We start from the raw sequence: 72,089 nt of genomic DNA on the forward strand, positions 1-72,089 counted from the left end.
GGAGCTCACGCTCCATTGAGGACGGCTGGAAGGTGGAGAGGTTAGTGACATTGGACTGGGGGGCCGGAGGGGACGACGTTGCGCTTAGCGACCCAACTGTTAACCCAGCTGTGGTAACCAGTCCCGCAGCATCGACCTCGCCGTCTCCGGAGCCCAGTGGAGGTTGTCGTGGGTTGTCTGAAACTTAAGTAGCGATAATTGATTAAGATGGCCGCAACGGGAGTCCAAACCCTCCATGCTATCCCTCACAAATTGTTGAAAGCCTTTACGCAAAGGAGTTGGCGAGTGGATAGCCTGATGGATGCAGTGAGGAGGGGAATGGCGATGCAGGCCTAACAAGTCATCGGGTGTCTTTAATGATGGTGAGCGCTGTTTGCTCCCTGAGGCAGTTATTTATGCCGATCAAAAAGACAATTCACTTAATGTCAGGCCTAGGGGACGTGAACCTGAGTAAAATGGCGGTGAGGTCTCTCCCGGAAAACTTTCTGCTTGTATGTCATCATGTTTGATATGCGGGCAGGGACGCGGGAAGGGGGGGTTGATGGTGCCGCAGCAAAGAACTTTTCATGCCATTTTTTTCTATTTCTTTAAATATTCTAAATTGACTGACCCAGTGCTTAATTTGTAAAATGGGAGGTCCCGGAACGCAGAGGGGGGGTGGATCCGGTGACTTAGTACGGGGGTTAGAGGTAATGGAACAAAAACATATACACTGCCTACTAGGGTTGTGCCGATGGACGACGTCATCTTCCGTCGTGATGGCTGACTGACATCAGGATGGAGGGCCACCATCGTGATGGCACGCCCTCTGTCAGACACAAACTAAACCTAGTCTCTTATATAGTTAACCTAAATACTTTGTAGGGAGTGCTCTGTAAATTTAATGGAGAATATTACTGATGCATATGCATGCTATTTTATATACGGCAGCCTGACGTAGTCTTCCGTGATCTGAACGCATTTCTCGAGGCGGATTACACAGTGCCATGTCGCCAAACTATGACTGATCGGCTAGTGAAAATGTACAGCGAAGCAGCAGCCTCCCTCTGTGAGATCCTGTCCTTAGCGGAGAAAGTCTCCATCACCACGGATGCTTGGAAAGCGTTGATTACGGAGTCGTGCGTGACCGTGACTTTTTTACCAACTTGGTTGTGCAGAGTGTGACCCTGCTTCCTGCCGACCCGCTTAATAAAGAGACGCACACTGTGGAAAACATGAATTTTCGTTTCTAAATAAAAACAAAAATATCTGTTTTAGTGTGTGTATGTTCAATTAAACGGTTTTATATCTTAAACAAATTCCGTTGCAAAGAGGAGGCGTGCAGGATTAATATCATAATTAAAAAGAGTTAGTCAGCCAATGCTGACACATTTAGCCTATTGTAAATTGACATGAGCTATTGTAAACGTTCACAATCCTGCTCTGGGAAATATCATTTATCATAATTTCTGCATTGTGCATGGTAACCGTTTTTTGCTCATCAGGTGCGGCGAATTTCAAAATTGTCGGCGTGGTTTGTTGGCCCACAGCTTTTCAGTGCGTCAACAGATCTCTGACACTTTCAAATGACGTTAAATCTTAATAAACAACATGAAATTCTTGGGATTTGTTCTGTAAATGTTTTTTTTTCTTTTTGTATGAGAGGTACCGGATCTGCCCAAATAAGTACCGGAACACAGGGAGGGCAAACTTAAGAGGTACCGGATCTTGTACTGGCAGGATCCGGCTCAAATTAACCACTAGACTGACCATAGTATTTATCTCAACAGAGGTGGTCTTGGCAGCCTGCCGAGAAACTCACATAAATAGAATTTATGTGGCTGACAATTTCCCATGCAGCAGTGTCTTTGTCATTGTGACAAAGGCTTCACTACAGGAACATTAATATTAACATTAACATTACTATGGGTTTTTGCAAGTTATATTTTGTTCCTAGGGATATTGTAAGACATATTTATTATGTAAAAAGTCAATTGTTAGGCCTAATTTCTCTGATATAAAGGAAATTACAAAAGTAACTCAACACCAAGAATTTAACGACGTACTCAGGACTTGAACTCAAAAAACCCGCTCTACAGGGCAAATGCTAGACCACTCACTCTACTGCTGGTTGATAAAATCGATAGAATACATAGATTTGTATAAAAATGTCTTGAGAAAATATCCACGATAACAATAGCTAGCAATTAATTTAATTATTTTATTTGCATCATTTAATCTTAGACAGTGAAAATATACGCTGTTTGTACTTCATATATGTACATTTATGACAAAATCGTGAGGACTAGGCTTGGCGGAACCTTCTGATGATACACTTGTTTCCGACAGATGGACTTCTCTGAAACACCGCTCAAGAAAGTCTGACAGTTGGCCTGGTACCGAGCAGGTTAGTTTGGTCGGATAAATTGCCCTGGTTACTTAGCGGAGATTCCCTTAAGTCAGGTTCATGGAACGCAACACTAGCTGGAAGTAGCAAGGCTAAGCGAAATAAGACCGGCTTTGCCTTTAGCTTGGTTGATGGAAAACCCCTCTGGATCGGTCCAGGGCATGTGGCGCACTTCCAGCCTAAACAACCCTGAGTGTGAACATCCGAACGATCTTTATCGTGTTCTGGGGACATCTGGTGGTCACTGGGGGTCACTGCAGTGGAAACTAATTACAGTAATACTTAACGTTTAACTGGATCGGATTTGAATTAAAGTCGCAATGTGGCATTTCAACTTGCTTGTGGCTCGAAATATCTGGGATATATCTATATTCAATCACAATCTATAACTGACACACCAGAAATGCAGAATATACTAGTTCACTGACCCTGCTGCTGTTTGTGTTCTCCCTATCCCCCTCCTTCTCTACTTCTGCTGTTCTCTCTCTCTCTCTCTCTCTCTCTCTCTTGCGCTCTCTCTCGGTTCCTCAAGTACTTCCCCTTCCAACAGTTCGGTGTGTGTGTGTGTGTGTGTGTGTGTGTGTGTGTGTGTGTGTGTGTGTGTGTGCGCGCGCATGCACACTGCACAAACACACACACACACACACACACACACACACACATTCGTTTTCCCAGAAAACATGTGATATGCGCTGAGAGGTCGGTTCAGCTAAGTTACTTCCTCATCTGAACGGTTCGTCGCAGCGAGGAGCTGTTCTTTCTCCGCTTTGAAAACCTTTCACCTGACTAACGTGTTTTATAAACACTTTAACCTACCTTTCTTCCCTTACATTTATACTTTCATAACTTTTTACCGTATGGGACGGAACGTATTTTCCCCAGTCTACTATGAATGAGGAGAGAGAGGAGGGGGGTCCTACCTCTAAGACCACTCTGTCTGGGGAACATGGCCGCCGGAGCAAAGCTAAGAGGTACGGAGAGGATCTCTCTGTCTGTGACTGTTGTCCATCTCAGAGCTCAGCAGTGATACATCATGACTTCATCATTAGTCTGAGTAAAAGCTGTGTGTGTGTGTGTGTGTGTGTGTGTGTGTGTGTGTGTGTGTGTGTGTGTGTGTGTGTGCGTGTGTGTGTGTGTTGAAGCCCAGAGAAGCAGCAGAGAGCAGACTCCCCTGGACCCAGCTGTGTGTCCATGAAGAGTGACCACTCTATGGATATACCATGGGATTTTAAAGATGGACGCCCCTCCAGAGAGGAGAGGTAGGGGGTTCAAACAGACGATGAAAACAGACCAGTCTGTTGTTATCAGACTCTACTGATACTGATATCTACAAGTCTGGGGAAATAGAATTGTGTGTGTGTGTGTGTGTGTGTGTGTGTGTGTGTGTGTGTGTGTGTGTGATCCCCCACAGACACCAGAAGAGGTCAAAGGTTACCAGTGCTCAGTCTCTACAGCAGCATCAAACAGAGCTGATCAAGGTGTGTAAATGTCCACCAAAACGTTTAACTTCAGCTCTCCTTGGACATTAGAAAGCATCTCTTGTCCAGCGGGACGTGGATCCAGGACAGATGCTTCTGATGTCTCAGTTAGTTCAGAGTAAAGTTCTCCTTGATGTTTGTTCTGTTCCAGAGGGCTGAGGAGAACGCACACGCTTTTCTAGACAATGAGCTGAAGAAGCTCTGGAGGGATCTCTTCTCAGATTACCCACAATGCTCAGAGGGTCAGAGAGTGGAGGAGGAGGAGGTGGATGGTAAGAAGGAGGAGCAGAGGAGGCGCGCCATAGAGGGAGTGGTGGACATCACAAAGCTCTGCCTGATGGAGATGAACCAGGAGGAACTGGCCGACACACTGGGGGGCGGTAAGAGACTCTTATCTTGAAAACAGAGAAATACACATTTTGATGAGCAGTAGGAGATTATTATTTGTTCTCTTCAGACTAAATTACATAGTGTGAGACTTATACATTTCATACTTCTATGTGGAGACAATCTTTCCTCTTTGAGTTTTTCCTCTTTCAATTTTTCCTTCTTTATTAAATGGTTTGATCCAGTATGTGGGGTTGTTGTGGGGTATCAGGTTAAATAGTTTGATCCAGATATGTAGTGTAATGGTGGGGGTCTCAGGTTAAAGAATGTTAAACATCATCATTACCAGCACCAAATCCCCCGACCACATCACCCCCATTCTCGTCCAACTACACTGGCTCAGTGTCCAACACCGGATTGACCTTAAAACCCTTCTGCTCACCGACAAAGCCCTCCACAACGTGGCCCCCACTTATCTCCCCGACCTCCTCCAGGAGAACAGGCCCTGCCGCTCCCTTCGTCATCCTCAGCTGGTCTTCACCGTCCGGACCTCCCGCCTCAGCACCGTGGGTGCAAGGGCTCTCAGCACCGTGGGTGCTAGGGCTCTCAGCGCCGTGGGTGCTAGGGCTCTGAGCACCGTGGGTGCTAGGGCTCTCAGCTGAACTGAAAGAGACGCCCTGACAACATTGAAATCCCTCCTCAAAACACATGTGTTCCCACTGGCCTGCTCGCTGTAATGACCCCCTACCGTGGGTTCCCCTCATATCCCCGTTGTGCTGCTGTTCTTACCCCCTCCTACCTGGGTCTCCTCACTGTTCTTACCCCCTCCTACCTGGGTCTCCTCACTGTTCTTACTCCCTCCTACCTGGGTCTCCTCACTGTTCTTACCCCCTCCTACCTGGGTCTCCTCACTGCTGTTCTTACCCCCTCCTACCTGGGTCTCCTCACTGTTCTTACCCCCTCCTACCTGGGTCTCCTCACTGTTCTTACCCCCTCCTACCTGGGTCTCCTCACTGTTCTTACACCCTCCTACCTGGGTCTCCTCACTGTTCTTACCCCCTCCTACCTGGGTCTCCTCACTGTTCTTACTCCCTCCTACCTGGGTCTCCTCACTGTTCTTGCCCCCTCCTACCTGGGTCTACTCACTGTTCTTACCCCCTCATACCTGGGTCTCCTCACTGTTCTTACCCCCTCCTACCTGGGTCTCCTCACTGTTCTTACCCCCTCCTACCTGGGTCTCCTCACTGCTGTTCTTACCCCCTCCTACCTGGGTCTCCTCACTGTTCTTACCCCCTCCTACCTGGGTCTCCTCACTGTTCTTACCCCCTCCTACCTGGGTCTCCTCACTGTTCTTACTCCCTCCTACCTGGGTCTCCTCACTGTTCTTGCCCCCTCCTACCTGGGTCTCCTCACTGCTGTTCTTACCCCCTCCTACCTGGCTCTCCTCACAGTTCTTACCCCCTCCTACTTGGGTGTTATGTCTTGTTTTGATCATGCTGTTGGCGATGCAGCTCCTGCTGTTCTTGACCCTAGATTGTTTTATGAATTGTAAGGGGACCTTGGGTATCATAAAAGGTGCCTTGAAATAAAATGTTATTAAATGTAATTATTATTATTATTATTATTATTATTATTATTATTATTATTATTATTATTAATAATATTAAACGTAAGCTGCAGATCAACAGCAGAATAACTCTGTGGAAGAGATGCAACACTATCTTGTTATATCAGCATGTCATTTTACACCAATTCACTATCATTATTATTATCATTAGATCAATCATATTGCTGTGGAAAAAACAAAGTCCTGAACATTTTGAATATGTAACATGCAGTCTTTGTCACGACCAGCTTCTCCGACCACAAGTTATGAAGCCACATTAACGTTAAACATTATACTGGTGACCAACAGCAGAACAACTCAGTGGAAGTGATGAAGCCCTGTCTTGTTGTATCAGCATAGCAAATCACTTTACACTGATTCACTATCATTATTACTATCATTGGAACAATCATATTGCTGCGGAAATAATAGTCCTTACCATTTTGAATCTGTTACATGCAGTCCTTCACAACCAGCTTTTCCGACCACCAAGTAATGAAGCCACTAAATATCATGAAGTTGGTAATTTAACAGGAAATATTGACCTGGTTCCACTGATCACCATCCACTAACTGATGTCATCTGTTGTTTTCTCATTTAGGATCTGATGCTGTCGATTGCAAGCATAAAATCAAGTCTCATTTAAAGAAGAAGTTCAGGTGTGTGTTTGAGGGAATCGCTAAAGCAGGAAAGCGAACAGATCTGAACGACTTCTACACAGAGATCTTCATCACAGAGAGAGGCAGTGGAGAGGTCAACAAGGAACATGAGGTCAGACTTATTGAAACAGCTTCCAGGAAACCAGCCAAGGAAGAAACACCAATCAGATGTGAAGACATCTTTAAACCCTTACCTGGAAACGATCAACCAATCAGGACAATAATGACAACTGGAGTGGCCGGCATTGGTAAAACCGTCTTAACACACAAGATCATTCTGGACTGGGCTGAAGGGAAAACCAACCAGGACATACACTTCACATTTCTCCTCACTTTCAGAGAGCTGAATTTACTGAAAGGGAAAGAGTTTAGCTTGGTGGAACTTCTTCATCACCTATTTAGTGAGACCAAAGAAGCAGGAATCTGCAGATTCGACCGGTTCCAAGTTGTCTTCATCTTGGATGGTCTGGATGAGTGTCGACTTCCTCTGGACTTCCAGAACAACCCGATATGGAATGATGTCACAAAGTCCACCTCGGTGGACGTGCTGCTGACAAACCTCATCAGGGGCGAACTGCTTCCCTCCGCTCGCATTTGGATAACCACACGCCCTGCGGCAGCCAATCAGATCCCAGCTGAGTGTGTTGACATGGTGACAGAGGTGAGGGGGTTCTCCGACCAACAGAAGGAGGAGTACTTCAGGAAGAGATTCCGAGAGGAGACGCTGGCCACCACAATCATCTCCCACGTCAAGAAATCAAGAAGCCTCCACATCATGTGTCACATCCCAGTCTTCTGTTGGATCACTGCTTCAGTTCTGGAAGACATCTTAAAAAAATCCCAGATCGAAGAGATGCCCAAGACCGTGACTCAGATGTACAGCCACTTCCTGAGGGTTCAGTCCATACAGGGGGACAGGAAGTACCATGGGAGGGCTGAAACAGATCCGGACTGGAGTTTAGAGAGCAGGGAGATCATTGTTTCTCTTGGAAAACTTGCTTTTAACCAGCTGGAGAAAGGGAACCTGATCTTCTACGAGGCAGATATGGCAGAGTGTGACATCAATATCAGAGCAGCCTCAGTGTACTCAGGAGTGTTCACCCAGATCTTTAAAGAGGAGTGTGGGCTGTACCAGGACAAGGTGTTCTGCTTTGTCCATCTGAGCATCCAGGAGTTTCTGGCTGCCCTTTATGTCTTTCTGTCCTTCATCGATACTGGTGTCAATCTGCTCTCAGAAGAACCACCAACCTCCAGGAAAGATAAACTCCTCTTCTACCAGAGTGCTGTGGACAAGGCCTTACAGAGTGAGAACGGACACCTGGACTTGTTCCTCCGCTTCCTCCTGGGCCTCTCTCTGGAGACCAATCAGATTGTCCTACGCGGTCTGCTGGGACAGAAAAAAAGATCACTGACCACTCAGATTAAAACAGGTCTGTTGCGACTGACAGGAAGCAGCTCAAAGACCAATAATGGAACAGTGTCTTACATCAAGGAGAAGATAAAAGGAGAACTATCTCCAGAGAGAAGCATCAATCTGTTCCACTGTCTGAATGAGCTGAACGACTGTTCTCTAGTGAAGGAGATCCAACAGAACCTGACATCAGGAAGTCTCTTCGGAGAATCTCTCTCCCCTGCTCAGTGGTCAGCTCTGGTCTTCATCTTACTGACATCAGAAGAGGAGCTGGACGTGTTTGACCTGAAAAAATACTCTGCTTCAGAAGATGGTCTTCTCAGGCTGCTGCCAGTGGTCAAAGCCTCCAAAATATCTCTGTAGGTTCACTAATAACATGTATTACAATACACACTACACAATATAAATACAACTGGAATATAAGGTTAAAATAATATGAAAAAGATTTCTGTAGGTTCATTACAACATGTATTACTATTCTGCTCATAACAGAATAAACATACTAGTTATAATAATATACAAAACACCTCTGTAGGTGTCCTATTAACGTGTAATGTATTATAGTATACATAAGAGAATATTCAGAAAAATAGAATATAGGAGTATTCATTTATACATCTAATTATTTAGGTTTTTTTTTGTTAAACTAATAACATTCCTTCATTATTGAATAACTTAAAGATGTATGTTATTTTAATCACAGTTCCTGACATGTTCTCTTTATTTTGGGTAAAGGCTGAAGGGCTGTGATCTGTCAGAGAGATGCTGTGAAGCTCTGGCCTCAGTTCTCAGCTCCAACTCCTCTAGTCTGAGAGAGCTGGACCTGAGTACCAATGATCTGCAGGATTCAGGAGTGAAGCTGCTCTCTGCTGGACTGGGGAGTCCACACTGTACACTGGAAACTCTCAGGTCCGTTTTACCCAATGGTCAAACAGTTACACCACAAGGTGCAATATCAGAAGACATTTAACAGATTTACCTCCATAAAAGTGCACACATAAAGTGAAGCAGCAAGCAACTGACATCCCTAAGCGCACAAATGCTTTCTTAGTTCTTGTGCTCGCAAAGTGTTTTCCTGATTGCTATGATATTTATTCTCCTCTAAACACAATATGCATAATATTGGAATAAAACTTCTAATTACACGCAAAACAATGCTTTAGATGAACTAATAACATGTATTACAATACATTACATAATACTGCAACAAAAACTAATATTAATAGAAAAAACGATTTCCAAACACAGCAAAACAATTTTAAATGGACTGCATTAATATAGCTCTTTTCTAACCTTTGGCCACCCAAAGCGCTTTACAATATTGCCTCACATTCACGCACACATTCACACACCGACGGCGGAGTCAGCCATGCAAGGCGACAGCCAGCTCGTCGGTAGCAGTTAGGGTCAGGTGCCTTGCTCAAGCACACCTCAACACTCAGCTAGGAGGAGCGGGGATTGAACCAGCAACCTCCAGGTTACCAGCCAACCCGCTATTCCCTCCTGAGCTACTGCCGCCTCTTCACAACAAATTTCATATAGTTATACATTTTACACCCAATATTGAATAACCACAATTTCTTCAATATGTAATAGGTTTACGATGTAAGTTATTTTAATCACAGTTCCTAACCTGTTCTCTTTGTTTTGTGTGAAGGCTGAAGGGCTGTGATCTGTCAGAGAGATGCTGTGAAGCTCTGGCCTCAGTTCTCCAACTCCTCTAGTCTGAGAGAGCTGGACCTGAGTACCAATGATCTGCAGGATTCAGGAGTGAAGCTGCTCTCTGCTGGACTGGGGAGTCCACACTGTACACTGGAAACTCTCAGGTCAGTTTTACCCAATGGTTAAACAGATACACCACAAGGTGCAATATCAGAAGACATTTAACAGATTTACATCCATAAAAGTGCGCACGTAAAGTGAAGCAGCACGAAACTGACATCCCCAAGCGCGCAAATGCTGTCTAAAGGTACGGCCACACTGAACGCTTCATGCTCGTTAAAGGCGTAGAAAATCCGCATTTTTGCATTGGGAATGTTGGGAAAAACGGTCTGGCTAGTTACTGGACCAGATGAAATGAGACGGAGAGGTAATAAAGTCTATCGGCACGAGGACCTTGGATTTATTAAGTAAAGTGGCAACGGTTATACAGAGTCATAAGCGTGAGAAATCGAATATGTCTAAGTCCCTAATCAGCGCTGATGGTTCGTCCGGAGCTTCGCCTCCGTGGAAGGTCTGCTTCGGAAGAAGGTGAAGAGTCTCAGAGTGATACAGTTTTATGCTGTATCTCCTCGTGATGAGGTGTGTGCGTTTGAGATGTGTGTGGTTCTGTGTGTTTTTACTTGACCTTGGTTCCCAGGCACTAGTGTATGCATGTATATCTTCTTGTGTTCCTCCTTACGGGGGAGAGCTTCAGAGCATTCATCCGTTGTGGTCCTCCCGTCCTTGAGGATGACTGGTGCATTGTCTGAGTGTCTACTATCTGCCGGGAGGAGATATGGGGCCCTGGCTCCGGCCCTGACCTGACTATATTCTCATGTATGTGTTATGTGTTAAAAGTTGACTATATTATAAGGTGACTGCCATGTGATGTGCTCATTAAGCTAGGGTAGGAGTTAGCTATATTTATAATGTACATGTGATGTGCTCAGCAGGTTATTTTGCCCCAACATATCCCCCTCAAGTCGTCGCAAGACGACTTTTACTCATTAGGGGTACGAGGGATAGGACTCCAGCGCGGGACTACCATCATAACATTATTTAACAATAACAATATAAATGCAACAATCACACAAATACACTAACGATCACAGGAAAGAAATGTAACCACGAAACGTGTCCCTAAATAATAGCGAAGATATGAGGCAGATAGCGAATGGCAATCCCCCTCAACCCATCCCCAGAGGACCACACACTAAGGATGTGAGGAGGAGTTGACTGGTCGTGTTACAACAAGCAATCACACGCATGGGGCATCCAGGGTAGGCCCGGGGCACGGGAACAACTGAAACCATGGAATAGTCCTGAGCGTCATCATGGGCAGGTGGTCGCAAGGCGCCACCTGAGCATTAGACCCTTTTATTCAACTGCGCTCAGGACCTCGTCTGATAAACGGGCAATCAAGGCCCCTGGAATCTCGCCCGTGTGAATCCCCGAGCTCCATCTAGTGGGACAGCGATATAAACAACAACATTTACGTTCCCGACGTCGGTTGCGTAGACGCGGGCATAGATATGGGAGCGGCTAAAAACAGTGAAGCGTACAGAAGCGAATACAGCCAGGGGTGCCCTCAAGCCTTAAGGGAGCGGGCCGCAGCCCCTGGTACCGAAACGCAGATCCCTGGTCCGGGCGTCGTGGGTGCTTCAGGTGGGAGGGGGGTGATGCCGTTGGCGGGGACGGGAATGGGGCAGCCCACCTGGAGAGGTTACTAGCACGTCACAGGCGGGGGGGGGGGAAGAGGGAAGGGGTGTTGCGGTGGGGTGTCAGCCGACGGTGATGGAAACAGGACGCCGGGGCCGTGCATCTGGAGAGGCCACTCGCACTCACGGGTAGATGTCCGGCTCGGCGGGGGCTGGGAGTGTCTCTTCGGAGGCGTAGGTTGGGAGTGTGTAGGGGAGCTCGTCCTCAAAGTCAGAGGCTGCAGGGCGAGGGAGGGTCCCTTGGAGGTCTGGTCGTGCTCGGAGTTCCGACAGGATGCGAGGCGCGCAGTTGTGGGGGGTGCCGTCTGTGTCTGCGGGATACTCTCCGGTCATATTTACTCCTTTTGTTGAGTAGCTCACCGAGGGATCTGTCAGGGCCTCGGTCAACCGGATCTGGGTAATGGCGGCCGACAGGGTGAAGAGTGAGCTCTCCACTGCAGCCTTGACTCCGTGGGTGGTGTGCACTACCGTGGGGTTGTTCATGGTGAGGAACTGTGTCTTCCGTAGGGCGATGGCGATGGCCATGAGATGTCTGGCACAGTGAGGGAGTCCTAGGCCCGGAGTGGGTAGGGCCGAGCTGTGATAGTGGAGGATCCTTCGGGTGCCAGGCTTTGCCTGCCAGAGGGTGGCCGCTACATTTCCGTTCCTCTGTGTGACGTCCAGATGGAAGGGGGCCGTATAGTCGGGGGCTTGGAGGGCGGCGGCTGAGTGGAGGGCCTGTTTCAGCTGATGGAAGGCGGTGTCTTTTCCTGAGTCCCACTCCAGTGGGGCCCGTAGGTTTCGGGCCCCGGCTGTGGTGACCATCTGGCGGAGTTCGGACGTTCGCTCTGCGAATTCCGGGAGGTACTGGCGGCTGTAGTTGCACAGGCCCAGGAAGGCCAACATTTGCCGAACCGTGGCGGGTTTTGGGTAATTCAGGATGGTTTCTCGGGTATCCTGGGTCATGTCTCTGGTATCTTCTCCGATCAGCCTCCCCAGGAATTTCACCCTGGGCCGGACAGCCTGTAGTTTGGGCCGCTTGACCTTGTACCCTGCTTTCCCTAGGGTTTCGAGCAGGGTCTTGGTAGCATCCACACAGGTTTGTCTGGTAGGCGCGGCGAGCAGGATGTCGTCTACATATTGAACCATAACCACTCCGTCGGGAAGTACAGTGTCCTTGAGGTCCTTCCGCACACAGTCGTTGAATATGGTGGGGGTCGATCGGTACCCCTGTGGCATTCGGGTGTAGGTGAGTTTTTCTCCCCTCCAGGTAAAAGAGAAGATGTCTTGTGAGTCTTTGTTCAGGGGGATGCAGAAGAAGGCGTTGGCCAGGTCTATTGCAGAGAACCAGAGGTGGTCGGGGTTAACCACGTGGAGCGCCACCTGCGGGTTTGGCACCCTCTCGGGGGGTCCTTCCGTGGCGTCGTTTATTAGGCGGAGATCATGGGCCATCCTCCACGTGAGTCCGTCCGCCTTCTTCACTGGGAGAATCGGGGTGTTCCAAAGGGACTGAGAGGGCCGGAGCACTCCTACCTCTTTGAGTCCCTGTATGGTGGCAGTGATCCCTGCTTCTGCCTCGGGTCTGACCTTGTATTGGGGCTGATGAATCGGGGTTTGATCGGGTTTGAGAGGTATTTGGATGTTGTGTTGGGGGGTAAACCCCATGTCGTAGGCGCCGGTGGCCCAGAGATTCTGAGGGAGGCCGTCTAGCATGATCTTTACGTCGGGGTCTTCGGCTTCCAGGGGGCTGGGGGTGTCGACCTCCTCAGGGGCGAGCGGTCGGTCGCACTCCACTCGTTCTGCCACCCCCCAGGAGGCCGTTTGGGGGAAGGAGACCCGGATCAAGCCTTTGTCAGGGGCTAGGTGAATGTGTGGGTTGTCGGTGGGGGCCCACTCTCGTACTTGAGTCGCTCGGCAGACCATGGGCCCCAGCTTCATAGCCGTGTGGTGCTTGGCTACTGCCAGGGTCACGTGTGGTCGGGACTCGGGTTTGAGGCGGTACCAATATTCTTGATCCGGGGTGAGAAGGGTGAGGGCGGCCACCCCCTCAGGTCCGATGAACATTGTTTCGTAGAGGCACTTCTGGCCGGTTCCCTCCATGGTGCGTCTCCATTGTTCGTCGTAGCTTTCGTCTGGGTCTCGAAGGACATTGAGGGTCGTGTGGAGGGGGTCGTGCGGTGGGTAGAAGTCCCCCTGTTGATGGATCCAGGGGGCCCACTCTCGGTATGTTTCTTCTAGGGGCTTGAGTCCGTCCGGGGTAGTCATGTTCCGGATCCAATATACGTCTGACGGGGGGCTTCGGGGCGGGGGTTCATGCACCAGCATCATCTGGAGCGGTTGGTCGGCTTCTGTCGTCATTGTAGTCCCTTCAGGGGAACAGCTGATGAGGCAGTTGATTTTGCTCAGGATGTCTCTACCCATGAGGTTGGTGGGACACTTGGGGGCATATAGGAGGGAGTGGTAGAAGGTTTGTCCCAGGATGGTGAGCGGCAAGGGGGTGGTGAAGGGGTTGGTCTTTTCTATTCCCGAGAACCCCATGGTAGTCAGGGTTCGAGTGGAGAGGGGCGGGATTTCATGGTTCAGGTCCCCGATGGTGGATACTGTGGCTCCGGTGTCGACCATGAAACGAATTGGTGTTTGGTTTACGAGTCCGTCCACCATTGGGGCTCCCGTTCCCAGGTTCACCACCTGGGTCCCTCTCGAGGCTCTCGGGTCCCGTCAATATTGGCCGTTGTATCCCGGGTCCTCCCAGAGAGGGTACATCGGGGTCCCGGGGTTTGAGGCATGTGTCGGTCCATTTCCAGGGTTACCGCGGGTCGGGCCGGGGTGCTGCTGATGATTCTGTTGGTGGTGTTGCATCGCTGGCTGTCCCGTTTGGGGGCACTCTTTCGCCCAGTGTCCCATGAGCCCACAAATGAAGCAGGGGTAGGACCGGGGGTTTGTGTTTGGGGTCCGGCCTCTTCCTCTCCATTTGAATCCGCCTCTTTGTTTGGACTGTTGGTTCTGGTACATCCCGGGTCCCGTCTGTGTTGCTGGGTTCGAGGGTGAGTGTGTGGGGTATGGATACGATGGGTACGGGTACGGGTACGGGTACGGCGGGGGCTGGGGCCCCCATGCTTGAGCGGGAGGGGCTTGCATCTGGGTCGGAGGGGGTCCGCTGGGCTGTACCAAGGGGTTGGGGGCAGGCAGCGGGGCCGGAGGCGTGGCCACTTCGAGGGGCATGATCTCGGAGGCGTGGTCTTTGTTGGACTCCTTCTTGTCCCGGTTGTGTTCCTGGGTTGCTTTCTTGACGTCCATGCGCAAGAGTCGTTTCCTCAGGTCGCGGTCTTCTTTGACGTCCTCGTCCTCCCGTTCTTGCTCCAGGTTCACGTGGTGTGTAATGGCCTCCTCCCAGTCCATGGCGTTCATTCTTCCGAGTCCAATCACTGTTTTGAGGCCTTCGCGGGTCTTGGTGCAGAGACCCGTCTCAACCGCGATCCGGAACATGGCCTCGGTGGCGGCGGAGGCTCCTGGTCGGGTTCCGAATCCGTCTTTCCATCGTTCAGTGGCTCTCGTGAGGTATTCGCCCGCTGATTCACTGGGTTTTCTTTTCAGGCCGGTCATGCATGCTGCTGAGTTCTGAGGGGGGTATAGGCCTCCCACCATATGGGGCGGAAGGGGTCGAAAGGGGAGTCGTCCGGCTCTCTGGTGGTTCTGGCTGCGGTTTCCACGTCGTTCACTGCCCGGGGTCCTTCTCCTCTCATGAGGACCGCTCGGATGTCCCCGATGGTGAGCCGGTCAGCTGTGGTCAGTCGCTCGAGGTTTCTGATCCACTTGCCCGCACCCTGTTTGATCGGGGGAAGGTCTTCCACTACTCCCTTGAGGTCGCGGTGGGTCCAGGGAACGTACATCGCTCGTCCTGCAGGGGTGTCCATTAGCGGGAACATCAGTCCTGGACCCTCATCCAGGTCGCGGTTCGTCCGGCGGTCGAGGGCTTGGCTCCGTTGTGTCGGGGGGCCAGCTTGTGGAGTGCTGGTGATGGCCAGGGTCGCGATCGGGGTTGCGGTACTTCGGGCTTGTGATCTGCCCGGGCCAATTGTCCTGTGGATTGCGTCTCTTCCCCACCTCTGATCTCTGCCTTCGCTCCTTTCCCGCAGCTGTCGAGACAGGAGATGGACTTCTGTCTCGATGCCGAGGGACATTCTTTCCAGCGCTTCTTCTTTCCATCTCGTTCCCACTGGGTCCCACTCCACGGTGTCTGCGTCTTCTTCACCTCTTTCGTCTCTTTCCTCGTGTCTTCCGTGTCTCCCCTGGGGAATCCCGGAGTGTCTTCTCATTTCTGTTGTTGCTACTGTCACTTCCGTTTCTTCTTCTTTAGACGATAGGTTGATCAGGAAGGAGGCCAAGTCCAATGTGTTGGCGCCAGGTACGCCGATCCGCGTACGCATCCTTTCTGCTTCCGGTTGGGCTTCCCCTGGTGTTGGTGGCCTGGTTTCGGGGGCCTGGGCTTGGCTGTAGCTGGAGGAGGGGGGTGTCCAGTTCTCGGTGCTGGATGGTTCTTGCCCCAATGGCCCGGTCCTTCCTGGTATCATCGGGCATGGGGAGGGAGCTGTTGTCAGCTTCGGGCTTTCCTTGCTTTGTGGGTGGTTTGTCCTTGTGAAGTGGACCCCTTCTTTGGCTCGTTCCGGTTCCGGGGGGGGGGGTCTTTGCCAGGTCACCGTGACCGGGGACTGAGATGTGGCGTGGGTTATTTCGATAACTGGGCACATGAGATGGGGGGACCCGGGAACCTGGAAGTCGGTCGGGGCATAGGGGAGGGAGTGGTTGTACGGAGGTGGGCGGGCCTGCTCATCGGCCTTCGGTAGGGAGGGATAAGGTGAAGCTGTCAGGCTCGGTTGGGTAGGGGTTACTTGGTCCGTTAGGAAGGGATTCCTGGAGGAGGGGGCTGGTTTTAGGGTGTGGGGCGGGAGGCAAGAGGCCAATGCTTTTAATACTAAGATTCTCTTTTGTCTTTTCCGGTCTTGGGTTTCGAGTGCATCCGTTCGTCCCGTCTTGGCTCCGGCGTTGTCGCGACGGACCTTTGCCCGCTCATACTGGCTGCCAATGTACGCGTGTATGGCGGCCCGGCCGGTGTGGTCGAGGGGTCCCATTCGGATCACGCCCTCTTTCTGCCAGGTTTTAATGTAGACATCACATCGGTTCTCCCATTTCTTACGGTCTTGGCCTTTCAATATTTTTCCCGGTTCAGCGTTGAGGCACAACCAGCCCACCGCTCTGGTCCGTTGCTCGTCCGACATGGTGGGTGTGTTCGCCGTTCCTTAGCAGCCTGGTGTGGGGGTGGTCGGGGTCGTGGACGCCTTTGCACTGGAGGCCGGGTGCGGGGAGGTTTGTCTTTTTATCTTTATTATTCACCGGGATAATTCCTCTAGCAGGGGGTGATCGAGAGTCGGGGTTGGATTGGTATTGATGTTGTCCAGTGGGGGGCGCTGTAGTTGGGGAAGGGTAGAGTTGGAGTTGTCCAGTGGGGGGCGCTGTGGCTTGGGAAGGGTAAGGTTGGAGTGGTCCAGTAGGGGGCGTGGTAGTTGGGGAAGGGTAGAGTTGGAGTTGTCCAGTGGGGGGGGGGCGCTGTGGCTTGGGAAGGGTAAGGTTGGAGTGTTCCAGTAGGGGGCAGTCTAGTTGGGGAAGGGTAAGGTTTGAGTGGTCCAGCAGGGGGCGGTCTAGTTGGGGAAGGGTAAGGTTGGAGTTGTCCAGTGGGGGGCGCTGTGGCTTGGGAAGGGTAAGGTTGGCGTTGTCCAGTGGGGGCGCTGTGGTTGGGGAAGGGTAAGAGTTGGAGTGGTCCAGCAGGGGGCAGTCTAGTTGGGGAAGGGCAAGGTTGGAGTTGTCCAGTGGGGGGCAGTCTAGTTGGGGAAGGGTAAGGTTGGAGTGGTCCAATAGGGGGCGCTGTGGTTGGGGAAGGGCAAGAGTTGGAGTGGTCCAGCAGGGGGCAGTCTAGTTGGGGAAGGGCAAGGTTGGAGTGGTCCAATAGGGGGCGCTGTGGTTGGGGAAGGGCAAGAGTTGGAGTGGTCCAGCAGGGGGCAGTCTAGTTGGGGAAGGGCAAGGTTGGAGTGGTCCGGTGGGGGGCGCTGTGGCTTGGGAAGGGTAAGGTTGGAGTGGTCCAGTAGGGGGCAGTCTAGTTGGGGAAGGGCAAGGTTGGAGTTGTCCAGTGGGGGGCGCTATGGCTGGGGAAGGGTAAGGTTGGAGTGGTCCAGCAGGGGGCAGTCTAGTTGGGGAAGGGCAAGGTTGGAGTTGTCCAGTGGGGGGCGCTATGGCTGGGGAAGGGTAAGGTTGGAGTGGTCCAGTGGGGGGCGCTGTAGTTGGGGAAGGGTAAGGTTGGAGTTGTCCAGTGGGGGGCGCTATGGCTGGGGAAGGGTAAGGTTGGAGTGGTCCAATAGGGGGCAGTCTAGTTGGGGAAGGGCAAGGTTGGAGTTGTCCAGTGGGGGGCGCTATGGCTGGGGAAGGGTAAGGTTGGAGTGGCTAAACTTTTGGCGGAGGGGGAGGTGTGGCTTCGGACTGAGCGAGAGAACTCAAAAAATGGCGGCCCTGATGCTATAACTCTGTGTGGCCTGTCTAACACACAAGAGCGGATGAGAGACTAGGGGGTAACTTTTGTCACTCTTGGAGGAGGAGAACGAGAAAAAGGAGGAAAAAACAGGGGGGGAGGGAAGCAAAAAACAACAACAGGGCCTATAGACGTTATTCAATACATCCAGATATTCTTTATAGCCAATAATCGTTATCTATCTTTATTGATTAATCTGCGTCAATCAGACTAAACCGTCAACCAACGCGGCAAAGAGATGTTGTTTAGTATTGTGGTTTATCTATGCGACAGGTCCGGCAGTAATTCAAAGAAACACAGTAAAAGAGATATCATTTATCCTTGTCAACTTGTCTAGGTCTAGTTTTAACGGTTCAAACAGTAAATTGAAGCGACACAGTAAAAAAAGGTTATTTATCATTGTCAATTTATCTATTTCCGCTGGTTACGCCATAGAGCAACGCAATACGTCAGAGAGACATTTATTCATTATTATCAATCTATCTATTCCTACATTTACCCGTTTTAACGGACAAAGATAGAGCGGATCACGCATACACACCCACTGATTCACTCACAGATTATCACGCATACACACCCACTGATTCACTCACAGATTCCCTCTTTCTCGCAGACGCACCCAGAAACATATCGACAGACTTCTCATTCTGTGTCCCGCACCCACAATCATCAGACACAGCAGAATAGCGTTAAGCATAGCAAAGCAAGCAAGCGTTGCACACATATTTCCATATTTTAGCCGGCCCAAAAATACGCTCGCTCTCTTTCTTTCTCTCTCTCTCTTACACACACACACACACACACACACAGCCACTCCGTCTCTCTCTCTCTTATTCTCGCGCATACACACACTGTTTCCTTTGCAAAGGGACTTTAACCCTGATAAAGGACTCTAAACTTCTCACCACATAGAATTATTTAATACACAGATTATTCCATCTGGGTTCCGAACCCGGCCCAGGCATCCCTCTGAGTCCACTCAATGGCTCAGGCATATATTCCATCTGGGTTCCGAACCCGGCCCAGGCATCCCTCTGAGTCCACTCAATGGCTCAGGCATATATTCCATCTGGGTTCCGAACCCGGCCCAGGCATCCCTCTGAGTCCACTCAATGGCTCAGGCATATATTCCATCTGGGTTCCGAACCCGGCCCAGGCATCCCTCTGAGTCCACTCAATGGCTCAGGCATATATTCCATCTGGGTTCCGAACCCGGCCCAGGCATCCCTCTGAGTCCACTCAATGGCTCAGGCATATATTCCATCTGGGTTCCGAACCCGGCCCAGGCATCCCTCTGAGTCCACTCAATGGCTCAGGCATATATTCCATCTGGGTTCCGAACCCGGCCCAGGCATCCCTCTGAGTCCACTCAATGGCTCAGGCATATATTCCATCTGGGTTCCGAACCCGGCCCAGGCATCCCTCTGAGTCCACTCAATGGCTCAGGCATATATTCCATCTGGGTTCCGAACCCGGCCCAGGCATCCCTCTGAGTCCACTCAATGGCTCAGGCATATATTCTTTTGGCCATCGGTAGTCTTGTATCACTGACCGATTCTTATAGGCCCTATGGTCTCGAGGGTATTCTTTCACCATGCAACGAGCCGATATTCGATGTGTCACGCATTCGGGGTCAATCGGGTTTTACGGGGAAATGCTGGGGTGCAGTCCTATTAGTCCCCACGAGATATCCCGTAGCGAACCGTTCTCACAGTCTCATCTCCTAATGTGGTTCCTATATAACTATGCAGAGTTTGGATTTTATCAACAGGTTCTGCCTACCTTTTGTTGGGCGATCGCGAGGTGAGACTGCAGGAATCGGTCCGGTTCTCCGGGGTCCCGAGGCCGTGCCGCTCTCCGTCTCTCGTTTCCCAGTTGCGGTCCAATTCAGAAAAAATCACGTCGGGGTCACCAATTTGTTGGGAAAAACGGTCTGGCTAGTTACTGGACCAGATGAAATGAGACGGAGAGGTAATAAAGTCTATCGGCACGAGGACCTTGGATTTATTAAGTAAAGTGGCAACGGTTATACAGAGTCATAAGCGTGAGAAATCGAATATGTCTAAGTCCCTAATCAGCGCTGATGGTTCGTCCGGAGCTTCGCCTCCGTGGAAGGTCTGCTTCGGAAGAAGGTGAAGAGTCTCAGAGTGATACAGTTTTATGCTGTATCTCCTCGTGATGAGGTGTGTGCGTTTGAGATGTGTGTGGTTCTGTGTGTTTTTACTTGACCTTGGTTCCCAGGCACTAGTGTATGCATGTATATCTTCTTGTGTTCCTCCTTACGGGGGAGAGCTTCAGAGCATTCATCCGTTGTGGTCCTCCCGTCCTTGAGGATGACTGGTGCATTGTCTGAGTGTCTACTATCTGCCGGGAGGAGATATGGGGCCCTGGCTCCGGCCCTGACCTGACTATATTCTCATGTATGTGTTATGTGTTAAAAGTTGACTATATTATAAGGTGACTGCCATGTGATGTGCTCATTAAGCTAGGGTAGGAGTTAGCTATATTTATAATGTACATGTGATGTGCTCAGCAGGTTATTTTGCCCCAACAGGAACCATTGGTTTTTGGGGCGTAGATGCGTTACACACGCTAAAAGTAGCGCTTTAGGCGTGTTAGACGCGTTTTACGCACCTAAATAACACGCCCAGCGCACCTACGTGCCCAACGCACCTATGTGCGGAGTTCAAAAAACTGAACTTTTTACGCTCCTACGCGTGACGCTTAGCCGCGATAGCCAATCAGCGTTGAGCTTGACCCGACGTCACTGGCAGAGTGACGGAGGACAGGCGCTCCGCAGCTGATATGGAGCGCCTGTAGTTGGTGTCCTGACAGGAGATCCTGGCACCAACCCGGGCTAGCAGGTCATCGAACATGGCCCCAGTCAGCCCAAAATACCGCTGGAACCGGCCGTCATCCAGGCGGAGTTCCTGGAGGAGGTGGTGAAACTCACCCAGCTGTGAGCGCCTACGGAGGATGTCATGCACCCAAACACGACGGCGTTTGGGTTTCCTACTCTCCTCGAACTCCCACAACATATACAGCGCAGCGATGGTGGTGATCTCAGCTATGTTTGTGGAGTAAATGAAAAGTAGCGGGGTAAAATAAGTTTTGGGCGGGCTCATCTAGCTCCGTAGGCGCGTTGAACCATTTTTGTGACACACAATGATGAAGCGGCAGGTTAGGCCTAATCAAACTCGCGTAACGCGTTCAGTGTGGCCGTATCTTTAGTTCTCGTGCTCGCGAGGTGTTTTCCTGATCGCTATGATGTTTATTCTCATCCCAACACAATATACATAATATAGGAATAAAACTTCTAATTATATACAAAATATCGCTTTAGGTTAACTGATAACATGTATTACAATACAATGCATAATATACATAATATTGTAACTAAAAGTAATATTAATATACAAAACGACTTTTTAAACACTGCAAAACAACTATCTTATTGTTATACTTTTTTCACCCAAGTTGAATAACCACAATTTCTTCATTATGTAAATAGTTGAAGATGTATTTTATTTTAATCACAGTTCCTAACCTGTTCTCTTTATTTTGTGTGAAGGCTGAAGGGCTGTGATCTGTCAGAGAGATGCTGTGAAGCTCTGGCCTCAGTTCTCAGCTCAAACTCCTCTAGTCTGAGAGAGCTGGACCTGAGTACCAATGATCTGCAGGATTCAGGAGTGAAGCTGCTCTCTGCTGGACTGGGGAGTCCACACTGTACACTGGAAACTCTCAGGTCCGTTTTACCCAATTGTCAAACAGTTACACCACAAGGTTCAATATCAGAAGAAATTTAACAGATTTACAACCATAAAATTGCACACATAATGTGAAGCAGCACGAAACTGACAACGCCAAGCGCACAAATGCTGTCTTAGTTCTCGTGCTAGCAAAGTCTTTTCCTGAACGCTGTGATGTTTATTCTCCTCACAACTCAATATACATAATATTGGAATAAAACTTCTAATTATATACAAAACATTGCTTTAGATTAACTGATAACATTACAATACATAATATACATAATACTGCAACAAAAAGTAATTTTAATATACAAACGACTTTTCAAATGCTGCAAAACAACTATCTTATTGTTATACATTTTACACCCAATTTGAATAACCACAATTTCTTCATTATGTAATAAGTTGAAGATGTAAGTTATTTTAATCACAGTTCTTAACCTGTTCTCTTTATTTTGTGTGAAGGCTGAAGGGCTGTGATCTGTCAGAGAGATGCTGTGAAGCTCTGACCTCAGTTCTCAGCTCCAACTCCTCTAGTCTGAGAGAGCTGGACCTGAGTACCAATGATCTGCAGGATTCAGGAGTGAAGCTGCTCTCTGCTGGACTGGGGAGTCCACACTGTACACTGGAAACTCTCAGGTCAGTTTTCAGCCTCTTCAAACTGGGTCTTGGGGTTGTTTAATATGTAAGGGATGGTCCACGACTAGTTGGACCGTTATCGAAAAGAACACACAAGACGGTATGCATGTTATATGTTATGTAGCTCTGGCCAGCTGATGTGAGGGTTAGGGGTTGACCTGTTGACTACTAGTATGTTATGTTTGTTATATGTTACATAGCTCTGGCCAGCTGATGTAAGGGTTTGGGGTTGACCTGTTAACTACTCGTATGTTATGTTTGTTATATGTTATGTAAGTCTGGACCGCTGATGTGAGGGTTAGGGGTTGACCTGTTAACTACTAGTATGTTATGTATGTTATATGTTATGTAGCTCTGGCCAGCTGATGTGAGGGTTAGGGGTTGACCTGTTAACTACTAGTATGTTATGTTATATGTTATGTAACTCTGGTCAGCAGATGTGAGCTGAGGAGTTGTCATTAGTGTAGACATGGGGATGAGGCTTTAGCTGTGCTGTGATCTAAATATAATGTACACCTCACCATAGAACATCACTGGCCGTGGTAAAGCGAATCATATTGAACATTAAAGATGGACTTTATTAACTTCACATTAGTTTGGTGTAGTGCTGCTCATGTCCGATGCCTTTCTGTTGCTCTTTTGCCTGCTGACAAAACTCTCCCTGGTTCTACACAATGTTAGAACCTGTGAAGAAACGGTGTCAGCGTACCAAACACAGCGGACTTCTCCTGACTCCTAACAATCAGACCTAATCTCTGTTGACCAAACAATATCTCATTGAGTTGTAGCTATTGAGAAAGGAGCATTTGCTTATGATCCTGTTTCACATCCAAGTGAAGGAAGTTCTGATGTCTGTGATGATGTCATCTCCCCACTTACTCTTCCTGTTCTCCTTGTCCTCCAAATGGAATGAATACACTTTATAAATGTGGTAACTTTAGTATGAACTGCTCTCAACCAGAATAAATATAATAAAGTGTGTGTGTGTGTGTGTGTGTGTGTGTGTGTAGCTTGTCTGGCTGCCTGGTCACACAGGAAGGCTGTGCTTCTCTGGTCTCAGCTCTGAGCTCCAACCCCTCCCATCTGAGAGAGCTGGACCTGAGCTACAATCACCCAGGAGACTCTGGAGCTGCGCTGCTCTCTGCTGGACTGGAGGATCCACGCTGGAGACTGGACACTCTCAGGTATGGAGAGGACAGCTCACCACTCAGGGACAAAGTCTCCTACGAGGATTCAAGCCGCTGCTAGATGAAGTGGTTTGAAGAGGCAGCTGTAACTCACGTTGTGTACAACGTTATGAGACGGCCGATGATGAAGGTGAATGTTTCAACATGCTGCTCTCACTTTGTTTCCCCCCCAGTGTGGAGCACGGTGGAGTGTGGAGGCTGAAACCAGCTCTAAAGAAGTGTAAGTGTCTGTTTGATTCATCACATCACACACTCACTACTGAGATGGAAAGTCCATCCACACAGCAGGAAGTGAGATCAGATCCTACTGGGAATGAGGATGATGGCTGACATCATGTATCTTCCATATATATTAATACTGTCCAATCATCATGAAGATAACATCTGGGCTCGGGGGAGGGGGGGGGGAGATGGGGCTGAGGGTCCACACACACACACACACACACACACACACACACACACACACACACACACACACACACAAAGGGTGTTGAGGGGAGGGTCTGGGCTCGGGGGCGGGGGGGGGGGGGGGGGGGGGGGGGGGGGGGGGGGGGTGAAGGCGGAGTCTGAAGCAATAGCGTTACTATAACATCACATGACCCCCCCCCCTCACATGTCATGTTCAGGAGAACAGTACCAGTGATGATGATGAGGATGAAGAGCTGTTCAGCAGCTCATCATGTCTGGTTCTCCCTCAGATGCCTGTGAACTCACCCTGGACCCCAACACGGCCCACAGAGACCTCTCTCTGTCTGAGGACAACAGGAAGGTGACGGGGGTTATGGAGGACCAGTCGTATCCGGATCACCCAGAGAGATTTGACTACTGGTCCCAGGTGTTGGGTAGAGAGGCTCTGACTGGCCGCTGTTACTGGGAGGTAGAGAGGGAAGGACCTGTTGTTATAGGAGTGACATACAGAGGAATCACAAGGAGAGGACGGGGTGGTGACAGCAGGCTTGGACTGAACAACAAGTCCTGGAGTCTTTATTGTTCTGATGATCGTTACTCTGCCCGGTACAACGGTAGAGTAACAGACCTCCCTCTCCCCCCCGCTGGCTCCACCAGAGTAGGAGTGTATCTGGACCGGCCTGCTGGCTCTCTGTCCTTCTACAGAGTGTCCCCAGGTGGAGGAGGGTCCTCAGACACACTGACACACCTCCACACCTTCTGGTCCTCCTTCACCCAGGAGGACCTCCTCCCTGGGGTCTGGGTAGGGTGGGGGGGGACCCCAGGGGGAGGAGGGTGGGGGGGCTCAGTGACTCTGTGTCGGTTGTTGAAGAAAAAAAAGCGGGCGCGGGGGAGGAGGACCGTCGGCTGAAGTGCTGCAGTACAAACACACACACACACACACACGCACACGCACACACACACACACACACTGAGAGGACTGATGACTCAGTGTCTCTGTTGCAGTTATAGTCTCTCTCTCTCTCCCTGTCTCTCTCTCCCTGTATCTGTCTCTCGCTCTCTCCCTGTCTCTCTCTCCCTGTATCTGTCTCCTCTCTCTCTCTCTCTCTCTCTCTCTCTCTCTCTCTCTCTCTCTCTCTCTCTCTCTCTCTCTCTCCCTCTCTCTCTTTTTCTTTCCCTCTCTCTCTCTCTTCTAGACAGTATAGTATGATAAACCATGAAAAGACTTTTAAGATCTTCCATAGTTAGAGAAGCACATTTATTATTTGAAATGTATATAAAATACCTATTGATGGTAAATGTTTGTATATTTTCAGATGTCACCAGTTTTGGTTTTAAGGGCTCTGATATCATCATTTTTGTTATAACCCTGATTTACGACCTGATTTAAAGCAGATTTTATATTTTATTAATAATAACCAAAAGGTCTATGCGATAATGTTGCATGTTGTAAATTACTTTAAACTGAATCTTGATTTTTTGTGTTCTGATGTGAACCAAGCATCCACAGAACATGATCAGTTATTAAAGATATGTGCACACCTGTTGATGCTTTGTAAAGTATGCTGCTTCTATTGTTTTTGTCCTCCTGTTTATTGTGTACATGTAAGGGACTATTTTTTTGTTGTATTTGTTAATGAAGCATAATTGCAATAAACAACTCGGTGGATCCTAGTGAATGTTCTCGTGTGTTCAGCCGATTTTTTCTTCTTTTGTGAATAATGCTTCAATAAGTGCCTTAAGAAAAATAATATATTAATTAGGGCTGTCAAATTAACGCGTTAATTCCGATTAATTAATCACAGAAAAAATAACGCGTTCAAAAAATTAACGCAGATTAATCACGCTTCTATAGTGCCCTTTCACCCGGTGCGTCATTTGCGTTGAAACAAAATGGAGGCAGACGAGAAGACGCTGCTCGGCCCCGTGCACGGAAAGTTCAAGTTTAAACTCCCAGACGGAACTGTAGATAGGAACACCGTTATCTGCAATCTCTGTAGTAAGGAATTTTCCTATCACCGGAGTTCTTCAACCCTTAAATATCACCTCAACGCAAAACGTTTGGTAGCAAGCTGGCAGGTACGAGCTGCCACCGCCCCTGAAGCTGGCGCTAGCAGCCAGCCTCGTCAAGCCACACTCGACTGAGATGCATTGAATCCTGAGTGAGATGGAAATGTTATTCATTTGATCTTAATATGCACCGTATGTTAATGAAAGACACTCATCTGCCATAATTTACTTGAATTAAATTAATTTTGAAATACCTTCTCGGAAAAATGTAAGCATGAGATTAATTTAGATTAATGAATCACAGAGCCTGTAATTAATTAGATTATGTTTTTTAATCGCTTGACAGCCCTAATATTAATCAGAAATTATAAATAAAACCACAAATGTTTTTCCTCCCTGGGTTTTGGTTGGGGGGGTTCTCAGTGTCTCTGTGTCGGTTGTGGAAAGAAACCACAGACAGACGGACGGACACTCTGTCTCTCTTTCTCTCTCCCCGTCTCCCTCTCCCCCCCCCTCCCTCCCCCCGTCTCCCTCCATTTCGGTGTGCGTGTGCGTGTGTTCGGTGTGTGTGTGTGTGTCTATGTAAGTTCATGTGTGTGTGTGTGGGTGTGTGTGTCTATGTAAGTTCATGTGTGTGTGTGTGTCTATGTAAGTTCATGTGTGTGTGTGTGTGTGTCTATGTAAGTTCATGTGTGTGTGGGTGTGTGTGTGTGTGTCTATGTAAGTTCATGTGTGTGGGTGTGTGTGTGTCTATGTAAGTTCATGTGTGTGTGTGTGTGTGTCTATGTAAGTTCATGTGTGTGTGTGTGCGTGTGTCTATGTGAGTTTGTGTGTGTGTGTGTGTGTGTCTATGTGAGTTCGTGTGTGTGTGTGTGTGTGTCTATGTGAGTTTGTGTGTGTGTGTGTGGGTGTGTGTGTGTGTGTGTGTCTATGTAAGTTCATGTGTGTGGGTGTGTGTGTGTCTATGTAAGTTCATGTGTGTGTGTGTGTGTCTATGTAAGTTCATGTTTGTGTGTGTGCGTGTGTCTATGTGAGTTTGTGTGTGTGTGTGTGTGTGTCTATGTGAGTTTGTGTGTGTGTGTGTGTGTGTGTCTATGTGAGTTCGTGTGTGTGTGTATGGGTGTGTGTGTGTGTGTGTGTCTATGTAAATTCATGTGTGTGTGTGTGTGGGTGTGTGTGTGTGTGTGTGTCTGTGAGTTCATGTGTGTGTGTGTGTGTGTGTGTGTCTATGTAAGTTCATGTGTGTGTGTGTGTGTGTGTCTATGTAAGTTCATGTGTGTGTGTGTGGGTGTGTGTGTGTGTCTATGTAAGTTCATGTGTGTGTGTGGGTGTGTCTATGTAAGTTCATGTGTGTGTGTGTGGGTGTGTGTGTGTGTCTATGTAAGTTCATGTGTGTGTGTCTATGTAAGTTCATGTGTGTGTATGTGTGTGTGTGTGTGTCTATGTAAGTTCATGTGTGTGTGTGTGTGTGTGTGTCTATGTAAGTTCATGTGTGTGTATGTGTGTGTGTCTACGTAAGTTCATGTGTGTGTGTGTGTGTGTGTGTCTATATAAGTTCATGTGTGTGTGTGTGTCTATGTGAGTTCATGTGTGTGTGTGTGTGTGTTGTAAGTTCGTGTGTGTGTGTGGGTGTGTGTGTGTGTGTCTATGTGAGTTCATGTGTGTGTGTGTGTGTGTGTGTCTATGTAAGTTCATGTGTGTGTGTGTGTCTATGTAAGTTTGTGTGTGTGTGTGTCTATGTAAGTTCATGTGTGTGTGTGTGTGTGTGTGTGTGTGTGTGTCTATGTGAGTTCATGTGTGTGTGTGTGTGTGTGTCTATGTAAGTTCATGTGTGTGTGTGTGTGTGTGTCTATGTAAGTTCATGTGTGTGTGTGTGTCTATCTAAGTTCGTGTGTGTGTGTGTGTGTGTGTGTGTGTGTCTGTGAGTTCATGTGTGTGTGTGTGTCTATGTAAGTTCATGTGTGTGTGTGTGTGTCTATGTAAGTTCATGTGTGTGTGTGTGTGTGTCTATGTGAGTTCATGTGTGTGTGTGTGTGTGTGTGTGTCTATGTAAGTTCATGTGTTTGTGTGTGTGTGTGTGTCTATGTGAGTTCATGTGTGTGTGTGTGTGTCTATGTAAGTTCATGTGTGTGTGTGTGTGTCTATGTAAGTTTGTGTTCGTGTGTGTGTGTGTCTATGTAAGTTCATGTGTGTGTGTGTGTGTGTGTCTATGTGAGTTCATGTGTGTGTGTGTGTGTGTCTATGTAAGTTCATGTGTGTGTGTGTGTGTGTGTCTATGTAAGTTCATGTGTGTGTGTGTGTCTATGTAGTTCATGTGTGTGTGTGTGTCTATGTGAGTTTGTGTGTGTGTGTGTGTGTGTCTATGTGAGTTCATGTGTGTGTTTGTGTCTATGTAGTTCATGTGTTTGTGTGTGTCTATGTAAGTTCATGTGTGTGTGTGTCTATGTAAGTTCATGTGTGTGTGTCTATGTGAGTTCATGTGTGTGTGTGTGTGTGTCTATGTGAGTTCATGTGTGTGTGTGTGTGTCTATGTGAGTTCATGTGTGTGTGTGTGTGTAGCCCTGTAGACGGGTGGGGGGGTCTCTCTCTTCTCAGCGGGGTCCGTTGGAGGGCGGAGTCAGCAGCACTTCCAGCGCCGTGGTCGCCCTTGGCAACGCCCCTCCCCCACCCAGCAGGTGTAGGTCCCGCCCTCGGACCGCTGGACCCGGTGCCCCACCAGGGCGCCGTTGCCTAGCAACTCGTACTTCCCCGGGACGGGGGTCAGGACCCGGTGGGTGGTGAAGACCCAGGAGCCCCCCCCCCCCCCACGCAGGCTGGTGTTTTCTTCACAGTGTGCGCTGCGTCAGGTTGTCACGGACACCGAGTAGTACGATGTACCACAATGTATTTATTACCAATAACTACTATTCATGAATTACCAATGTCTAGATGTTGGTTTAGTTATCACGTAGCCTGTAGCCAACCTGAATACCACTAGATCATTTGGATACCTGAACGTAGCATTCATGCTCAATGTAGGAGCCTAAATGCCTGTTTACTTTATTTAAGTTCATATTTTATGAACTTCCTTTTCAGTGGAGTTCTAATGTACCAGAGCGATGCTGTTTAGGGGTTCCATGAATCCATAATCCATAAAATCCATATTTTATGGATTTTTCAAAAGTGAAATAATATAATAGTCAATTGTGTTACTTTTGAATACATAGAATTTTATTTTGAAATTCACTTGCAATATTTTTGGTGTATGCGCACATTTAGTTACTTTATTTTGAAGTGTGAGAGGAACTTATTGGTGTTACCTACCGGTGACAGACAGTCAGGATAACAATGTGGAGCCACACAGTTTTTTGACCTCTCTTTCTATCTCTCACCACTAATCATAACCTCATCTTGTGGAAAAGGATTTTTGTAGTTTGCGTTTGACAATTTAACCTTTTAAACTTAATTTTTGTGGATAGTAGGTGAGGTTTGCGTCGACGGGAAAACGGAGCATCAATCTGGAGCTTCACTAATCGACCTATTGATCCTACACTAACAACAACACAAGCTTGACTATAATGTGTGATTCAAACACATTAATATTGTGTGTATAAACTTTTCGGATGCACATTTTACAGTCTTAACTGAATCTTCTCTTCACTTTATCCAAGACTTTGTGTTTTATCTGACGTCACCACTGGAAGTCTGTCTTAGAGGGCTTGGAAGGTCAGGAAAAACAAAGGAAAAGTCACTAATCACTCATCACCTTTTCAGGGGAGTTCCAATGTACCAGAGCGATGCTGTTTAGGGGTTTTAACTAAACCTTGTAGATGAAAACATCCTGAAACTAAAGGCGTTGGGTATGTTTGATGTAATGAGCTCACAGGAGTCCCAGCGTTCTGCTCTCAGCGCTTTATTAAAACAGACACGACGCTCGGTGATCATGAGAGATGTGATGATGAGAGTTGATCAGGAGCCCGTCCTCTGGCCGGGTCACATGGGGCTCCAGGTGGGAGGTCAGAGGTCAGAGCCGGTCCTCTGGCCGGGTCACATGGGGCTCCAGGTGGGAGGTCAGAGGTCAGAGCCCGTCCTCTGGCCGGGTCACATGGGGCTCCAGGGGGGAGGTCAGAGGTCAGAGCCCGTTCTCTGTCCGGGTCACATGGGGCTCCAGGTGGGAGGTCAGAGGTCAGAACATGTCCTTCCTGTATCAGTGGATCAGCTCTGAGACGTCCTCCTTACACACCTTCACCCAGCCGTCCGCCTTCATGTGGTACACTACACACACACACACACACACACACACACACACACACACACACACACACACACACACACACACACACACACACACACGGGCGGGATCTGAAGACCGCACACAAATGCATATCAATAAATAAATAAATATATATATATATATATACACATATAAACATATGTATAGAGAGAGACACACACAAACACATTTATCCACGCATCCAGACCCATCCATACACATCCTCATAAATAGTAAATCTTGCACATGAATACAAAATATAGGAATAAAAAGGAGCAAACTGCAATCTGAGGAATTCATGGGTGAAAAATACAGGAACCCCTTTAATGTAACAATTTACAAATATACATATCCATAAAAACATGGTAAAAGCATGCAAGAAGTATTAAAAACACACAGGGAAAAATAAGTGCTCACTCACACATTCAAAAACCATTCACACATTCATACCATCCTTTCACATAAAAGAAGCCTCCACTGTAATAAATGGGGGAGTGAAAGAGGTGGAAGGCCTCAGTTAAATAATGATGCAGAGGAAGCACACAGTAAAGATAAAAACATGCAACATATTAAAACACACAGTGGACCCGACGCCATGCAGGGAACCCCCAAGGAGGAGTCCCAGGACCCCCCAGCGCCCCCAGCAGCGTCCCAGCGTGGCCCGTACTCCCTGATGTTCAGGCCCAAGGGGGGAAGGGTCCTAAGCTTGGCTATCCACCTATGCTCCGCCGCCTTCCTCTGTCTGTCCCACCAGCACGCCTTCATCTCCAGCCCGGTGATGAATAGTGAGGTGATGGGGTGTGTTTGGAAGTGTTGGACCGTTTGAGTGTTGAGTGTGCCTATGTGTATAGTATATAAGTGCTGTTTAAGTCTGGTGAGTATCGTGTGCTTTGTTTTGCCGACATATATGATTTGGCATTCGGAGCATGTGATGGCGTAGATGATGTTTTTGTCCAGCATGGTGAGTTTTTGCGGAACAGGGCTGGAGGTGGAGGCGTGCTGGTTCCAGAAGACCGCCAGCTGCTGAAAGTGGCTTTGGTGTGGAGAGGGGGGCTTCTAATATCTGTGGAGAAGCGGCCCGCACCAGGACATCCTGGAGGTCCCAGGACTTTCCTGTAAAATGATATTCTTTTATGATTCTGGAGTGTGGGGTTGTTGTGTTGTGCGCGTGTGAATGCGTGTTTCAGTTTGGAGTGTGTGTAATGTTTGGTGTCAATGTGCTGATGAGGAGTATGATGCCTGTGTGTGGCTGCCCCCCCCGATCGTCTCCGCTCCTGATGTCAGGGGTCCCCTCAGGGAACCTGTTGGGGAAGACCACCTGACTCAGGGATCCAGGCCCTCCTAGTGGGGGCCCCCCTCAGCAGGCCTGTGGACGGGGGCGGACCCTAAGTCGGCCCCTCCAGTGTGGGAGGGGAGCCGGTTAAGGTGAGGCGTAGAGGAGGGAAGCTGGTTAGGGTTAGGGAGGTGGTGGGGGTCCGCAGTGGAGGCCACAGGCGGGTTAAGGTGAGACGGAGTGGGTGACCAGGGGTTAAGGTGAGACGGAGTGGGTGACGAGGGATTAAGGTGAGACGGAGTGGGTGACGAGGGGTTAAGGTGAGACGGAGTGGGTGACGAGGGGTTAAGGTGACACGGAGTGGGTGACGAGGGGTTAAGGTGACACGGAGTGGGTGACGAGGGGTTAAGGTGAGACGGAGTGGGTGACGAGGGGTTAAGGTGAGACGGAGTGGGTGACGAGGGGTTAAGGTGAGACGGAGTGGGTGACGAGGGGTTAAGGTGAGACGGAGTGGGTGACCAGGGGTTAAGGTGAGACGGAGTGGGTGACGAGGGGTTAAGGTGAGACGGAGTGGGTGACGAGGGGTTCTCAGCGTTCCTCTGGAAGGTGGAGGTTGTTGTTCATCCAGCTGATGGTGTTATCCTTGATCTGAGACAGTACAGTGTCATTAGGAGCTGCTGGCTTTATGAAAGCTGTTCAGTAGGCGACCTTCTTTGCCATCCCTAGTGGAGGGGCCCCTTTGAAGAGGGCTTCCTCCAACATCTCTGTATGGTGGATGGCACCATACAGGAGACAGGGAGGCAAAAAGAACAAAACACAACAGAAGAGAGATGTAAAGTAGACTATAATTAGGTTAAACTGTAACTTGCATTGAAAACAGATACTGTCAATAATTAATAAACAAAAATGGGGTCATAGGCTGTATAGGTTAAATCCTAAAATAAGATAAAATAAACAAAAATACACTACAACAGAGCCTATAGATAATAAATAATTACAGATGAATGATCAAATGGAGACTCCTTGAGTGTGTGGTGGAGAGGTGGGACGCTGCTGGTCCGACCGGTAGGTTGGTGGAGGGTCTCTTAGAATGTCTTTAGCTGGTGTGTAGAGAGAGGGGGGCTGGAGCTGGACCGGGGGGGGAAGTCGGCCGTAGCAAGGGTCTGGTCTCTCAGGTCACTCTTTCCTTTGCTGTGACCCTTAGGTGTTGGACTGTTCCCCGCTCTGGGAGGGTTGAAGCTGGGGCCGCCAGGGAAGGCCGGAGCAGCTTGCTGCCGCTCTAGGAGCCTCGATGGAGAGGGGTCATTTAGCTGGAGGGTGTCTCTCTCTCTCTTTGTGTGTTTGTAGTCTTCAGTGTGTACTGTGGCAACCCGTTGCCCCGAATGTCAATGCCCGGTAGAGACCACACAGGAATCGAGGTTTAAAGCCGCAGTCGGCGTTTATTTTGAGGCCGTTCGACACTCTAAGAACAATTATGGCTGAGCTAGGGTCTCCGCGAGCCTCGTAGTCTCTGTCGCTCTCGTGTCGTCCTTGTCTCCGTCCTCCCCGTGTCAGTCCACCGCTCCCCTTTTTGAGGTCTGTGTCCACGTGTCCTCCCTATGGCCAGGTGTCCCTCATCCGGCTGATTGGGTGGAGGGTTGTGCTGCTCTCTGTCGCCGGCTGGTGGATAGGTGGTATACGCCCCCCACCACAAACCCCCGGACCCTCCCGGTGGGGGTCGGGATGCCACACTCCTTCACCGCTTGATGAAGCCCCCGGTTGGCTGGGTCCCAACCCAGGCAGGCATCCCGGTGTGACAGGGCATCAGCGTTGGTGTGCTCCTTGCCCGGTCGGTGGTCCACCTTGAAGTGGAAGCCCTGGAGGGCCAAGAACCTCCTCGTCACCCGGGAATTGGTGTCCTTGGCGCTGGCCATCCATTTCAGGGGGGCGTGGTCGTTGACCAGGGTAAACTCCCGACCTATCAGGTAGTACCGGAGCTTACCCACGGTCCACTTGATGGCCAGGGCCTCTTTCTCCACCGTGGAGTAGTTCCTCTCGTTGGGCAGGAGTTTCCGGCTGATGTAGGTGATTGGGTGCTCCTCTCCGGCCCGGACCTGGGACAGCACTCCCCCCAGCCCTACTTCCGACGCGTCTGTGTGCACAATGAGGGGGAGAGAAAAGTCAGGGGTTATGAGCACCGGCTCCGAGCATAGGGCTTCGCGGAGGGTCCCGAAGGCCTTCTCGGCCTCCTCGGACCACCGGACTCGGTCGGGCAAGGCCTTCCGGGTCAGGTCATTGAGGGGGCTGGCCAGCGTGGCGAAGCCGGGTATGAATCGCTGGTAATACCCTACCAGCCCCAGGAACGACTTCACCTGTTTTTTCGAGGTGGGGCGGGGCCAGTCCCGGATGGCGGCCACCTTGCTCTCCTGCGGCCGGACGTTTCCCCGCCCTACCCGGTACCCCAGGTAGGCCGTCTCCTCCAGCCCGAGGCGGCACTTGGCCGGGTTGGCGGTTAGACCGGCCCTCCGTAGCTCCCCCAACACGGCCCGCAGCTGCCGGAGGTGGACATCCCAGCTGTCGCTGTGGATGATTATGTCATCAATGTCGGCGGCGGCGTAGGCCCGTTGAGGCCGTAGGAGCTGGTCCATCATCCTCTGGAACGTGGCCGGGGCCCCGTGGACGCCGAAGGGGAGGACGGTGTACTGGTATAGTCCCCCCGGGGTCGCGAACGCCGTCTTCTACCGGGCGGTCCGGGTCAGCGGCACCTGCCAGTACCCCTTGGTTAGGTCCAGGGTCGTGAGGTATCTGGCGGGCCCGAGGCGCTCGATTAGCTCGTCCACCCTGGGCATGGGATAGGCGTCGAACTCTGAGACCTCATTCAGCCTCCGGAAGTCATTGCAGAACCTGACTGTCCTGTCAGGTTTGGGCACGAGGATGACTGGGCTGGACCAGGCGCTGCGTGACTCCTCGATGACTCGGAGCTGGAGCATTCGTCCCACCTCCTCCCGGATGGCCTCCCGCTGGGCTTCTGGGATCCTCTAGGGGGGGACTCTCACCGTTACCCCTGGTGCCGTCCGGATATCGTGGTGGGTGACCGTTGTTCTCCCTGGGACCTCCGAGAACACGTCCTGGTGTTGCAACACCAACTCCTCGAGGTCCTGCTTCTGGGCCGGGCTGAGGTCCTCTCCTACCGGAACCACCGGGAATTGGTCTCGGGCCGCCAGCGCCGGGGGTGCCGGGTCTGGCGGATCCACTCCCCCCCTCCACTGCTTCAGGATGTTGATGTGGTACAGCTGGGTGGGCTTGCGTCTCCCGGGCTGTCGTACCCGGTAGTTCACCTCCCCCACTCGTTCGACCACCTCGTATGGCCCCTGCCATTTGGCCAGGAATTTGCATTCCGCCGTGGGAACCAGGACCAGCACCAGGTCTCCTGGGCGGAAGGTGCGCAGCTGGGCCCCCCTGTTGTAGACCCTCGCCTGGGCCTGCTGTGCTCGCCGTAGGTGGTCCCGCACGATGGGCCACACTCTGGCCATGCGGTCCCTCACCTGCTCTACGTGGTCCAGCGTGGTGCGGTGGGGGGACGGCTGGCTCTCCCAGGCCTCCTTGGCCAGGTCCAGGATTCCCCGGGGTCTCCTCCCGTACAGCAGCTCGAACGGGGAGAAACCGGTGGAGGCCTGGGGTACCTCCCGTACGGCGAACAGGACATGGGGCAGCAGCTGGTCCCAGTTCTTCCCGTCGGCGTCCATGGCCTTCCTCAGCATCTGTTTTAGCGTTTTATTGAAACGCTCCACAAGGCCGTCCGTCTGTGGGTGGTACACTGAGGTCCGGAGCTGCTTGACCTGGAGGAGGCTAAGCAGTTCCTTAAACACACGGGACATAAAGCACGACCCCTGGTCTGTCAGGACCTCCCTGGCTATCCCCACCCGGCTAAACAGAAGCATGAGCTCCTTGGCTACCGCCTTGGCTGTGGCCGCGCGAAGGGGTAGGGCTTCGGGGTACCTGGTGGCGTAGTCCACCAGCACTAGGATGTACCGGTGTCCCCGGCTGGTTTTGGGGAGGGGCCCCACGATGTCGAGGGCTATCCGGTCGAACGGGGTTTCTATAAGGGGCATGGGAATCAGGGGGTTTCTGGCCGTGGCTCGAGGGGCTGCCCGCTGACACTCGGGACACGCCTGGCAGTGCTGTTCTACGTCCCGCTTTACCCCTGGCCAGTAGAACCTCGCTAGAACCCGGTCCCGGGTTTTGTCCATGCCCAAGTGGGCTCCCAGGAGGTGTGTGTGGGCCACAAAGAGCACCTTGCTGACATACGGACGCGGGACCACTAGTTGTTCCCTCACCCCGCCCTCTCCCGCCACTACTCTGTATGGCAGTCCCCCCCTGGTGCTGAAGTGTGGGTGTGGTGGGTGACTCACCGAGTCCCGTGCCTGTCCGTCGTGGGCCAAGACGTGGCTCCACGCGTGTTTTAGCGCCTCATCTCGGAGCTGGGCCGTGGCGAACTGGCCGCGGCGGGTCGAGCCTTCCCCCCCTTCCGGCAGGAAGTCCGAGAACTCGGTGAGGGGGGAACTCTCCGGGGCCTCCGGGGGGTCCGTTCGGGAGGGGGCCGGGAGGGTTTCCGGGGGGCCGGCGGGGTCCGGCGTCCCGGCGCCGGTCGGTCCTCCCGCCGCTCGGATCGGGGACCCCGGTTGGGAGGGCCCGTTCCCCGCCGAGTCCTGGTCCTCCTCCGTTCGCCCTCCGTGGGAGGACGGGAGCCTGGTAGCCCCGTAGGCCTGTCGCGCTCCCTTCAGCCCTCTGCGGGGTGGTTCTCTCCGGCTCCGGCGTTCTCGCGCGGGGTCCCACAGCCGGTGAAAAATCGGGCAGTCCCTCCCGATCAGCAGCGGTACCGGGAGGTGGGGTACGATCCCGGCCCGCGTCGTGAACGTCCCGTGCGGGGTCCGTATGACGACGTGGCAGGTCTCGTACGTCCGGGTGTCCCCGTGCACGCAGGCCACCTCCATGGGGGCCCCTTCCTTCCCGCCCGCCAAGTCGGGGCGGAGGAGAGTGACCACGCTCCCGGTGTCCACGAGGGCCTGCGTGTCCCGGTTCATCACCCGCGCCGGTATGGTCGGGCTCCCTGACGTCCCCTGCGCCCAGCAGGTCGCCAGCATGCAGGGCCGGTTCGCCCCCGGATCCGCGTCGGCCGACGGCATCGACGCATCTCGGTTCCCCGGGCAGTCGCGAGCGAGGTGGCCGGGTTGGCCGCACCCGTAGCAGCGCCTCCACTCGCTCCTCTCCTGTCTCCAGCTCGGCGGGTCGGGGATGTGTCTCGTGGCCCCGGCCGCGGGTCCTCGTGGGTCCCGGCGGGTCTCGGCGCGTCGTGGGGTGGTCCAGGTTCGGGCGCTCTGTTGGGCCACCTGCCAGTTCTCCAGTCGCCAGACGAGGTCGTCGACGGTGTCGGAGTGGTGGTGGGCCATCATCTGTCATGCGTCCGGCGGGAGTCGGCGGAGCGTGTGGTCAATAATCACCCGATCGATGGGGCTGGGCCCTTCCCCCGCCGTCAGCCACCGCTTCACCAGCCGAGTGAGCTGGGCGATCTGCGTTCGGACAGCGCCCCGGTCGTCGAGCCGCCAGTCGGCGACACGTTGTGCGCGGGCCGCGAGGTTGTGGCCGTAGTAGGCCAAGATCGCCTGCTTGAGGGTCGAATACTGCCGGGCGGCCTCTGCCGGTAGGTCCTGGCTCGCCTGCTGGGCGGGCCCGGTGAGGAACGGGGCCAAGATATGGGCCCACTGCTCCTCCGGCCAGCTTTCCCTCTGGGCGGTCCGCTCGAACATCTCGAGGTAGGCCTCCACGTCGTCGTCGGGGCCCAGCCTGGAGAGCCGGCTGGTCGGGGCGGTGGTCGAGGTGGTGGTCGCGGCGGCGGCGGCGGCCGCGGTGGCGGTCGCGGCCGCGGTTGCATCGGCGGTCGCGGCGGACTGCTGGATGAGCCGTAGTACGGCCTCGCGGAGCAGGGCTAGGCTCTCCGCGGTCTCCCGCTGCTGCTGCTGGGCGAACGTCGCCGCACTCTCCTCCGGGTGCTGCATGTCGGCTGAGGGGGGTTGTAGCGGGGTTCGTCAGGTTGCCTGCATTCTCCACCATATGTGGCAGCCCGTTGCCCCGAATGTCGATGCCCAGTAGGAACCACACAGGAATCGAGGTTTAAAGCCGCAGTCGGCGTTTATTTTGAGGCCGTTCGACACTCTAAGAACAATTATGGCTGAGCTAGGGTCTCCGCGAGCCTCGTAGTCTCTGTCGCTCTCGTGTCGTCCTTGTCTCCGTCCTCCCCGTGTCAGTCCACCGCTCCCCTTTTTGAGGTCTGTGTCCACGTGTCCTCCCTCTGGCCAGGTGTCCCTCATCCGGCTGATTGGGTGGAGGGTTGTGCTGCTCTCTGTCGCCGGCTGGTGGATGGCGGTGGTATACGCCCTCCACCACAAACCCCCGGACCCTCCCGGTGGGGGTCGGGATGCCACACTACACACTTAAATGCTGAACACGCAGATGTTGGGGTACGCACCAACCGGTCGAAGCAACCGGGAGAAGCGGGATTAGGGTAGAGGGCCAGACAAACTCTTGTCACACCAAAAACCAGGTTGAATAAAGGTAAGCTAACTGATACTTCCAGAGCAGTTAGAAAAAGTATTTAATAGGGTTAAAACAATAGGCAAAAAGGCCCAAGCCAAGCAGGCGAAAATAAAAATAAGCTAAAAACAAATTGGATACCAGCTCCGTCTGTTTGATTAACCAATGGGTAAGCTCCAAACCCCTCACCAGGGTATGAGCCAATCGGGAGAGGAGGAGGGGCAGGAGGAATGGAAAGTTACCAGGAGTGGGAGTGGCTCAACAGGCAACCAATCAAAACCAGAAATCATGGGGACGGGCGGAGGGGATGCATTTATAATGAAGCATAAAGTCATAGGTTATAGCTAGGCCCTGGCAAGGTTAGGCTAGAGGAGGTGCTCAAACCTATATACCAACTAGTGGCACAAGAGGAGAGAGAATGGCACGGGCACAAGCAGGTATAATACAAAATTAACTTTAGCTAAAATAAATGCAAAAAAACAAAATAAATGTATATGAGCGGTGGGGGGCCGAGGTGGTTAACAGGGAGTGTAGTGTGGTGATGGAGGATGAAGTCAGTCGCCTGCCATAGCCTGGTGGGCCCGCCTGAAGGCTCTGTCATGAGCCTCATCGTTGAAAGGCCCTAAACCAGTGCTGAGATCCAGTAGGATCCCAGCATAGTGTTCTTCCTCACAAGATATGTAACCAGCCCAGTACCGTGAATGTCGAATCATGGATCAAATGTCCGAAAAGGACGGAACGGGATCTTTTCCAGCGGGGAACAGAAGCTGCTTGTGGAGGTCTATGAGGAGTACAAGCATATAATAACTCAAAAGGGGACCACCATAACCATTCATAAATACAGGGAGGATATCTTGCAAAAAATCGCAGATCGGTTGCGGGTCGGACTTGCACCCGGTCGTCTGGGGTTCAATCCCCACGCAATTAGTAGTTTAGGAAGGATTGCTGGAGAAATCAAAGCACTTTTCGTGCCATTTTTTTCTATTTCTTTAAATATTCTAAATTGACTGACCCAGTGCTTAATTTGTAAAATGGGAGGTCCCGGAACGCAGAGGGGGGGTGGATCCGGTGACTTAGTACGGGGGTTAGAGGTAATGGAACAAAAACATATACACTGCCTAGTAGGGTTGTGCCGATGGACGACGTCATCTTCCGTCGTGATGGCTGACTGACATCAGGATGGAGGGCCACCATCGTGATGGCACGCCCTCTGTCAGACACAAACTAAACCTAGTCTCTTATATAGTTAACCTAAATACTTTGTAGGGAGTGCTCTGTACATTTAATGGAGAATATTACTGATGCATATGCATGCTATTTTATATACGGCAGCCTTTGCCAGAGACGTGATGTAGTCTTCCGTGATCCGAACGCATTTCTCGAGGCGGATTACACAGTGCCATGTCGCCAAACTATGACTGTGCGGCTGGAGAAAATGAACAGCGAAGCAGCAGCCTCCCTCCGTGAGATCCTGTCCTTAGCGGAGAAAGTCGCCATCACCACGGATGCTTGGAAAGCGTTGATTACGGAGTCGTGCGTGACCGTGACTTTTTTACCAACTTGGTTGTGCAGAGTGTGACCCTGCTTCCTGCCGACCCGCTCAATAAAGAGACGCACACTGCGGGAAACATGAATTTTCGTTTCTAAATATAAACAAAAATATCTGTTTTAGTGTGTGTATGTTCAATTAAACGGTTTTATATCTTAAACAAATTCCGTTGCAAAGAGGAGGCGCGCAGGATTAATATCATAATTAAAAAGAGTTAGTCAGCCAATGCTGACACATTTAGCCTATTGTAAATTGACATGAGCTATTGTAAACGTTCACAATCCTGCTCTGGGATATATCATTTATCATAATTTCTATTAACTTGTGCGTGGCGCACATGTGGTCATGCATGGTAACCGTTTTTTCCTCTCGCGGCGAATTTCAGAAGTGTCGGGCGTGGTTTGTTGGCCCGCAGCTTTTCAGTGCGTCAACAGATCTCTGACACTTTCAAAATACGTTAAATCTTAATAAACAACATGAAATTCTTGGGATTTGTTCTGTAAATGATTTTTTTTCTTTTTTTATGTGAGGTACCGGATCTGCCCAAATAAGTACCGGAACACAGGGAGGGCAAACTTAAGAGGTCCGGGATCTTGTACTGGCAGGATCCGGCTCAAATGAACCACTGGACTGACCGTAGTATTTATCTCAACAGAGGTGGTCTTGGCAGCCTGCCGAGAAACTCACATGAATAGAATTTATGTGGCTGACAATTTCCCATGCAGCAGTATCTTTGTCATTGTGACAAAGGCTTCACTACAGGAACATTAATATTAACATTAACATTACTATGGGTTTTTGCAAGTTATATTTTGTTCCTAGGGATATTGTAAGACATATTTATTATGTAAAAAGTCAATTGTTAGGCCTAATTTCTCTGATATAAAGGAAATTACAAAAGTAACTCAACACCAAGAATTCAACGACGTACTCAGGACTTGAACTCGAAAAACCCGCTCTACTGGGCAAATGCTAGACCACTCACTCTACTGCTGGTTGATAAATTCTATAGAATACATAGATTTGTATAAAAATGTCTTGAAAAAATATCCACGATAACAATAGATAACAATATACGCTGTTTGTACTTCATATATGTACATTTATGACAAAATCGTGAGGACTAGGCTTGGCGGAACCTTCTGATGATACACTTGTTTCCGACAGATGGACTTCTCTGTAACACCGCTCCAGAAAGTCTGACAGTTGGCCTGGTACCGAGCAGGTTAGTTTGGTCGGATAAATTGCACTGGTTACTTAGCGGAGATTCCCTTAAGTCAGGTTCATGGAACGCAACTCTAGCTGGAAGTAGCAAGGCTAAGCGAAATAAGACCGGCTTTGCCTTTAGCTTGGTTGATGGAAAACCCCTCTGGATCGGTCCAGGGCATGTGGCGCACTTCCACCCTAAACAACCCTGAGTGTCAACATCCGAACGGTCTTTATCGTGTTCTGGGGATATCTGGTGGTTACTGGGGGTCACTGCAGTGGAAACTAATTACAGTAGTACTTAACGTTTAACTGGATTGGATTTGAATTAAAGTCACAATGTGGCATTTCAACTTGCTTGTGGCTCAAAATATCTGGGATATATCTATATTCAATCACAATCTATAACTGACACACCAGAAATGCAGAATATACTAGTTCACTGACCCTGCTGCTGTCTGTGTTCTCCCTATCCCCCTCCTTCTCTACTTCTGCTGTTCTCTCTCTCTCTCTCTCTCTCTCTCTCTCTCTCTCTCTCTCTCTCTCTTCTCTCTCTCTCTCTCTCTCTCTCTCTCTCTCTCTCTCTCTCTCTCTCTCTCTCTCTCTCTCTCTCTCTCTCTTGCGCTCTCTCTCGGTTCCTCAAGTACTTCCCCTTCCAACAGTTCGGTGTGTGTGTGTGTGTGTGTGTGTGTGTGTGTGTGTGTGTGTGTGTGTGTGTGCGCGCGCGCGTGCACACTGCACAAACACACACACATTTGTTTTCCCAGAAAACGTGACATGGGCTGAGAGGTCGGTTCAGCTAAGTTACTTCCTCATCTGAACGGTTCGTCGCAGCGAGGAGCTGTTCTTTCTCCGCTTTGAAAACCTTTCACCTGTGTTTTATAAACACTTTAACCTCCCTTTCTTCCCTTACATTTATACTTTTATAACTTTTTACCTTATGGGACGGAACGTATTTTCCCCAGTCTACTATGGATGAGGAGAGAGAGGAGTGGGGTTCTACCTCTAAGACCACTCTGTCTGGGGAACATGGCCGCCGGAGCAAAGCTAAGAGGTAAGAAGAGGATCTCTCTGTCTGTGACTGTTGTCCATCTCAGAGCTCAGCAGTGATACATCATGACTCATCATTAGTCTGAGTAAAAGCTGTGTGTGTGTGTGTGTGTGTGTGTGTGTGTGTGTGTGTGTGTGTTGAAGCCCAGAGAAGCAGGAGAGAACCGACTCCCCTGGACCCAGCTGTGTCTCCATGAAGAGTGGCCGGTCTATGGAACATCCTTATGTGCAAATTAACGATGGAAATCAATCTATTGAGAAAAGGTAAGTATTGATTAGAGATGATGATTTGGGCTGTAGTCTTAAATTCAACCATCTCTCTGACCAATCGATTGGTCTATGGTGAAAAGATGATTATAAAACAATGCGCACGTTATCTCTAGATCAACATAATCTACCACAGTGCGTTCTACTCTACCTGCAAGCCTCAATATCACATAAGGGCTGTTTGAAGGTCAGTGGGTTTCAGACCCCCTCTCGGTCCGAGTCCACTCGGTTAGAGCAGAGGTTCAATATGAAGCAGACAGAGGACGAGCCACGGAGCATCGGCCAGCGTCGTTTATAGACGACACAACCCAAGAATTGATTTGAGCTTTTATCTGTGTGTAATATAATGGGGCCCACTGGATGCTGCTGGGATTCGTGCCAAGAAGCCAATTCTGATGTGTTCCCACTCAAAGCCTAGTGAGCGTTAAATATGAAGGGAGATGAAGAATCACAGACATATTAAGAAAAAAGTACTCATGCCTTACCATTTTAGCTGATCTGCCCACAAACTTACTCTACACTTTGCATACTTTTTTGTTGTCCTTTTTAACCAAATGCTGCCACATCGATGACTTTGTTGGAATCAATGAGTTAGTAGCGGAGTAAAGGTTCAGTAAGTTAGGACTAGCGGTCTTCCTTATCTGCCAGTTCAACGTTGAGAAACCCAGGGGTTTGACCTCTTGTCTTATAAGCCTTATAGTTTATTTAACAATATGATTATTAAAACAGAAACTACGGAGCCTTCAAACAAATTTTTATTCATAATTCATGTTATTTCTAACACGATATAGCCCTTCACTCCAATATGAAACACATCGGTCTACATTTGTCCCTCCCGGCCCTAAAATAATGGATTAAGAAGCTCTTTGTTCTTATGAAAGGAACACCAGCCATTGTCTGATCAAAGAGAATTTGGTCCAACAAGTGAATATTGATTAACCAATCAACCAACTGACCAGAATTTGACAGCCCTAGAGATTATATAGGTACAGCTTCTATGAAACATCCATAAATCCTGGTTCTTGTTTTTCTAGAAGAGTCCAGCCGCAGCAGAGAGCAGACTCCCCTGGACCCAGCTGTGACTCCATGAAGAGTGACTGGTCTATGGCTCACCCTGACGAGATTAAAGATGGAAATCAGTCTATTGAGAAGAGGTGAGGATTCATCAGAGATCATAAAGATACAGCTACTATCAAACGTCCATAAATCCTGGTTCTTGTTTTTCTAAAAGCGTCCAGCAGGAGCGAGCAGGCTCTTGTTATCAGACTTTACTGGCACTGATGTTTCCAAGGCAGGAAGAATTAAAGTGTGTGTGTGTGTGTGTGTGTGTGTGTGTGTGTGTGTGTGTGTGCGTGTGTGTCTGTGTTGAAGCCCAGAGAAGCAGCAGAGAGCAGACTCCCCTGGACCCAGCTGTGTGTCCATGAAGAGTGACCTCTCTATGGATATACCGTATCTATTTAAAGACGGACGCCCCTCCAGAGAGGAGAGGTAGGGGGTTCAAACAGAGGATGAAAACGGACCAGTTGGTTGTTACCAGACTCTACTGATACTGATATCTACAAGTCTGGGGAAATATAATTGTGTGGGTGTGTGTGTGTGTGTGTGTGTGTGTGTGTGTGTGTGTGTGTGTGTGTGTGTGTGCGTGATCCCCCACAGACACCAGGAGAGGTCAAAGGTTACCAGCACTCAGTCTCTACAGCAGCATCAAACAGAGCTGATCAAGGTGTGTAAATGTCCACCAAGACGTTTGACTTCAGCTCTCCTTGGACATTAGAAAGCATCTCTTGTCCAGCGGGACGTGGATCCAGGACAGATGCTTCTGATGTCTCAGTTAGTTCAGAGTAAAGTTCTCCTTGATGTTTGTTCTGTTCCAGAGGGCTGAGGAGAACGCACACGCTTTTCTAGACAAGGAGCTGAAGAAGCTCTGGAGGGATCTCTTCTCAGATTACCCACAATGCTCAGAGGGTCAGAGAGTGGAGGAGGAGGAGGTGGATGGTAAGAAGGAGGAGCAGAGGAGGCGCGCCATAGAGGGAGTGGTGGACATCACAAAGCTCTGCCTGATGGAGATGAACCAGGAGGAACTGGCCGACACACTGGGGGGCGGTAAGAGGCTCTTATCTTGAAAACAGAGAAGAAATACACAGTTTGATGAGCAGTAGGAGATTATTATTTGTTCTCTTCAGACTAAATTACATAGTGTGAGACTTATACATTTCATACTTCTATGTGGAGACAATCTTTCCTCTTTGAGTTTTTCCTCTTTCAATTTTTCCTTCTTTGTTAAATGGTTTGATCCAGTATGTGGGGTTGTTGTGGGGTATCAGGTTAAATGGTTTGATCCCGATATGTAGGGTAATGGTGGGGGTCTCAGGTTAAAGAATGTTTAACATCATCATTACCAGCACCAAATCCCCCGACCACATCACCCCCATTCTCGTCCAACTACACTGGCTCAGTGTCCAACACCGGATTGACCTTAAAACCCTTCTGCTCTCCGACAAAGCCCTCCACAACGTGGCCCCCACTTATCTCCCCGACCTCCTCCAGGAGGACAGGCCCTGCCGCTCCCTTCGTCATCCTCAGCTGGTCTTCACCGTCCGGACCTCCCGCCTCAGCACGGTGGGTGCAAGGGCTCTCAGCGCCGTGGGTACTAGGGCTCTAAGCACCGTGGGTGCTAGGGCTCTCAGCACCGTGGGTGCTAGGGCTCTCAGCACCGTGGGTGCTAGGGCTCTCAGCTGAACTGAAAGAGACGCCCTGACAACATTGAAATCCCTCCTCAAAACACGTGTTCCCACTGGCCTGCTCGCTGTTATGACCCCCTACCGTGGGTTCCCCTCATATCCCCGTTGTGCTGCTGTTCTTACCCCCTCCTACCTGGGTCTCCTCACTGCTGTTCTTACCCCCTCCTACCTGGGTCTCCTCACTGTTCTTACCCCCTCCTACCTGGGTCTCCTCACTGTTCTTACTCCCTCCTACCTGGGTCTCCTCACTGTTCATACCCCCTCCTACCTGGGTCTCCTCACTGTTCTTACTCCCTCCTACCTGGGTCTCCTCACTGTTCTTACCCCCTCCTACCTGGGTCTCCTCACTGCTGTTCTTACCCCCTCCTACCTGGGTCTCCTCACTGTTCTTACCCCCTCCTACCTGGGTCTCCTCACTGTTCTTACCCCCTCCTACCTGGGTCTCCTCACTGTTCTTACCCCCTCCTACCTGGGTCTCCTCACTGTTCTTACCCCCTCCTACTTGGGTCTTATGTCTTGTTTTGATCATGCTGTTGGCGTTGCAGCTCCTGCTGTTCTTGACCCTAGATTGTTTTATGAATTGCAAGGGGGCCTTGGGTGTCATGAAAGGTACCTTGAAATAAAATGTTATTAAATGTAATTATTATTATTATTATTAATAATATTAAACGTAAGCTGCAGATCAACAGCAGAATAACTCTGTGGAAGAGATGCAACACTATCTTTATTTATATCAGCATGTCATTTTACACCAATTCACTATCATTATTATTATCATTAGACCAATCATATTGCTGTGGAAAAAACAAAGTCCTGAACATTTTGAATATGTAACATGCAGTCTTTGTCACGACCAGCTTCTCCGACCACAAGTTATGAAGCCACATTAACGTTAAACATTATACTGGTGACCAACAGCAGAACAACTCAGTGGAAGTGATGAAACCCTGTCTTGTTGTATCAGCATAGCAAATCACTTTACACTGATTCACTATCATTATTACTATCATTAGAACAATCATATTGCTGCGGAAATAATAGTCCTTACCATTTTGAATCTGTTACATGCAGTCCTTCACAACCAGCTTTTCCAACCACCAAGTAATGAAGCCACTAAATATCATGAAGTTGGTAATTTAACAGGAAATATTGACCTGGTTCCACTGATTACCATCCACTAACTGATGTCATCTGTTGTTTTCTCATTTAGGATCTGATGCTGTCGATTGCAAGCATAAAATCAAGTCTCATTTGAAGAAGAAGTTCAGGTGTGTGTTTGAGGGAATCGCTAAAGCAGGAAAGCGAACAGATCTGAACGACTTCTACACAGAGCTCTTCATCACAGAGAGAGGCAGTGGAGAGGTCAACAAGGAACATGAGGTCAGACTTATTGAAACAGCTTCCAGGAAACCAGCCAAGGAAGAAACACCAATCAGATGTGAAGACATCTTTAAACCCTTACCTGGAAACGATCAACCAATCAGGACAATAATGACAACTGGAGTGGCCGGCATTGGTAAAACCGTCTTAACACACAAGTTCATTCTGGACTGGGCTGAAGGGAAAACCAACCAGGACATACACTTCACATTTCTCCTCACTTTCAGAGAGCTAAATTTACTGAAAAGGAAAGAGATTAGCTTGGTGGAACTTCTTCATCACCTCTTTAGTGAGACCAAAGAAGCAGGAATCTGCAGATTCGACCGGTTCCAAGTTGTCTTCATCTTGGATGGTCTGGATGAGTGTCGACTTCCTCTGGACTTCCAGAGAAACCCGATCTGGACTGATGTCACAAAGTCCACCTTGGTGGACGTGCTGCTAACAAACCTCATCAGGGGCGACCTGCTTCCCTCTGCTCGCATTTGGATAACCACACGCCCTGCGGCAGCCAATCAGATCCCTGCTGAGTGTGTTGACATGGTGACAGAGGTGAGGGGGTTCTCCGACCAACAGAAGGAGGAGTACTTCAGGAAGAGATTCCGAGAGGAGACGCTGGCCACCACAATCATCTCCCACGTCAAGAAATCAAGAAGCCTCCACATCATGTGTCACATCCCAGTCTTCTGTTGGATCACTGCTACAGTTCTGGAAGACATCTTCAAAAAATCCCAGATCAAAGAGATGCCCAAGACCATGACTCAGATGTACAGCCACTTCCTGAGGGTTCAGTCCATACAGGGGGACAGGAAGTACCATGGGAGGGCTGAAACAGATCCGGACTGGAGTTTAGAGAGCAGGGAGATCGTTGTTTCTCTTGGAAAACTTGCTTTTAACCAGCTGGAGAAAGGGAACCTGATCTTCTACGAGGCAGATATGGCAGAGTGTGACATCAATATCAGAGCAGCCTCAGTGTACTCAGGAGTGTTCACCCAGATCTTTAAAGAGGAGTGTGGGCTGTACCAGGACAAGGTGTTCTGCTTTGTCCATCTGAGCATCCAGGAGTTTCTGGCTGCCCTTTATGTCTTTCTGTCCTTCATCGATACTGGTGTCAATCTGCTCTCAGAAGAACCACCAACCTCCAGGAAAGATAAACTCCTCTTCTACCAGAGTGCTGTGGACAAGGCCTTACAGAGTGAGAACGGACACCTGGACTTGTTCCTCCGCTTCCTCCTGGGCCTCTCTCTGGAGACCAATCAGATTGTACTACGCGGTCTGCTGGGACAGAAAAAAAGATCACTGACCACTCAGATTAAAACAGGTCTGTTGCGACTGACAGGAAGCAGCTCAAAGACCAATAAGGGAACAGTGTCTTACATCAAGGAGAACATAAAAGGAGACCTATCTCCAGAGAGAAGCATCAATCTGTTCCACTGTCTGAATGAGCTGAACGACTGTTCTCTAGTGAAGGAGATCCAACAGTACCTGACATCAGGAAGTCTCTCCGGAGAATCTCTCTCCCCTGCTCAGTGGTCAGCTCTGGTCTTCATCTTACTGACATCAGAAGAGGAGCTCGACGTGTTTGACCTGAAAAAATACTCTGCTTCAGAAGATGGTCTTCTCAGGCTGCTGCCAGTGGTCAAAGCCTCCAAAATATCTCTGTAGGTTCACTAATAACATGTATTACAATACACACTACACAATATAAATACAACTGGAATATAAGGTTAAAATAATATGAAAAAGATTTCTGTAGGTTCATTACACCATGTATTACTATTCTGCTCATAACAGAATAAACATACTAGCTATAATAATATACAAAACATCTCTGTAGGTGTCCTATTAACGTGTAATGTATTATAGTATACATAAGAGAATATTCAGAAAAATAGAATATAGGAGTATTCATTTATACATCTAATTATTTAGGTTTTTTTTGTTAAACTAATAACACTCCTTCATTATTGAATAACTTAAAGATGTATGTTATTTTAATCACAGTTCCTGACATGTTCTCTTTACTTTGGGTAAAGGCTGAAGGGCTGTCATCTGTCAGAGAGATGCTGTGAAGCTCTGGCCTTAGTTCTCAGCTCCAACTCCTCTAGTCTGAGAGAGCTGGACCTGAGTACCAATGATCTGCAGGATTCAGGAGTGAAGCTGCTCTCTGCTGGACTGGGGAGTCCACACTGTACACTGGAAACTCTCAGGTCCGTTTTACCCAATGGTCAAACAGTTACACCACAAGGTGCAATATCAGAAGACATTTAACAGATTTACCTCCATAAAAGTGCACACATAAAGTGAAGCAGCAAGCAACTGACATCCCTAAGCGCACAAATGCTTTCTTAGTTCTTGTGCTCGCAAAGTGTTTTCCTGATTGCTATGATATTTATTCTCCTCTAAACACAATATGCATAATATTGGAATAAAACTTCTAATTATACGCAAAACAATGCTTTAGATGAACTAATAACATGTATTACAATACATTACATAATACTGCAACAAAAACTAATATTAATAGAAAAAACGATTTCCAAACACAGCAAAACAATTTTAAATGGACTGCATTAATATAGCTCTTTTCTAACCTTTGGCCACCCAAAGCGCTTTACAATATTGCCTCACATTCACGCACACATTCACACACCAACCGCGGAGTCAGCCATGCAAGGCGACAGCCAGCTCGTCGGTAGCAGTTAGGGTCAGGTGCCTTGCTCAAGCACACCTCAACACTCAGCTAGGAGGAGCGGGGATTGAACCAGCAACCTCCAGGTTACCAGCCAACCCGCTATTCCCTCCTGAGCTACTGCCGCCTCTTCACAACAAATTTCATATAGTTATACATTTTACACCCAATATTGAATAACCACAATTTCTTCAATATGTAATAAGTTTACGATGTAAGTTATTTTAATCACAGTTCCTAACCTGTTCTCTTTGTTTTGTGTGAAGGCTGAAGGGCTGTGATCTGTCAGAGAGATGCTGTGAAGCTCTGGCCTCAGTTCTCAGCTCCAACTCCTCTAGTCTGAGAGAGCTGGACCTGAGTACCAATGATCTGCAGGATTCAGGAGTGAAGCTGCTCTCTGCTGGACTGGGGAGTCCACACTGTACACTGGAAACCCTCAGGTCAGTTTTACCCAATGGTTAAACAGATACACCACAAGGTGCAATATCAGAAGACATTTAACAGATTTACATCCATAAAAGTGCGCACGTAAAGTGAAGCAGCACGAAACTGACATCCCCAAGCGCACAAATGCTGTCTAAAGGTACGGCCACACTGAACGTTTCATGCTCGTTAAAGGCGTAGAAAATCCGCATTTTTGCATTGGGAACCATTGGTTTTTGGGGCGTAGATGCGTTACACGCGCTAAAAGTAGCGTTTTAGGCGTGTTAGACGCGTTTTACGCACCTAAATAACGCGCCCAGCGCACCTACGTGCCCAACGCACCTATGTGCGGAGTTCAAAAAACTGAACTTTTTACGCTCCTACGCGTGACGCTTAGCCGCGATAGCCAATCAGCGTTGAGCTTGACCCGACGTCACTGGCAGAGTGACGGAGGACAGGCGCTCCGCAGCTGATATGGAGCGCCTGTAGTTGGTGTCCTGACGGGAGATCCTGGCACCAACCCGGGCTAGCAGGTCATCGAACATGGCCCCAGTCAACCCAAAATACCGCTGGAACCGTCCGTCATCCAGGCGGAGTTCCTGGAGGAGGTGGTGAAACTCACCCAGCTGTGAGCGCCTACGGAGGATGTCATGCACCCAAACACGACAGCGTTTGGGTTTCCTACTCTCCTCGAACTCCCACAACATATACAGCGCAGCGATGGTGGTGATCTCAGCCATGTTTGTGGTGCAAATGAAAAGTAGCAGGGTAAAATAAGTTTTGGGCCGGCTCATCTAGCTCCGTAGGCGTGTTGAACCATTTTTGTGACACACAATGATGAAGCGGCAGGTTAGGCCTAATCAAACTCGCGTAACGCGTTCAGTGTGGCCGTACCTTTAGTTCTCGTGCTCGCAAGGTGTTTTCCTGATCGCTATGATGTTTATTCTCATCCCAACACACTATACATAATATAGGAATAAAACTTCTAATTACATACAAAATATCGCTTTAGGTTAACTGATAACATGTATTACAATACAATGCATAATATACATAATATTGTAACTAAAAGTAATATTAATATACAAAACGACTTTTTAAACACTGCAAAACAACTATCTTATTGTTATACATTTTTCACCCAAGTTGAATAACCACAATTTCTTCATTATGTAATAAGTTGAAGATGTATTTTATTTTAATCACAGTTCCTAACCTGTTCTCTTTATTTTGTGTGAAGGCTGAAGGGCTGTGATCTGTCAGAGAGATGCTGTGAAGCTCTGGCCTCAGTTCTCAGCTCAAACTCCTCTAGTCTGAGAGAGCTGGACCTGAGTACCAATGATCTGCAGGATTCAGGAGTGAAGCTGCTCTCTGCTGGACTGGGGAGTCCACACTGTACACTGGAAACTCTCAGGTCCGTTTTACCCAATTGTCAAACAGTTACACCACAAGGTTCAATATCAGAAGAAATTTAACAGATTTACAACCATAAAATTGCACACATAATGTGAAGCAGCACGAAACTGACAACGCCAAGCGCACAAATGCTGTCTTAGTTCTCGTGCTAGCAAAGTCTTTTCCTGAACGCTGTGATGTTTATTCTCCTCACAACGCAATATACATAATATTGGAATAAAACTTCTAATTATATACAAAACATTGCTTTAGATTAACTGATAACATTACAATACATAATATACATAATACTGCAACAAAAAGTAATTTTAATATACAAACGACTTTTCAAATGCTGCAAAACAACTATCTTATTGTTATACATTTTACACCCAATTTGAATAACCACAATTTCTTCATTATGTAATAAGTTGAAGATGTAAGTTATTTTAATCACAGTTCCTAACCTGTTCTCTTTATTTTGTGTGAAGGCTGAAGGGCTGTGATCTGTCAGAGAGATGCTGTGAAGCTCTGGCCTCAGTTCTCAGCTCCAACTCCTCTAGTCTGAGAGAGCTGGACCTGAGTACCAATGATCTGCAGGATTCAGGAGTGAAGCTGCTCTCTGCTGGACTGGGGAGTCCACACTGTACACTGGAAACTCTCAGGTCAGTTTTCAGCCTCTTCAAACTGGGTCTTGGGGTTGTTTAATATGTATGGGATGGTCCACGACTAGTTGGACCGTTATCGAAAAGAACACACAAGACGGTATGCATGTTATATGTTATGTAGCTCTGGCCAGCTGATGTGAGGGTTAGGGGTTGACCTGTTGACTACTAGTATGTTATGTTTGTTATATGTTACATAGCTCTGGCCAGCTGATGTGAGGGTTTGGGGTTGACCTGTTAACTACTCGTATGTTATGTTTGTTGTATGTTATGTAAGTCTGGACCGCTGATGTGAGGGTTAGGGGTTGACCTGTTAACTACTAGTATGTTATGTATGTTATATGTTATGTAGCTCTGGCCAGCTGATACGAGGGTTAGGGGTTGACCTGTTAACTACTAGTATGTTATGTATGTTATATGTTATGTAACTCTGGTCAGCAGATGTGAGCTGAGGAGTTGTCATTAGTGTAGACATGGGGATGAGGCTTTAGCTGTGCTGTGATCTAAATATAATGTACACCTCACCATAGAACATCACTGGCCGTGGTAAAGTGAATCATATTGAACATTAAAGATGGACTTTATTAACTTCACATTAGTTTGGTGTAGTGCTGCTCATGTCCGATGCCTTTCTGTTGCTCTTTTGCCTGCTGACAAAACTCTCCCTGGTTCTACACAATGTTAGAACCTGTGAATAAACGGTCTCAGCGTACCAAACACAGCGGACTTCTCCTGACTCCTAACAATCAGACCGGATCTCTGTTGACCAAACAATATCTCATTGAGTTGTAGCTATTGAGAAAGGAGCATTTGCTTATGATCCTGTTTCACATCCAAGTGAAGGAAGTTCTGATGTCTGTGATGATGTCATCTCCCCACTTACTCTTCCTGTTCTCCTTGTCCTCCAAATGGAATGAATACACTTTATAAATGTGGTAACTTTAGTATGAACTGCTCTCAACCAGAATAAATATAATAAAGTGTGTGTGTGTGTGTGTGTGTGTGTGTGTGTAGCTTGTCTGGCTGCCTGGTCACACAGGAAGGCTGTGCTTTTCTGGCCTCAGCTCTGAGCTCCAACCTCTCCCATCTGAGAGAGCTGGACCTGAGCTACAATCACCCAGGAGACTCTGGAGCTGCGCTGCTCTCTGCTGGACTGGAGGATCCACGCTGGAGACTGGACACTCTCAGGTATGGAGAGGACAGCTCACCACTCAGGGACAAAGTCTCCTACGAGGATTCAAGCCGCTGCTAGATGAAGTGGTTTGAAGAGGCAGCTGTAACTCACGTTGTGTACAACGTTATGAGACGGCCGATGATGAAGGTGAATGTTTCAACATGCTGCTCTCACTTTGTTTCCCCCCCAGTGTGGAGCACGGTGGAGTGTGGAGGCTGAAACCAGCTCTAAAGAAGTGTAAGTGTCTGTTTGATTCATCACATCACACACTCACTACTGAGATGGAAAGTCCATCCACACAGCAGGAAGTGAGATCAGATCCTACTGGGAATGAGGATGATGGCTGACATCATGTATCTTCCATATATATTAATACTGTCCAATCATCATGAAGATAACATCTGGGCTCGGGGGAGGGGGGGGGGAGATGGGGCTGAGGGTCCACACACACACACACACACACACACACACACACACACACACACACACACACACACACAAAGGGTGCTGAGGGGGAGGGTCTGGGCTCGGGGGCGGGGGGGGGGGGTTGAAGGCGGAGTCTGAAGCAATAGCGTTACTATAACATCACATGACCCCCCCCCCTCACATGTCATGTTCAGGAGAACAGTACCAGTGATGATGATGAGGATGAAGAGCGGTTCAGCAGCTCATCATGTCTGGTTCTCCCTCAGATGCCTGTGAACTCACCCTGGACCCCAACACGGCATACAGAGACCTCTCTCTGTCTGAGGACAACAGGAAGGTGACGGGGGTTGGAGAGGACCAGTCGTATCCGGATCACCCAGAGAGATTTGACTCCTGGCTCCAGGTGTTGGGGAGAGAGGCTCTGACTGGCCGCTGTTACTGGGAGGTAGAGTGGGAAGGAGGTGTTGGTATAGGAGTGACATACAGAGGAATCACAAGGAGAGGAGAGGGTGGTGACAGCAGGCTTGGACGGAACAACAAGTCCTGGAGTCTTTATTGTTCTGATGATCGTTACTCTGCCTGGTACAACGGTACAGATACAGTCCTCCCTCTCCGCCCCGCTGGCTCCACCAGAGTAGGAGTGTATCTGGACCGGCCTGCTGGCTCTCTGTCCTTCTACAGAGTGTCCCCAGGTGGAGAAGGGTCCTCAGACACACTGACTCACGTCCACACCTTCTGGTCCTCCTTCACCCAGGAGGACCTCCTCCCTGGGGTCAGGGTATGGGAGGGGTCCTCAGCGTCTCTCTGTCGGTTGTAGATACACGCACGCACACACACACACACGAAGGGTGCTGGGTAGGGTCCTCGGGGGTCGGCGGGGCCTCAGTGTCTCTGAGTGGGAGTTGGGGGGGGCTAAGGGGGAGGGGGGCTGAGGGTGAGACACCCAATTACCAATTGGTCTCGCTCACTTCTCTCCTGTTCAAACTCAACTGGCAGAACCCTTGAGTCATGTGTGAGAGCATAGAAGAGGCCTCAGGTGAGCTCTGCTGTGTTGGAGATGAGCTGCTCTGGCCTGATCAGGATGGAGGTGGGATACAGACTGATTTACATGTGTGGGATGGCTCAGCGGGTTGGGTGGCTCTATGTTTTCTCAGATAGTCCAAATGGCTCTGCCGTTTGTCCTTTCCGTTATTATGCTCTATGTGGTCATCGAGTTATCTCCCTGTGTGTTTCACCGGATGACCGACCCCCCAACCGACCCCCCCGGGGACTGACCCGATCTTGTTGCCCCCCCTCAGGGTAGCTGTGTTAGAGAGCCCACCCCGTCCCAAGGTCTGGTGCCCCAAACTCCCCAACGTTTCTAAGGCTAAGCCTTCCTCTGGGCCCTTTAATGTTGTTAGACTAACAGAACCACTTTTCTGCTGGGGACAGAGAGAGCTGTCAGAGAAAGGTGGAGCTTCACCGCCCAGCAGAGGGAGGTGTCTGGACAGTCCATTTCCTTTATTTTACAATTTAAAATCTGTTTTGGTTTAATCATGAGTAACCTAATGAGTTTTTTATTTTTTAATTAGCCTACACCTGGTTTACTTGTGGTTGATGAGTATACTTTTTTATGTTTGCTATTGCCTTTTATGCTTCATTTTGTTGATTTAGATAATTGTTAATTTCTTACCAGTAGATCCACTGAATTGTCATTTTAAAGGGTGATCTTTAAACTACGTTTAATATGATGGAGAGGGAGGAATGTAGAATGTTGCTGTATTTTAATGCCTCTCTGTGTTCACATCTCTTAGTCTAGGACCAGGCCAGTGCCTCTCCTACTGTACGAGGTGTTATTTCCAACATTCCATTCCATCATTTGTGATGTCCCAACAAGGACGAACCAACCCAGTCGTCTGGGACATAGCCAGGGCCATATGCCTTATCAAGGGAGACACTGTTATTTTGTTATTCACGCTTTCTTTCCTATAATACTGACCTCAAACCTTGGGTTCGGTGAGAAGAGGGATCGACAGCCAAGGAGCACGTCTGGAGACTGTTCCTCACCTCCTACACTGAGATTATCCCACCTAAATCTGTACCTGTGCTGTATTACATCCTCCAATAAACCTGCTATTCAACCCTCTGACCCAACCTGGCAAGTTGATTTGATTTCCACTTCAAGAATTACTACTACGAGGGAGAAATACACAACGCAGTCTTTACAAACAGTTTAGAAATGAGCAGAAATCGAACACATATAGATCGGTTTCACCTTCACATCATTTATAATCTTTCTATTTTTTTTGGCCTAAGGGAAGCTTTTTTTGCAGTCAGTTCAGCTGAACATTTAACTGTATTACAGTAACAAATAAGTTACATTTTTGAACTTGTGCACTGATTTAATCATTAAATCCCCTGAAAAAACATTCTCTTACTGTAGTGTTTTTCATTTTACTTATCAGTGCAATTACTGTACTGTGAGTTTTGCCAAAATTGGTAACATTGGTGTATTTTCAGAACTCCAACAATGTTGCAGTATCAACTATAGGTGTACAGCATGACTGTGGGATTGTGAGTTTAGCCCATTGAAGCTCATTGGATAGACAAATATGCATTGTATCCTATCGAGATACAATTGTGTCAATGCAATATTGATGTGATATATTCACAGTATTGTATTAAAATATGGCAAGAATATTTATACTGTATGTACCACATAATTGCAACTTTGAAAAAGACGTTTTATCTAAACAATTGTATACATTTGAATATGTAACATGGCCTCATAAAGTCAAAACAAAGGTAAACAGTATTTTGATGGAAGTGTTTTAAATGTATCACACAAGTGTTTAATTGATGCTCTCTAATAGATATTCATATGATCATTGTGTTTCTTGTTTTGGTGGAATAAAATCTGTTTTGAGATGAGAAAACATGGTATTGAGTGCTGTGGTTCATTTTGAAAGACATTTGTGGAGTTTTGACAAAATGGTAAACTCTTTCAGATTTGTCCTTAGCGTTTTGAGAAATTGAGCTATAGTTTCAGAAAACGTGTTTAAACAATTGAGAAAAACTGCCAGAAAAGCTTCCTGCTTGTTCAGAACACCGCTGATAGACTCCTAGAGCCCTATTTTAGCGGTTTGAAACGCAAGTGAGACGCGCAAAACGGAAGTAGCTTTGTGGGCGGGGCTCTGCCTCTGTTGCTATTATAATGGTGGATACATTAGTCTTCCGCCCGACGCAAATCTAAAAAGGGTTGCCCTGAAGTAGCCTAATTTCCCGTAGGTGTGGTTTGGGCGTAACGTGCAATAAACCAATGAGAGCGCCGTCTCCCATCCCCTTTAAGAGCCATGAGCACATTTGAACCTGATGAGTTGATATTTTCTATTTCCCCTCTACCTGCTCTGACCCGGTCTCTCTCTCTCTCTCTCTCTCTCTCTCTCTCTCTCTCTCTCTCTCTCTCTCTCTCTCTCTCTCTCTCTCTCTCTCTCTCTCATCCTCCCAGCTGGAGCAGGATGAATGGGGGCCCTGACTTTGGCCCTGCCTCCTTCGTCCCCTCCTGGGGCACCATGGTAACGGGGGCGTGTCACTTCCTGTTCACCTTCAACGTAAACCAATCAGCACCAAGGAGCAGGAGGATTGCACCGGGCTGGACCTCAGGGAGCTGGGGAGACCCCCCAGGACCAGGACCAGATACAGGGGGGTTAGATAGTCTTCATCTGGAGGGGGGGGAGGTACCAGGACCAGATACAGGGGGGTTAGATAGTCTTCATCTGGGGGGGGGGGGAGCTACCGGGACCAGATACAGGGGGGTTAGATAGTCTTCATCTGGGGGGGGGGAGGTACCAGGACCAGATACAGGGGGGTTAGATAGTCTTCATCTGGGGGGGGGGGGTACCAGGACCAGATACAGGGGGGTTAGATAGTCTTCATCTGGGGGGGGGAGGTACCAGGACCAGATACAGGGGGGTTAGATAGTCTTCATCTGGGGGGGGGGGGGTACCAGGACCAGATACAGGGGGGTTAGATAGTCTTCATCTGGGGGGGAGGTACCAGGACCAGATACAGGGGGGTTAGATAGTCTTCATCTGGAGGGAGGTACCAGGACCAGATACAGGGGGGTTAGATAGTCTTCATCTGGGGGGGGGGGAGGTACCAGGACCAGATACAGGGGGGTTAGATAGTCTTCATCTGGGGGGAGGTACCAGGACCAGATACAGGGGGGTTAGATAGTCTTCATCTGGGGGGGGGGGAGGTACCAGGACCAGATACAGGGGGGTTAGATAGTCTTCATCTGGGGGGGGAGGTACCAGGACCAGATACAGGGGGGTTAGATAGTCTTCATCTGGGGGGGGGAGGTACCAGGACCAGATACAGGGGGGTTAGATAGTCTTCATCTGGGGGGGGGAGGTACCAGGACCAGATACAGGGGGGTTAGATAGTCTTCATCTGGGGGGGAGGTACCAGGACCAGATACAGGGGGGTTAGATAGTCTTCATCTGGGGGGGGGAGGTACCAGGACCAGATACAGGGGGGTTAGATAGTCTTCATCTGGGGGTTAGGGCCCCCTTGGGGTCCGCCCCGGGGCGTGTGTGCGGTGGGAGCCCCCCTGACCCCCCCCAGAAGGTGCAGGCTCTGGGCTGGTACCTGGAGGAGCCCCAGCTGGCCCAGGTCTCCACCAACCTGCTGGACTACCAGGTCACAGCCCTCCACCCCGTCTACGAGGCCGTCTGCGGCCGCGCTCAGGTCAGGGCTCCTCCTGGGGCTGTGCTGCCATGTTCCAGTACTGGGAGTACTGCACAGCGTCACTGCATTGTGTAGTCCAGTGTTGTGTACTGGACGGCCTCACCTTAGCAAGCCAACTGAAACCACTGTAGATAGAAAACGTATTCTTTCCTCTTCATGTTCCCCTTCCTGTCTTCCTCCCAATGTACTTCCTGTCCTTCTCCCCATGTACTTCCTGTCCTCCTCCCCATGCACTTCCTGTCCTCCTCCCACCCCAGAGGGAGACCACGCCCACCTCAGAGAGGAGGCCAAGCCCACCTCAGAGGAAGGCCCCACCCATCTTTGAGCTGCTGGGCCATCGGAGGTCACAGACTTTTGGTCGACCAATCATGTTGCCGGGGGCGGTATCTGTATGAGTGGCATGGAACTGGAAACCAGCGGAGAGGCAGAACCAGTCCCAGTATGAGAGCACTTAACCAACCCTACTGAATGACTCTATGGAGACCTGACCTGATGACTAGTGGCTAACTAGCTGTGGCTAACTGGCTATGGCTAACTGGCTGTGGCTAACTAGCAGTTGCTAACTGGCTGTGGCTAACTAGCTGTGGCTAACTAGCTGTCTCTCTCTGCAGGTCATCAGTAAACAAGGACTCTCTGGGACTGTCCAACCCCAAGGAGAGAGTCAATGAGTTGGTTATAGTGCGCACACACACACACACATCACACACACACACGCACATAGACACACACACACACACTCACATAGACACACACACATACACAGTGTGGCATCCCGCCCCTTAAACCTCGGCCCGGGCGGGTTCGAGAATCAGTGGTGGACGGGGTATACCGCCGCCACCTACCAACCGGTGGCAGAGAGCACCACGTCTCTCCCCCCAATCAGCGAGATGGGGAACACCTGGCCGCAGGGAGGAGAAAGCCCCGGAGCCATCTTAAAAAGGACCACAGAGCGGGAGACGGGAGAAGAGCGACACAAAGGGATTACTCGACACACCCGCGGACTAGAGGCTCACAGAGACCCTAGATCGAGTACCTGTATTCCTGATTCTTGTTGAATAAATGCAGAGTGCGGCTTAACCCTTGTTCAACGTGTGATTCGTACCTGAAACCTGGCACATTGGGAAGCGGGCTACCACATATGGTGGAGAATGCAGGCAGTCTGAAGGACCCCACTACACCACCAGTCCGGCATGCAGAACCTGGACGGAACCGCGGCGGCGGCCGCCCAGCAACAGCAGCGGGAGACCTCGGAGAGCATTGCCCTGCTCCGCGAGGCCGTAGTGCAGCTCACCCAGCACGCCGTCCGCCCGCCCCGACCGCTGCCCCTGCCAGCCGGCTCACCAAGCTGGGGCCCGACGACGACGTGGAGGCGTACCTGGAGGTCTTTGAGCGGACCGCCCAGAGGGAAAGCTGGCCAGAGGAGCAGTGGGCCCATATTGTGGCCCCGTTCCTCACCGGGCCCGCCCAGCAGGCGAGCCAGGACCTACCGGCCGAGACTGCCGGACAGTACCCGGCCCTCAAACAGGCGATCCTGGCGTACTATGGTCACAACCTCGCGGCTCGCGTGCAACGCGTCCATGACTGGCGATTCGACGTCCGGGGCGCCGTACGGACGCAGATCGCCCAGCACAGTTGACTGGTGAAGCGGTGGCTGGCAACAGGAGAAGGACCCAGCCCTATCGACAGGCTGATAATAGACAACACCCTTCGTCGGCTCCCGCCGGACGCCCGACGGGTGCTGGCACACCACCATCCCGACACAGTAGATGACCTGGTCCGACAGCTGGAGAACTGGCAGGTGGCCCAGCACCTGAGCGCCAGAACCGGAACACCCCACGACTCGTCAAGACCCGCCGAGACCAATGGGGACAGGAGAGTCGCGAGGGGAGGCGCTGCTACGAGTGCGGCCAGCCCAGCCATCTCGCCCGCTACTGCCCGGGAGACCGAGACACGTCGATGCCGTCGGCCTACGCGGACAAGGGGACGGGCCGACCCTGCATGCTGGCGACCTGTTGGGCGCAGGGGACGTCCGGAAGCCCGACCATACAGGCGGGTTATGAATCGGGACACGCAGGCCCTTTTGGACACCGGCAGCGTGGTCACCCTCCTCCGCCCCGACTTGGCGGGCGGAAGGGAAGGGGAACCCGCCTGCGTGCACGGGGATACCCGAACTTACGAAACCTGCCACGTGGTCGTCCGGACCCCACACGGGGTGTTCACGGCTCGGGCGGGGATCGTACCCCACCTCCTGGTGCCGCTACTGATCAGAAGGGACTGCCCGATCTTCCACCAGCTGTGGGACCCGGCGCGAGAAATCCGGAGCCGGAGAGAACCTCCCCGCGGATAGACGGTGGGCCGAGACGCCGTATCAGCTTTAGTTTTTGAAAATAATGATCCCCATGGAGGGAGAACCTAGATCTTTGAAGTTTTAAAGTTTATTTTTTTCTCAATCAGATTTTCCTTGTTGGCACTCGTAATTCTTGCACATTTTTTCATAATCATAGTTTAAAGTTCGTTAAATTTTCAGGCAAACGCGGCAGCCTACTATGTCAGTGGAACCAATGGCACGCAGCGCTACAAATCACGTGATGTTATTAAACCAATCAGACGGAGATGCTAGGAACAGCTGTTGATCTAAACATTTACCTGGTGGACACATCACGAAATATTATAAGCTAAATAAGAAGCTTACACGTGTGTGGGTAAGTATTAATGTTGTTGGAAAATGCTAGCTATGTGCTAGTTATTTGTATAACCTTTGCGAGGCGGCGTGAGCTTCACGCGTGAAGCGTAGGAGACCTGAATCTATATTTCAATATCACTGACTATTCTCATCGAGTTTATATTAACATTATTCATGTCACACGATGTGAATAACCCAAATTGTTGGAGGTTAAGCTGTGGCAATTTGGCAGCTGGCCAGCGTCATTAAGAGCTTGTTAAGCCACGCACTCAGTATAAGTGTGTGAGTATAAGTAACGTTACTGGTTATTATATTGGTGTTGCCGTTATACCCAGAGAGAGATAACAGAAGGAATTTAAATGATCTAAAGACATGGTTCTCTGTGGTATACCCCAGTCAGCAAATTTCAAACAGTGAAGTAAACCCCCCTGAAATGTTGTTGAGCATAATGGCATGTTTTAATAGTTAGGCTAATAATGTATTGATTCATTAGATAAAAATGGACCTTTCTGTCTAAGTTTAAATTGTATTTAAACCAGCTTCGTGCCATATCAATTATGTGAAAGATGAATTCAACTAATGGAGTAACAATATTTCCACTAGGTGATACTCCCATGGCAGACAATGAGAAATGGTGCTCAAACCATACACTGTTGGTGAGTTAACTTTTATTCTAATATCTAACTGTTAATAAATCAGAATGCTTGGTAACATATTTACAGAAACAAATAACATTAACATGAACAGTACTCTTGTTTTCACCATGTGTTCTTGAACACGGCACTGGTTGATGAAGGGTGTTAGCCTCTCATGCTGGCCCTGGAACCACTAGTCATCTTCAAATGACCTATTGCCACAGTTTGTGCATTGGCACAGGTTTGTACATGGCAGCTCATGCATTTTGCAAGTGCACCTGCCCTTAACACAGTTTGTTTTTTTACAAGAGCAGTGCACCAGTTCAAGGATTGCCTCTGGAGCTGGGGGAAGGGTCATCCAGTCCACTTCTAAGAATTCTCCTGCCATCTTCCAGCCATGACATTCAGGGGCAGGAATATCAGGCCTACAGTCAAGGCTCCTTCTGTGGACTGCAGCCTGATAGTTAGCACGCTGGATGTGCTTGTCCAAGCAGTCTTTGTTTGGAGGTAAGTCTCTCTCAGAGCACTTTCCTGACTTGAACAGCTTAACTCTTGCCTTGTTAACATCCATACACTCCTGATCATACAGGTCACATGTGAAAGCCTCCACTGCCTTGCAGAACTCTGGGGATGGAGAGAAACTTGTTCCTAGTTCTCTAAACAGGGTGATGTATTGTCTCTGGGAAATGAGCTTTTTATATGCTTTGGTTTTCCCCACCCCATATATAGCGCTCACAGTGTCACATCCAGAGAATGCATGCAGACCCACAAGCGCATCACATTTGTCTTCCCCGAGGTGGGCATGAAGCCTATTGATGTCAATAATATGTGGATTTCTGCCTTTGACTGTGTGAAAGTACAGGTGACCATCAATTTTGCTGCAGAACCCAAGAGCCAGCACAAAGACATCGGTGTCTGGGCTCTTGATTACCAGGTCACTGCTGTATTTTGCTGCATAAGCTGCATGCAACAAAAGTCTGGTGTCTGCTTCCTCCTGACTTGTCTCCAGGTCTTGAACCCGCAGTATTTGAAGTTCGTTTTTGCTTCCATTCATCTTTATAGCATGACATTTGTCCCCATGCCCAATAATGACTGTCGTGTTTCCTATTATTTTTTTTGCAGATGTGCTCCAGTGATGGAAGAAATACTCCAACAAGTTTTCTTTATTTTGCCCACATGCCAGGAATTTTCTCCACTGTTTTGGTGTTTTTTGATCATCACCATATATTTAAATTTTTTGATAGCCTTCTTCTGCTCGCCTGTTTCGCTCAGCATGTTTGATGCTATGGTGTTTGTATGTGTCACACACAAAATGGAGCTCTGTTGACTTGGTTTCCTTGGCTGAGTTGACCAGTGTCCTCAGTACATGGTCAGCATATAGGCCAAATGTTGGCTGTGGCTTTAGCTGCTGCACCAGAGCCATAGCATCCCATATCCAAACGGAGCCGTCTGGAATGTCCCTCACTGTTGGTGGTGGGCTGATGTCCTCCTCCAGTGTGTGCATCAGCTTTGCTTTGTTCGTCTTTACCAGAGAGCCGTCAAAGTTGGCAAGTGATTGTGGCAAAGGACCCAGACTGTAGGAGAGCATTTCATTTATGTTTATTTGTCTGACATTTCCAACAACAATTAATCTGGCAAACAGGTTTCGGTGTGATTTCAGTGCGATTTCTTTTCCTTTGTTTTTTGTGCTTGTACTGTGGCCAGTATCTTTGAACGTTTTCATTTTCATTTTCTTTATAGGGTCATGGAATGATCTCTTTGTCGTGGCAATCCTTGTCTCACAGAACTCAGTGAGAGCTTTCATACCTCTTTCTTTCGCCCCCAGTAAATCTCTGGCAACACTGTCTGGTGCTTGTTGGCCAGAGGAGAGTTGTTGAAGAGACTCTCCATCCAGTGAAGAGTCGAAAGGATTGACCATATTTTGGACAGTGGCTGTAATGCTCATCACATCAGCGTGGTCCCTCTGCATTCTGGCGCTGTCCAGCTCAGAATGCAGATGTAATACTGGGCACTGTCCAGCCATTGCTTTACATTCATGTGTGATGGCTGCCCGCTCATGTTGTGTCAGGGTCCATCTGTGAACTGCACCTTTGTTTAAAGAGAACCCACTGATGCCTCCTTTTGTCTTTGAATCGCGATTGGCTGTTTGTTCAATGACCTGATCACATGCAGTGCCAGCAAAACCGTGCTGTTGATGTCTTTGTGCCACAAAGTCACCTGAAAGAAGCTGCTGATGTGCTGTGAGATGTGTATCTTCCAGACTGGACATCTCGACCCAGTATGCTGTTAAATACCTGGCGTAATTCACCTTGTCGCATGCAAAAAACCAGGGCAGCATAGATTGCACTGTTGACAAATGAAGAGTCCAGTTCCCCTCTCTGGTTGCTCTGATGAATAGAAGCAGAACTTCCACCATTTCAATGTAAATGCTCCAAAATGTGAATGTCTGGTTGGTTGAGCTTTTATTGACAAATCCTTCATATGCTTTCAGTAACTGCAGAAATGCATCAGATGTAAGCATGGCATTGAAATCTTCACTTGGAAACTTCTGATGCAAATCTGTTGTAATTTTCAGAGCTGCAGCATGATCCTCTTGTGTGAGGGTGTCAAGGTATGCCTGCCAGCGCAGTCTCTGGAGTGCTTCCATCAGAAGTTTGTGCGCTCTTATGCTCCTGTTGTATTGATGGCCTGTGATGACTCCATCAATGGACCCAGCAGCTACTACTTCAGATTCAATCATTATATCCTGAAAGCCGGCATCAGCAAACATCTTCCCAATGCAGGAGAGGAATGCCATGGCTGTGTGAAACTCTCCCATCCTTATGACAAGTCTTTCCATGTAATAACTGGTCTGCCAGCGGATCTCTTGGGCTTTGGCATATATGGCTTGATCCATGACTAACACTATTTCTTTTTGTTGCAGGCTGTCAGCGACAGCAATGGAGTGAGTCAGGATGGTGTGGACAGTAATGAGATCTGTTGGGCTAGCATCAATGACCGGTAAGTAACCTACATTTGTAGAGGGTAGGATTTTGTCTGTCTTTAACATAATGTTAAAACCTGTCCACCCAGGAGGGATTTTCCCCTGGGGCTCAGGCATTTTCATAAGATAGAATGCAGCATAAACTATTCTTGCAGTTGTTTGAGCATCTCTGTATTTGTTCTGCTGTAGATCTACTTTGAATGCAGAATTCTGTGGACCAGACCTCTGTCCTCTTGTGTATGCAACAAGATTAGGTAGTGGAGGATTAACAGAACGCTGTCTTGTTCTCTGTCTTGATGGCCCAGGTAAAGAAGCTGAATCATCAGCCATTGCCTGCTGGATAATTATGCCATTTGTGTTGTGTGTGGTTCCTTTGCCAGAAAGTGTCTCCTCTCCGAAGTCGTTATTATCCCAGACAAGTGTGGCAGGAACTCCAGCACTTATGTTTTCTGGGACATAAATTTCTCCTCTTTCTATCTGCTGGTGAGCCAGAGCTGTATCGTGCTCAAGGACATGGGAGTTGGATGAGCTGTGGCCAAGACCATTCAACAGGCCTATGAGCTGTGCTGAGCCAGTCATGTGCCGGACTGCCATTGCCAGAGAGCACTGTTTTGGCATGAGCCACCGTCCTTTGGTGCTCAAGGTAATGATGTCCTGACAGGTCGAGACTATCTTCCTTCTGTCTTCCAACATGACCTCAACACGCTCATTGTCTGACGGTTCCATTGAAATTCCACATGTCCATGCGACAAAGTTAAAAAGTTGATCTGGTACCATATTTAGGGCACTCTCAAATGTCAGGTCCTTTGCTGTTGGAGGCCAAGGGAGCTTTGGTGAACTTTTTGCTGTGTTTCGAATGATATCTTTGAGTGTGAGAGCGGCATGATATAATAGCCGAGAACTATCTTTTGTGAAGTTGCCTGTATTATGTTTTGTGTGACTTGACCCTGGTGTGTCTGCATCATTGCCCTCAGATTCACTGTTGGATGAGGAGGAGGAGGAGGCAGCAACTTCCTGAAGGATCTCCTCAGCTGTCAGATCATCAACATATACAAAGTATGTTGTTGATGCTTTCTGAAATTTTAAGAAAGGATGCGACTTCTGAAGTCTGGCCTTTAGAGAATGTGCCTTGTAAGATGACACGGTAAGTCCTTCCCTTTGTCTAACAATGTCTTTAAACAGCATAGTAAGCCTAGAGAGTCGTAGCACCTCTCTTCCTCTTAACAGTCTCTCCTCAATCACTGTCGCACAGAAGTGCTTGTATGCATTTTCATACAGGTTGCGCTCTGTCTCTTTTGTTTTTTTAGAAAGATACCTGGTGTAGTCCCGGAAGCAGGTAAAGTGATACCTTGCCTCACTGGCCACCAAGTCCCTGTCCCGAATGTGGAGAAGCAGACACTCGTCTTTCCTGCCTTCAGCTGCAAGAAGCAATTTCCCGGCTGTGAGTGTTTCACATTGCATTAGTTTTTCTTTAATTCTTTTCCGGGTGTACGATTGGTGTTTGGATTTGTCATGTTTGCAGATAATGCACTGAACTGGCAGAAGGTGTGGTGCCCGCTTGGATGTGCAGAGGTCAGAGGTGTGTGACCTCAGAGCCCGGGTCTTCGCTGCAGTTCCCTCACCATCCTCTGCTTCTTTTTCTACCCCTGGCACTAAAAGGCAAGAAGCAGACAACACATTTAGGCCTCTCTTCCATAACATTAACAGATTAAAGGGATGGTTCAACATTTTGGCAAATTTGCCCATTGCCATAATCGCTATAGTCATAGCAGTAGGTTCGTTAACCTTTAATTGTCAGTGTAAGCTATTTTTAGAACGGCGGAGCGAAGCAGCAGGCTGCTCAGAGCTACACTATGGAGGCTAAGGGAAATTCTTGGTTTCTCTCATCAAACTAATCAAATACACAATCCAACCACTCAAACGCTCTGGACAATCACCACGCTATGAGATAATAACGAAACGTTACGAGACGGAGTTGTTTAAGAGGTAAATTCATGCAAAACCGCTGATGCGAGTTGCGTTCAGGGACAGTTTTTCAGCAAGCAGTCTCTGCATTTACCTCAAACGGCTCCGTTTCGTAACATTCCATTATTATCTCATAGCGTGGTGAATATGCAGCTCACAATTTGTCCACAAAAGCGTTTTGGGATTTTGTATTCGATGAGGGAAACCAAGAAATCCCATGAGCCTCCGTAGCGTAGCTTTGAGCAGCTCACGGCTCTGCTCCGCCGTTCTAAAAATAGCTTGCACCAACAATTAAAGGTAACGAACCTACTGCTATGACTATAGGGATTATGGCAATGGGCCAATTTGCCAAAATGTTGAACTATCCCTTTAAAGATGTCAGGCTACTGGCATCACAATTATTATTTTGACCCTCAGTCACACTTCCAAAAAACTCTTTAATTTACAGTTGGGGACAAAACATCAGCTACTCTAAAAATAGGCCGTATGTGTGTGTATATATCAACAATCAACCTCAGTCAGTTCTTATCAAAAATACTAAATTCTATTTTTTTTATTGTTTACCATTTTTATTGGCAAATAAAGAAGAAACAAAATTACCGACTTTCAATATAGTAAATGATCTGAGGTGGGAAATCTTTTGTATGTGTAAGATTGGTAACTAACAATTTTGTTTTTCTCTAGTTGAGAGAAGAAGACGACATCTGGTTGAAACGTTGCAGGAAAGTATCCAATAAATGGGGGGCTTTAATCAAGTGTGCGATTTTTTTTTTTTTTTTTTTCTTTTTAATATTGGTAAGGCAACAAAACTTATTTTGATGCATTAGGTATTTTGTAGTGTCAGATTTTCACTTTATCTCAATTTATAGTCAGTGGACATTTTTATCCCATTGACCTCCCGTGTGTGTGTGTGTGTGTGTGTGGCACCAGGCATTAAACTGAAGGAATCTCATTCATATTGATTATGTTAATTTTGTTAATAACTTGGATATAAATTATTTTTTTCTTGTGTTTAGACCAAAACTCAGATGGTGTCTCTCACCGAAGCGGGCGAGAGACACCATCAACTGGGACGAGGGGGCGTACACCCTCTCACACACCTGGGATTCCCTGCTCCAGAGACCACCCAGGGTGGAGGGGGAGCAGCCAGCTCGGCAGACCTGTCCGAGGCTAACATTATGTGCTACAGGGGGCTCAGGGGGAAACACCAGGAACATCCAGCGAGAAAGTTGTTATATCCGATTTTTTTCCACCCACATAACTTATGTCATACGAGTTACAAAGTTTGGTTCTCAAATGTAATTTGCATAATGTAATTGTGTTTTCATATTGTTTTTATTCACAGCTGAAGTTCAAGATTCACATTGACATGACTTTTCTTATTGGACACCTACCCTCTTTTTCTGCCTCCTTGTAAAATAAAGGCGCCTTTTCAAATCTTCTCTGGGCTCGTTTTATGTTTGTGATGTTGGTGAAGTGGCTGTAGCAGTCTCTGTGGTAGCCACAGTTAGCTGGAATAGCAGCAGGTTCCTGAAGTTTGAGGTTCACAGTTAACTTATTTGAAAGGACAGATAATGAAAGCACACATAATAAATAAAAAGATATATAGTCAAAGTTAATTTCCATTTTCAGTCTCTTGGCAAGCCAAAGCCAGCCATATAACTACTATATAGTATGACGACAAACCTGGGTTCTAAGATTAAATCTCAGCACTGCCTCTTCTGCCACAGTACTCTCTCTGGTACCAAGGTCTTTCCAGAGAAACAAGGCAGCAATAAATTTCCTCCATCCTGTGTCTGTAAACGGGGTTACAGGACCATCTTTTTCCGAAACATGCATACAGCACTCCATTGTTTGCTAGCTAACGTAGTTTCAACAAGAGAAATGTAGTGTGGCTAATTGCGAAGTCATTTTTGTCGGATTGACAGGTGGAAAGAACTGTACTCCGATGCCGGTACTGACAGCAGTTAAACAAAATATCCCTGGTAACCGCCAGCAAACAAAGAAAAAACTTAAACCCCCGGGAATTTCGAGGCTTGTCATTGGACAATAACTACAATGACATCATACATGTCGGACCCCGAGCATAGCTGCCCGCTCAGTTTGCCGGAACCAGTAACTCAGACAAAGTTACCGATAAACAAAAAATGTGCAAGAGGTAAGAGTGCCAACAATTTTTGTTTAATTTGTTGAAAAATGAAGATGTTGTACACAGAAAATTACGTCCTCCCTCGGTGGGGATCGTCTGAATACACGTAATCTCCCCTTGGCCCACCATCTAGGAGGGGCGAGGGGAGCTCGGCAGGCCTACGGGGCCACCAGGCTCCCGTCATCCCCCGGAGAGCTGACGGCGGAGGACCAGGAGTCCGAGGGGAACGGACCCTCCCCACCGGGGTCCCCGCTGCACACGGGAAGAGGACCCGTCCGGACCGGGTCACCGGAACTTTCCCCCGACACCCCAGAAACCCTCACGGCACCCGAGCAGCTAGATCCCCCGGAGGAGCCGGAGAGTTCCCCGCTCACCGAGTTCTCGGACTTCTTGCCGGGGAGGGGGGAAGGCTCGGCCCGACCCGGCCAGTTTGCCACCGCCCAGCTCCAAGACGAGGCCATGAAACATGCCTGGAGGCACGTATTGGTCCACGACGGACAGACCCGAGACTCGGTGAGTCACCTCCCGCACCCACACTTCAGCACAAAGAGGGAGCAGTTAGTGGTGCCCCACACATACGTCAGCAAGGTGCTGTTCATGGCCCACACCCACCTCCTCGGAGCCCATCTGGGCATGGACAAGACCCGGGAACGGGTCCTCGCGAGATTCTATTGGCCGGGGGTAAAGAGGGATGTCGAGCGTCACTGTCAGGGGTGTCCCGAGTGCCAGAGGGTAGCGCCTCGGGCCACAGTCAGAAACCCCCTTATCCCCATGCCGATCATAGAAACTCCCTTCGAACGAATAACACTGGACATTGTGGGGCCCCTTCCCAAGACCAGCCGGGGACACGATACATCCTGGTACTGGTGGACTACGCCACCCGGTACCCCGAGGCGCTACCCCTGCGCGCAGGCACCGCGGAGGCGGTCGCCCGGGAGCTAATGCTACTGTTTAGTCGGGTAGGGATAGCCAAGGAGGTGTTAACGGATCAGGGCTCCTGCTTCATGTCCTATGTAATGAAAGAATTACTCAGACTCCTGCAGGTAAAGCAGCTTCGGACCTCAGTCTACCATCCCCAGACGGATTGCCTGGTGGAGCGGTTCAACAAGACCCTGAAGCAGATGCTCAAAAAGGCCATGGACCTGGACGGTAAGAACTGGGACCAGCTGTTACCACACATATTGTTTGCCGTATGGGAGGTCCCCCAGGCGTCCACCAGGTTCTCCCCCTTCGAGCTGCTGTACGGACGAAGGCCCCGCGGCATCCTGGAAATAGCCAAGGAGGCATGGGAGAGCCAGCCATCCCCCCACCGCACCACCCTGGACCATGTGGAACAGGTGAGGGACCGCATGGCCCAGGTGTGGCCCATCGTCCAGGTACACCTCCGGCAAGCCCAGCAGGCCCAGGCGAGGGTCTACAACCGGGGAGCCCAGCTGCGAACCTTCCAGCCTGGGGATCTGGTCCTGGTCCTGGTCCCCACGGCGGAATGTAGGTTCCTTGCGAAGTGGCAGGGACCCCATGAGGTGGTTGAAGGTGTGGGGGAGGTAAACTACCGGGTTAGACAACCAGGGAGGCGAAAGCCTACCCAAATATACCACATTAACATTTTGAAGCAGTGAAGGGGGGGGGGGGACCCCTGACCCTGCTCCCCTGGCGCTGGCGGCCCGACGCGAGATCCCGGAGGTCCCGGTGGGAGAGGACCTCAGCCCGGCCCAGAAGCACGACCTCGACGAGGTCGTCATGCAGCACCGGGACGTGTTTTCCGAGCTGCCATGGAGGACCACGATCGCCCACCATGATATCCGGACGGCGCCGGGAGTGAAGGTGAGAGTCCACCCCTATAGGATCCCGGAGGCCCGGAGGGAGGCCATACAGGCCGAGGTACGCCGAATGCTGCAGCTCGGGGTCATCGAGGAGTCGCGCAGTGCCTGGTCCAGCCCGGTAGTCCTCAAACCAGATGGGACCTATAACTTCTGTAATGACTTCCGGAGGCTGAACGAGGCGTCCGAGTTCAATGCCTACCCCATGCCCCGCGTCGACGAGCTAATCGAACGCCTTGGTCCGGCCCGTTATCTCACGACCCTGGACCTGACCAAGGGATATTGGCAGATACCGTTGACCCGGGCGGCCCGGGAGAAGACGGCGTTCTCAACTCCAGGGGGCTTGTACCAGTACACGTCCTCCCCTTCGGAGTACATGGCGCTCCGGCCACCTTCCAGCGCATAATGGACCAGCAGGAATGACATGGGGAAACAGCTCGAAACCCCAATGGACTAGAGGCTCTCGGAGACCCTAGATCAGGGGTGCCCAACCTTTTTTGACCCAAGATCTACTTTTCAAGTAGCCAGCCTCCCGAGATCTACCAGTCTAGTGTCAATATTGCAAACCCACACACATCGTTCCCAGCCTGCAGTAACTAACCTCACAACACTTTTTCTTGTTGTCACACAACCACTAGACATCACATCACAAACCATCCCTCTCTCAAACACACACACAGACAAATTCCTCTCACAGTTGCCAGTTTGGATAGTGTGCTGTAGCGCTCTCTCTCTCTCTCTCTCCCTCTCTCGACACACACATGCCAATCTGCATGATGAGCAATAGCCATAACTGACCTTAATATGAACAGTATATGACAAAACAGAAAAATAACCAGATACAAAACAGGTAGATCTCTTGAGTTAGAAAAAAGGAAATCACTTCCTACCTTAATGGGAGACCTGGCATTGGGAGGAGGAGGCTAACTTCTCGTAGTCAGGAGTGTAGGAGCTGGTTGCAAGGCGTAGGCAGGCTGCAAGATGGTCATCTGTCATTGTTGATCTGTTCTTGGACTTGATGATTTTCATGTGCGAGAAAGCAGACTCGCACAAATAAGTTGATCCAAAAAGAGCTGTCAGGTTCAAATCTTCTGAGATTGGGATACTTCTCATCCACCAGTAGTTTCCAGAACACTGCATGCTCTCCTGGTTGAGCGGATGTTGATCTGGCTTTGATCTCAATGTCATTTTGCAATTTCAGAATCTCATCCTCAAGAGCGGAGCTTTCAAAGTCGAAAAGTGATTTGACTTTGGCGGCAATGTCACCAACATCAATACTTGCAGAGAATGGATAACACAAATAGCTGGCTACAGGCTCGATGGATGCAAAGTCAGTAAAACGCCTCTCAAACTCTGACGAGATGCTCTGAACACGCTCCTCATTACGTGCACGGTCAAGCTGTGTCACACCTTTACCCTGACGTTGTAGTTCTGCTTGCATGTGAGGGAAGTTGCGCAGGTTACCACGCTGCAGCCTGCTTGACATCAGCTGTAGCTTGCTTTTAAACGTGTTTACTGAACTCATCATGTTGATTACATCTTTACCCTTACCCTGCAGCTCTAAATTAAATTCATTGAGCTCGCAAGTGAGATCAGTGAGGAAAGATAAATCTAAAAGCCACTGGTGGTCCTCTAGCTTTGTATGGTAATCCACATGTGTTGAAAGCTTCAGGAAGTCCTTGATTTCAGGCAACAGCTCTGTGAATCTGGCCAAAAATGTTCCTCTACTTAACCACCTAACATCCGTGTGGAGCAGCAGGTCTGTGTGGTCAGCACCATTCTCCTCCAAGTGAGCACGGAAAAGCCTTCTCTGCAGACTCCTGGCCCGAACTGAACACACAATTTTCATTGCAATATCCATCACTTCTTTCATATTTAAAATCTTTCCACACAACGCTTGCTGGTGAATTATACAGTGATAATTCAGGATATCTGGGAAAGATTCACTTTCTTTGCACAGTGCAATGAACCCACTGGTGCGGCCCATCATAGCAGGCGCCCCATCAGTTGTGATGGAGATCAGCTTGAAGAGCATCAGTTTTTTCTCGTTAACGAATCCCATGAAAGCATTAAAGATATCCTCACCTCTGGTGTGTCCTTTTAATGGCAAAATGGTGAGTAGCTCTTCCTTGGTGCTCATGTCTTCAAAAACCATCCTGATGAAAACACACAATTGTGCCACATCCACCATATCAGTCGACTCGTCAAATTGGAGGGAAAAGCACTCA

At 49.3% G+C, this 72,089-nt stretch overlaps 1 protein-coding gene and 1 long non-coding RNA gene across 2 annotated transcripts; both read left to right on the forward strand.

The window, feature by feature from the left end:
- Positions 1-3,587: 3,587 nt before the first annotated feature.
- Positions 3,588-53,744, forward strand: LOC307082433 (uncharacterized protein). The gene is given in 16 exon segments (XM_079746002.1): positions 3,588-3,645; positions 3,798-3,864; positions 4,016-4,244; positions 6,399-8,226; positions 8,603-8,776; positions 9,525-9,575; positions 9,577-9,693; positions 21,414-21,587; positions 22,060-22,233; positions 48,160-48,333; positions 49,082-49,255; positions 50,479-50,652; positions 51,125-51,298; positions 52,313-52,486; positions 52,663-52,709; positions 53,165-53,744. Coding segments are annotated over 16 exon segments (4,332 nt in total). The 5' UTR covers positions 3,588-3,595; the 3' UTR covers positions 53,716-53,744.
- A 10,455-nt stretch (positions 53,745-64,199) lies between these two features.
- On the forward strand, positions 64,200-66,614 carry LOC307082441. The gene is made up of 5 exons (XR_013812218.1): positions 64,200-64,570; positions 64,902-65,071; positions 65,235-65,368; positions 65,450-65,586; positions 66,577-66,614. It is a non-coding gene; the product is annotated as an uncharacterized lncRNA (long non-coding RNA).
- Positions 66,615-72,089: the final 5,475 nt, after the last annotated feature.

Source organism: Pollachius pollachius, assembly GCF_949987615.1.
Source record: "Pollachius pollachius genome assembly, chromosome: 11".
NCBI classification, from domain to species: Eukaryota; Metazoa; Chordata; class Actinopteri; order Gadiformes; family Gadidae; genus Pollachius; species Pollachius pollachius.